The sequence below is a fragment of the Ipomoea triloba genome, chromosome 2 (assembly GCF_003576645.1).
Source record: "Ipomoea triloba cultivar NCNSP0323 chromosome 2, ASM357664v1".
Taxonomy (NCBI): domain Eukaryota; kingdom Viridiplantae; phylum Streptophyta; class Magnoliopsida; order Solanales; family Convolvulaceae; genus Ipomoea; species Ipomoea triloba.
Window position 1 is genome coordinate 2,344,761 of NC_044917.1, and position 66,962 is coordinate 2,411,722.

Consider the following 66,962-nt stretch of genomic DNA (forward strand, 5'->3'; position numbering starts at 1 on the left):
GTTATACTTTATTTTTTGGACGAAAAATTATGTTCCACTCAATTAAACTACCCATCTACTATTTTTCCCTCTTTTTGACAAGACATTGGGTGTAACTACCGTGTTCATGTTCATGAATTTTCTGCAGTTTTTCGTGCATGTCAACCAAGGACACATATTATTGTTTGTATTTTCAGTGGTTTGCGGAGAGCTACAACATGCTTCCACATGTGTTGCTGTCACAAACACATAACTAGGGACATTTTAAGGATCCAGTACATGTTTGTGTCCTAAACACCAAACGTCTACTCATGACCCTAGCTGCTCAGGTTAAAGTTAAACCGTTAAACCGCATCGAAATTTATCTAATGGTGTGTTTGGTAAAATTATCTTGGTTTGTTTGGTTCATTTTTTAAAAAATCACAACAAAATCTTACTATAAAATCACATTGGCTGACAGGTTTTCCCTTCGAAAATCAATTGTCCTAACTGGCTTCGAAACCAATTTGACCGATTGGTTTTCAGAAGAAGGTGAGAAGAAGATAGACATAGAGAAGGCAGAGAACTTGGTAGGAGCACCTGGAAAATAACTTCTCCAAAAAACAAAACCAAAAAAAAAACAAAAAAAAAAGTCATTTTCCTAAAAATTTGATGTACTTTCCATTGACTAAGACATGATTTTCTTCTTTCCAAAAAAAAAAAAAAAAAAAAACATGATTTTCCATTGACTTTAAGTTTTCCACCTTGCCAAACACTAAAAACCCAGAAAATAATTTACATGTTTCCAAACGACACACCCTAAATTAGTTTGATTATTTGTCGCTATTATTTGATGATATGGAATAATCTATTAATCATAGACAATGAGTAAATTGTACGAAGTTTGATCAAAATAGTACTGACAATAATTGAACTCATGACTTCCTAATATGAAAATTATGTTCTAGTTATCCAATTGTTCATTTCAAGACTAAAATTAAACCTCATTTAACTGCTTTATGGGCTTGTTGTCATTGACCCACTATGTTATCAAGTACATCATCATTTTATCTATATATAAGCTGTATATTAAAGAACTTGATATAATGATGAACAACGTAACAAACTAAAGAACATTTAAATGATGTATAATGTACATGTACTATGAATACACGTGAATGTTGTTTCTGGTCGACATCCGACCCGGGCAGTGGTTTTTCTTTATTTGAGTATAATGTTTTTGTGTTGTGTGTCCTAAATATTTTCTTGTCAATATTGTAATTTGATATATTCTGTATTAGCTTTAATAACACATCTAACTAACATATCATACTTTCATTTAATTTTTTTTAATAATAAGGTTATTATAAAGATTTAGGTAATTCAGCACCGACAACACAAATGAAGTTAAGATTGAATTAATTAAGCAAACAATTGGATCGATCACCTAGTCTAGAAGTCCAACCCACTAGCGAAAGCTAACAAAATAGCCTTTGTATGGGACACATGTTAAAGCGGTAGCTTAGTCAGTACATACCACTATACCATATTGCGGTGTCAGTACGAGGAAGTGGAGTAGTGTCAAGTCATATATTGTACGCTCCAAATCTAGCTATGATTTTTTTATTAAATTATTTGTATCTTACTCAATCCTTTATCTTGTTAGAATTAGAATTAATTAAGTCCAAACTAAAATTTAATTTTTGTATATAGATGTAATCTTAGCTTCATTTTAAATGTATTAAATTTGATACAAACACTTTCTTTAAAAATAAATAAATAAAAGTTTAAATTGGCAATAAAAAGAAGTTAATTTGTATAGATTTAATCTCGTACCATACATGGCGGTTAATTTTAGTACATGAGCATGTGCATATATGTCGTTATCAAATCCTAGTTTAAGTTGAGTTTCAGCCTTTTAGTATCGCCGATAAATGTTCCATATATCTACTGCATGCAAAGCATTTGTCAACAATGGAGTATAATCTTTTTCAGTTTAATCACAAGTTTATAATTCAATTATTGAGTGTAAGATTATAGAATGAACTGTATTTCATTAAAAAGAATAACTAAAGTATTTATAGTGTATAACAGAGGAGAAATAGAGAAGTTACAACTAATCACTAGTCTATATGCCGGAATGAATGTAGAACAACAAAATAACCTCAGCCACTCATATGCTTAACATTGAGAACATTATATCATACATTGAATTCTTACTTTACATGTATTTTAATATTGAGTTTTTTAATAACCATTTAAATTTCTTATTTCTTCACGTTACATGTATCTACATTACAAGTGAAACTTAACCTTGCCATGCATCTAGTGAACCTCAAATAACGCCTCCACAATAGTTAGAAGTTTTGAGACCAACTAAGGTCTTCCCCAATAGTTAACCGTTTTTTAGTAGACTTTGCAGGTATGATTAGAAAAGAGAAGATGAGAGTGGAGGAAAAAAACGAAAAAACAAAAAACAAAAAAAAAAAAACAAAAAACAAAAACTGACAAAAAATAGAAAAAAATAATAATAATTTTACGTGCCCAAGCAGGCGCATGCATTGCACGCGCTTGCCTGGGCACGAAAACTGTGCCTCACGCATGCGTGAGGCACAGTAACTTCTCCCAATGGAGCCCACTCCAGCCTGCCAAAACTCTCAATTTACAGGAGAAAGAACTTAAAAAAAAAAACCTTTTCCATTTGATAAAAACCCGCTCATTGAATTTTAGTGTTCTAAAATCTCTCTAAAATCAAGGAAAGGCCTAATAAAACCTTTAGATACTTTTATAATTTACCTCCGTATTATTTTTGTATGTAGTAATGTTAAATTTAGTATTGGAGTACAAAATGTATTTATTAAGAAACTACCTTAAAATATTATTAATATACAAAGTATTCCGTAGTAGAGATGATTAATGAGAATAGGTTGAGTACAGTAAAGCACTTTGGATCTTGCACTCAAACTAACCCAAAATCTCATGGTCTAATTTCCATAAATATGCAATTAAATGAAAAATTGGGTATTTTTTTTATAGCCGTATTTTACGGTGTATCTATACATATATGCATATATAAATACACCCTGTGTGTATAGGAATGAGAGTGTGTCATTTGTCAAATCAATTCCCTGTGCCAGCCTCTGGTCGGCAACGAAGCTTCAGAAGGCTGTTGAGAGTGGTCTCTCTGTTGTCTCTGTCATCCCCATTAACCCCCCCCCCACCCCACCCCTACCCACCTCCCCTCCTTCCAACTATTTATATTGTCAACTGCTTCATTGGGTCTTTGCTCCAGTCACATTTTCAAGCAAAAATACTGTCTCACAGAGATAAAGTTTCAATCTTTATGGCTGGAAATTGGAAAAGGAATGGGGCTTGGAGCTTTGTATGGAGATATTGAAACCAATCTTCAGGCCTTCAAGGTATTTATTTATAGCTATCCCTCCATTCTCTCTTTTTTTCTTGTTTGGGTTTTGGTTTATCTGTTTAGTGGTGAATCCAAGCAGTTGTTGTTTCTTTTTCTTGTTCTGAATAGTGTGGATATATGTTGTTAGTTTGAGTCTCTGATGTGTGTATATATGGTTTTGGTTTGCAGAAATTTTGACTGAGTGAGTAATCAGGGTTTATTTAGCAAAGAAAAGATTTAGTGATTTAGGGTATTTAGGTATAATATAAGGAGATTGAGAAACCATGATTGATGTGATGAGTTCAGTGAATAAGCCCTTGAATGAAGTGGAGAGGTGTTTGGATTCCCAGCTATGGCATGCCTGTGCTGGTGGGATGGTTCAAATGCCATCTGTGAACTCCAAAGTGTTTTATTTTCCACAGGGCCATGCTGAGCATGCCCAAAAGGCTCTGGATTTTGGGGGTTTTCCTAGAATTCCACCTTTAGTTCTGTGTAGAGTGGCATCCATAAGGTATTTGGCTGATTTTGAGAGTGATGAGGTTTATGCCAAGATTAGATTGGTTCCATTGAAGGGGAATGAATGTTGTGATGGTGATATGGATGGGGGGATTCCCGGGTTCGATAAGAATGAGAATCAGGAGAAACCTAATTCGTTTGCCAAGACTTTGACACAGTCTGATGCAAATAATGGAGGGGGTTTCTCGGTTCCGAGGTATTGTGCTGAAACCATTTTTCCTCGGCTGGATTACTCGGCTGAGCCCCCGGTCCAGACCATCTTGGCTAAGGATGTTCACGGGGAGACATGGAAGTTTAGGCATATTTATAGGGGGACGCCAAGGCGTCATCTATTGACGACTGGGTGGAGTAATTTCGTGAACCAGAAGAAGCTTGTGGCTGGGGATTCAATTGTGTTCTTGAGGGCAGAAAATGGGGAGCTTTTTGTTGGGATTCGAAGGGCGAAGAGAGGGATTGGGAATGGACCCGAGGCTACTTCTGGGTGGAATACGGGGGCAGGGACTTACACCTCCTCGCTGTACCAGGGATTTTCGGGGTTTTTTAGTGACGACGAGAAGAAGTTTATGCGGAATGGTCAGGGTGGAAATTGTGATGAGGGTCTGAGAGGGAGAAGCAAAGTTCGAGGTGAATCCGTTGTTGAAGCTGCAACACTTGCTGCAAATGCCCAGCCTTTCGAGGTCGTTTACTATCCCCGTGCCTGCACCCCAGAATTCGTAGTCAAGGCCTCTGCAGTGAGGGCAGCAATGAGAATCCAGTGGTGCTCGGGGATGAGATTCAAGATGCCCTTCGAGACCGAAGACTCTTCTCGGATTAGCTGGTTCATGGGAACCATTTCTTCTGTTCAAGTCGATGACCCCATCCACTGGCCTAATTCCCCATGGCGCCTTCTCCAGGTAATAACTGTGAAGTTTTTCTTTTGAACCGTTAAATCTGCCATTGTGCAATCATCTTTTGCCTATTATCTAAATTCATCTGAGTAGCTTTTATGTGATTATGTCAGTGACAAATATTCCAACTTTTCGAAAACCATTTGCAGGGCCTATTAAGTATACTCTCTATTAAATTCAAAAAAAAAAAGTATACTCTCTATTTGTTAGATTTTGAATTTCCCTTAAACGTTCATGAACAGGTAGCGTGGGACGAGCCAGACTTGCTTCAGAACGTGAAGCGAGTTAATCCATGGCTGGTTGAGTTGGTAGCAAATATGCCTCCGATTCATTTATCGCCTTTCTCACCGCCAAGGAAGAAGCTGCGGCTTCCACAACCTCTGGAATTTCCCACCTCGGGCCAGTTTTCGCTGCCATCACTACTCAGCAATCCCCTAATTCCCAGCAGCCCTTTGTCTTGTGTATCAGACAACATTCCTGCAGGCATACAGGGAGCCAGGCATGCACAATTTGGGCTATCGTTAACGGATCTCCACTTCAACAAACTGCAGGGAGGGCTGTTCCCGTTTGGATACAGAGAGTTCGATCGCACTATCTCGCCTAAAACGCCTTCGGGCAGCTTAAAGGCCAGTTCTGATAATGATGACAACCTATCTTGCCTATTGACAATAGGGAATGCCAGCCCAAATTTAAAGCAAAATAACGAAAAGAAAGCCCCGACCCCGAAGCTAATGTTGTTTGGAAAAGCGATCCTCACTGAGCAGCAGATGTCCCAGAGCTGCTCGGGAGAGACAGTGAACCTTTCTGATGGTTCAGGATCTGCGCTTCTTCATAGTGGTCCAACCGAGAACTCCAGAGACGAACCCTTCCCCTGGTACAAAGACGAGAAATCTGAAACCGGTCATTGCAAGGTGTTCATGGAATCTGATGACGTTGGGCGCACTCTCGACCTGTCCGCCCTTGGCTCGTACGAGGAGCTGTACCGAAAACTGGCCAGCATGTTTGGCATCCAAAGATCAGAGATGCTAAGCAATGTGCTTTACCAGGATACCACCGGTTCTGTTAGGCACACCGGGGACGAACCCTTCAGGTGAATCTTAGCGATTCCATTACTCCTTTACGTTCCTCGTTGTGTCTCCCTAACTCTCCAACCATAACTGACATGAATTGAATCACTCTCTCGTTTTGATTCTGCAGCGAGTTCATCAAGACGGCTAGAAGGCTCACCATTCTATCGGATTCAAGCAGTGACAATGTAGGCAGATAGAGACCCTTAGCTGATGATCTGTGTAAAATGTAGGCTCAAATTGCTACATTTGTAATCCCTATTTATTTAATTTCCTTGTTTAATCTCTGCCATGAATTGTATAGGAGGAAGTCTCCTTCAAAAATCTATGTAGAATTAAGCTTTCTAATACCAACAACTCCATAGTTCCTGTTTCTTGATCTTAATTAGTTTGTATTTTATCTCTTAAAGTCCAGATTTCTTGAATCTTCATCTTCTTCACCAAGTTAAACACTTCCCATGAAAGAACACTGCATGAACATTACAACTAACGTTATACATGGAAAACTACAGAGGTGACAGTGCCAACTGGAAGTGACAAGGGTTTGTGTGTCCACATAAAAAGTCAACCTCATTAGTACACATGCTTACTTAAACATCCACATTTATTCATCCATGTGACAATCATCTCTGCTAATTTAAGCATTTCGTATGATCTAGTTTAGGAAATGTTTATGAACCATTGTCATAAACAACTGTTTTTGATGATTTGAGTAAGTAGACTCTCTCACGTGAGACATATAATACTTTTTAGTTACATTTTTAATTTAAAAAAAAAATAATCAAGTGGACCCTAGAATTTTACCTGAAAAGTTAATTAGGTGTCTACATTTTTTTTAAGTTGCAATTAAACACATTAACATTATATTTTGGTGCAATAAAGCCCAAAAACATGTTAGTGACATGTGATAGCATGTTATTAGGGTTCTGACATCATTTTCGACAAAAAACTAACCGCCGGCCACTGGTCACCTCTCCAGAGAAAGGTGAACAGTTCTGGTCGTCCGGAGTCTCTCTGGAGAGGCGACCAGTTCTGGTCACCTACTCTTGAGAATTTTTTTTCTAAAAAATTTGTGATTATTAAGTCAATTGTCGGACCAGTTTGTAATTGCCTTTGAGACTCTAATCCCGAGGTGGCGATGTTTTAGGCTTTAGCTATTCAACGACAAGAGACCTACAGTGGTGCCGCGAGCGTAGGTTAAGAATCGGGATTCGAAAACACGATTAATTGATTAATGTTAAAACGGTGTCAGAGAGAGGAATTAATGAGAAGGTTTAAGAGGCTGTCGGTCAAACGGGCAGCGGAGGGCAACCAAGATTACGGGATCAGAAAATGTGCCACGCCCCGTCACGCTCCTAAGTCCGCGCGTGCAGAAACTACCTTCTCACACGGGTGGACAGTAACAGACCATGCATGCATCATCATCATCGCAGGTTTGAAAAGATAATACATACACTGATACACACATACGACACAATCCCATAGTAGGGAAGTGGGTCCCCCACCCCTCCCTCTCCTGTGACGTCATGTTTGGTGGACAATCGCTCGTTATTCGCGAAACAGCTAAGCCAGCCCGCCCGAAGCCCGAGGGGGAAGCGGGTCACATGAAATCCGCATCGTTAGGATCGGCGGTCAACTTGTTTTTTAAAGTCCGAAGCCTGAAATTAAAACCCACCCGGCCCACGAACAACGCTTGCGCCGTGTCGATGCTCGGGCTTCATTAATTTAATCCATTATCTCTTTTTCAATATTTCTTTTCCCAATTTTCATTTTTTCAATTTTGCTTTATTTGTTCTCTGCTTATGGGATCTTATTATGTGTATAGCTCGCCTATTATTCAGGAAATGTAAATCGTATTAAAAAGTTTCAGTCTTTATCAATAGAGTATTAGTAATAATCAAATTCGTGACTTTTTAGTATAATAGTAGAATAAAGAGGATAATTTTTGTGAAATAATGAGAGTATATATAAAATAAAATTTTTAGGAAATATATAATATTGTTTGGGGTTGATGCTTTTTTATGGAGACATGCATTGAAGATAATTAGGCATATATTTTAGAGCCAAGAAAATTGGCCTAGAAGTCATGAAGTGTCCACGTGAGAACATTAAACAATTAAGCGTGGTTTTAATGGCACTCACATTGCAATAATGTTCACATTTAACAACATTTTAATTAACTAATATAATCCAACTGGCTCTTTACTAGGACAGGGAAATATGTGCACGAGGAGGAAGCGTTGAATGAGAGAAAACCCCTTAATTAAGTACTCCTCCTTAATTAATATGGATTAAGCTTTTTGTTTTTTCTGTTGTAGGATTTTTTTTTTAGTTTAATCACAAGTTTTCTAAATTAGTCAACTAGAACTAGATCGATATTAAAATTAACGTCGAGTGAGATCTAAAGAGTAGTAAAACACTCTTTCAAGATTTTAAGTAGCTTACAATGTTAATTATTTGATATTTTACGTTAAGGCCCTGTTTGGTAAATGGCTGTTGGCTGATTGGGTTGGTTGTTTGGGTTAGAAGGTATGATTAGTTGATAACATTGGCTGATTGTAGAAAGTTGGTTGATAAATTAGCTGTTTGGTATAATTTCTTTTCTCAAAAAGCTAATTGAAAAGGCTGCTTTGAATAACCTTTTGAATTTTAATATTTTGGAGTTACAAAAAGTTTATTAACCAAACAACTAATAGTGGTTAAATAAGCCAAAATTGGCTGATAGGCTGATTATTTACCAAACAGGCCTAAGTCGAAGTGATTAATTATTAATAAAAGATAATGTTGTATATATGTAATCCTTAGTACACAAAGTTTGGTTGGAGTTCATGAAGTTGGAATGATCTTAAAAGGTTGGAAATACATAGGACATTTACAAGGCAAAGTATAGTCTCCTGTTTTGTGGAGCAAGATGGTTTTTAGAGTGACGGGTCAAGGGTTGGAATTCCTGGTGATGAGGGTCGGGGCATGTGGTGCTCGCCTGCAAGTTAGTCAAGTTGGTCACGACATGTGTTGTGCTAAAGAGGTTCAGGTAGGTGTGACAATTGAGAAGACGCTTTATGGATTGCTTGTTCGTCAAGTAAGGTCCACTTTCCAGTATGGCAGGTCAGGAAACACACTATTAAATTCGAAAATAACTGATAATTAATTGTCATACATGTTTACTGTATCCTTTCTTTTAGTAGCTGAATTCTCAAGACTCAAAAATTCATATAATATCGATTATGAATCTTTAAAAATAAGGTAATAAAGCAAAGCAAAAAGATATATATATGAAAAAAGAGTGTTTGGAATAATAAATTGTGTGTGTATATGTGTGTATGTGTACATGTATGTACAATAGGTATGTATGTAGAATAGTAGATGAATTATTGACAGAAATATGTTTTGAGTGAGGAATCGCAAGATCCAAGAATTGCAGAGTAATGTTTGGAAACAAAACAGTCAACCCTAGAAATCAGGTTGCCGTTGTTGAAAATTTCGAGCCGATAGATATATAGATGGTGATTAATGAATATTAATTATTAAATTGTACGATTATTATTTATAAATTTTAATTAATTATTGTTACATAATAAAATAAGGTGAGGGTTGGAAATTGCATGCATGGGGACAGAAAATGGCGTGGGAGTTGAAGGAACGTTAATGGTGGACTGTTCTTCACATTGATTTCAGCTCATCAACACACATTACATCAAACAACGTTGTGCTTTGCAATTTGGAATCCTAAGCTTTAATTTCCATGTTGCAGCTGTCATCTACATGCAAGTATATATAAAAGCGTGTTAGGTTTAGTCAACTTAAAATATATGAGTATTTAGCATGTAAATGTGTCGCAATAAAATATGTAAATTAAATGCAATAACTCAAAGTAATAGTGTTAAGTGTAGGTTGTTTAGTGAAATATCCATTTACAATGTAAAAGAGTGATGATTCATATTGTAAAATTTTGTATTATTTGATGGGATATACATAATATATTAAGGAGCTTATTACCGAAATGGTCCCTCGACTATTGCAAAATTATCAATTTGGTCCTCGACAATTTTTCGTGCCCAATTTAGTCCCTCGACTTTAAAATTTTTAACCAATTTGGTCCTCCGTTTATTTTACCGTTAAACATCCGTTAAATCGAGACCAAATTGATAATTTTGCTATAGTCGAGAGACCAAATTGGTAATTTTTCAATAGTCAAAGGACCATTTCAGTGAAAAATTAGTTACCAATTTGGTCCCTTGACTATTGAAAAATTACCAATTTAATCCATTGACTATAGCAAAATTAACAATTTGATCCCGATTTAACGGATGTTTAACGGTAAAATAAACGGAGGATCAAATTGGTTAAAAATTTTAAAGTCGAGGGACTAAATTGGGCACGAAAAATTGTCAAGGACCAAATTGGTAATTTCGCAATAGTCGAGGGACCATTTCGGTAATAAACTCTATATTAAGTGATTCATAACTATGTTAGTTCGACATCAAGAGTGCACTTTTCGATCTATCAAATCGGAAAGTCAGTGCTACATTCTTACCTAGATCGATGGACAAATGATGTATGAAGTAACTTCTCAGTTACCTCATCAGTTCAAGTCGAATCAGTATAGACATGTGACACAATCAACTTAACTGATGAGCTATAGATAAGCATCATATACTTTTGTTGTCGAGAATTTCGACATGTGCTTCCTTACCCAACGCTATAAAAGTCAACTAACCTTTCAAAGAGGACTTTTTCAAGATCAAAACTTTCTTAGTATTTCTCTGTGTATTGGACGATATAAATTGCCGTTGTAAGGGTGGGCCCTGGGCCGTAAGTATTTTTGAATGATACCGTAAGTAAAGCCGAAGTAGAGAATATTCAATTGGGCTTTTAATGGGTTACGGGCTACATATAACCACTCTAATTTGGTTGGTTATTGATCCTTAAACCCACTGGGCCTGGGCCGTGGAGCCCACATGCTAAACAGCGGGAAAATCAGCACGTGCGAGATTCCAATGAATCTCCTGCATGCCGCCACCTACTCAACGCAGTCGTTTATTATCATTTCCTCCGTCCACCAACCCACCCCGACAAAAACAAACGGAAGAACCGAAAGAGAAAAGGCCCAACAACTCAGTCGATCGTCGCAGCTTCTGATCGGGCATTTCCAAATGGCAGGTCATATTCAAATCTTTACCAATTACCAATTCTTGGGTTTTCTTTACTGTTCAATCATAAGCTTCAGAAATAGGAATTTAAAAAGAAAAAAAAAAGGAACTTTCTTGCATTTATGATATTGGGGTGATGCTATTGCTTATGATTATGATTTTGAAGTGTTAATATCATTACAATGGCTTTGTGATGTGAAATTGGAATGAATACTACTGTAGCTTCAGCTCAATTATTGATATGATATTTCAAAGAGTGTTTATAACATTTAAATTTGTTGTCAAATACTTTGGAGAGTTTTGGTAAATGTGGTAAAGAATAGCTAAATGATATGCACACGCCATAAGAAGCAAATGGATAGTTTAGTAGAGAAAACATGCAGTTAGATTTAAAAAAAAAAACATGTTCTTTTAAATTATGTGTCAAAATAATACAAGGATTTTGACACTCTTCAAGTCATTTTCAATCAGAAATCTTACAATATTGAAATTTTCAAATTTTATGCAGCACTATCGGGGAAGGTTGTCCAACATACTCTGGTAGCAAAGTGCTGCCAGCAGAACAGAAAGTTCAGCCCCCAATACCAACAGGACCATGTTGACCTTATTAGGCATGACCTTCTTTCCCCTTTAGTAGGGAAGTTGGCATGGAATGGCAACTCCACCATGCAACCATGTGCATTGTCCAAATCTAACCGAGGAAAATTTTATTGCAATGGTCTGTTCTAGAATCTCATTATTCAGGTTCATATCAGATTCAATAATAGGTTTCCAAGTCCTTTGAATATTTGATTGTTTACTAACACCTCTGTGCTTATTATCCTTGTTGATATAAACTTAATTCCTTCCTAGGATAGAATGGATGGTTATTGATATATAGCTTCTGCATCCATTAGAAGATATCTCATCAACCACAAATTATATTCATGAATTTAAATTGTGATGCAGCTGCACCATCTAACACAGCTGTATCATCTGGTGAAAAAACTGATTTTCTTAAGCTTCAGAATGGCAGGTATCTAGCTTTGCTTTGCTGATTTGTCCTTCTCTTCTTCTCTTTATTTGATCTCTTTGTTTCAATTATTGTTTCGTGCTTGTATTTCACGGATTGCATGAGATCTGCCATTTATGTAACACAATATGGTGAACAATTTACAATTTTACTTGATTGGTGACAAGTAGTGATACATGTATATCTGAATGACCTACAATGCAGCATTTCTATGGATGTATTTACATGAGCAGTTTCATAAAAATAGTGATTTGTCTTTGGTGTTTATTGTACTTTGCAGCGATATACGTGGTGTTGCTGTTGCTGGTGTTGAAGGAGAACCTGTTAACCTCACAGAGCCAGTTACAGAAGCAATAGCAGCAGCGTTTGCTGCATGGTTGCTGGAGAAGAAGAAACTTGATGGCTCTAGATCATTGAGGGTATCCATCGGTCATGATTCAAGAATTTCTGCAAAGAAGTTGCAGGTGTTCACCCTTATACACATAAAAGTTTTTTGGTGCAAACTTTATATACTTGAAGAAGATCCTATTCCTAGGACAGATTTAAGACATAAATCCTTATTTTCAAACAACCGTTCTCCTGATTGATATCTCTTAAAGTTAAAAGACAAGAATGAGCTCTAACGCTTATTTATGACTTGGAGTTTTGTTTCTCTGCTTGTCTTTCTTTTAGTAAGAATTGGTTAATCTCTCTTTCAGGATGCTGTTACTCGGGGACTTACTCGTGCAGGCGCTGATGTCATCCAATATGGGTCAGTGGTTTATTTTAGTATGTTGTGCCAGTAACTATTACATGCAGATAAGGTACAATTTGATCAACAACCTCTTGGAAGAAAGATATATAATCAGTCTAAAGTTCTAAGAGGTCACATAACTTTTCTCATTAAAGAAATGAATTTGAATTTAGAAGTTTTTCATGTCAAACCCACAAGGAGCTTAGGTTATACAATAATAAGTTAGAATAGTTGAAACATGCTTTCTTGGGAGTTTGCTAGGATCTGATCTAATGAAATTGGGAATTACTAATGAGTAATATATGGGTTGTGGATGACACCCCAAGCAAGCATTAGTATTCTTGGAATTAAGGAAATGTACTTCCCTGACAATACTTTTTTTGTTGTGGTTTATAGATTAGCTTCAACCCCAGCCATGTTTAATAGCACTCTTACAGAAAATGAAGACTTTTTGTGTCCTGCTGATGGATCAATCATGATAACTGGTGAGTTCATTGATCTATTCCTTTGTTAGAAGTCAGTGAATTATGGTAATCTGAATTTTCTGAGAGAAGTGTGGATCATTTAATAATTCCTAGTGTGGAAGTGGAAAGGAGATAGATTTCTATATGCTGATAATGGCCTAATATCACTGCGTTAACTCCAATACTTGCTGGTTCCTTTTACTCACAAGCATTGTTACTTGTTTTAAAACAGCAAGTCATCTTCCATACAATAGGAATGGGTTTAAATTTTTTACAAATGCTGGAGGGCTTGGAAAATCTGACATCAAGGACATCCTGACACATGCTGCAAATATATATGAAAAGTTTGCAGATGAAGATTTAAAGAATGCAGAAACAAAAGCACCTGTTTCTGTAAAAAAGGTTGATTACATGTCGGTTTATACTTCTAATCTTGTAGCAGCAGTTCGCAAAGCTGCTGGTAATATAGGTAATTATTTTGTGATGCTGCTGAATTTTAGAGTAACAGATTTGCTCATCCTTGGAACTTTACTGCTATTAAATTTTCTTTCTAATGACGATTGCATTTGTTTGTCAATATCATTGACATGACCTCTTTATTAATTTGATCAGAAAAGCCGCTGGAGGGGTTCCATATAGTTGTTGATGCAGGGAATGGAGCTGGTGGATTTTTCGCTGTAAGATAAATGTCAAGTTGCATTCTCATAGTATTCTTCCCTTTGCATACCCTTGAAATCTCATACTGCAAAAGAAAAGAGTTTTTTACTTAAATAGCAAAGTTTATTAGTTTGGCTTCTTTTTACCATAGTCAATCTTAATCTATGTTGTGAAACATGTGCTTTGTTAAATACTTAAATGAATTAAATGCTTTGCAGATTATATGATATTTCTTTTACTGGGTTTATCAGGGAAAAGTTCTTGAGCCTTTAGGTGCTATTACTTCTGGGAGTCAGTTCTTAGAACCAGATGGTAAGAAATCTGAAATATTTAGATGGATGCTTCATATGATTATATTGATATAACTATTAGGCCTAGTTTAGAAAATGGCTTAAATAAGAAATTAAGCAGTTTTTCAACCTCTATCAGGCATTTCAATCTTTATGATATAAACTTAAAGCATCTTTAATGGGTTTATCATTTCAACTGGTTCCTGAAAAGTTGCTTTTCAGCCTTTTCTGATAAGCTCCTTGAAATAACGTATAAAAATAAGGTTAAAACAGCTTTTTGTAAGGATAGCCAAACACAGTAAAAAAAAAATCAGTATAAGTGCTTGTAGTAATAGATACACACCTGAACAAGCTAAAAATAAGCTTATCCAAATTGTGGTCTTTTTCTTTCAGGTATGTTTCCAAATCACATTCCTAACCCAGAGGATAAGACAGCCATGAAAGCTATCACTCAGGCTGTCCTAGATAATAAGGCTGATTTGGGCATCATCTTTGATACAGATGTCGACAGGTAAGTAATTAGATGGTCTATTCATATAATGGTAATGACTAGCCTATTTTCTGATACTTGTTTGTGGTCAGATCTGCTGCTGTTGATTCAAGTGGTCGTGAGTTCAATAGGAATCGTTTGATTGCCTTGATGTCTGCTATTGTTCTCGAGGAGGTAAGTCATAAGTGTCGTTTCCTAATCATGGTCTTTCAGTCATTGCTTCATCCTGGATTACACGGTCCCATCTTTATTGTTTTATTACCAGCATCCAGGGACAACAATTGTAACTGATAGTGTGACTTCAGATGGCTTGACAGCGTTTATTGAAAAGAAACTAGGTGAGATCAATTGGCGTGTCGGTTATTTTCTTTCAAACGTCAACAATGCATTAGCATGCTTATCTCAATCAATTATCACAGGGGGAAAACACCACAGGTTCAAAAGAGGCTACAAGAATGTCATTGATGAAGCCATTCGATTGGTACGGTCTTGTCATTTGCTATATACCACTTCTACTACTACAAATAGGGAAATGAAGCACCGAAAAGAATAAATACTAATGCTACTGATATGCTACGGCCACTAAGGAGAATAAATTTGCCTCTTATCTTCATTCGCCCCTGCATGAATTCTGTTTCATGTAGTTTTGCTTCCTTGACATTGAAGTTCTTTTTTGTGAAAGAAAGCAACATATTTGGTTTGTTTAGGGTTATATTTCTGAAAGTGCTTATGGTATGATATTTAGAATCTTGCTTGGGTTTATTACATTTTTTTTTCAATTGTCTTTATCCGATCCAATTCCTCAATACAAAAAAGAAGGTATATATAATAATATGTATATAGCTGTTTGCTGCTTTTAGATCAGCAGGAGGGAGTGTTGTAGACAAATGGAATGGAGTAAGAATAGTTAAGGAAGAATATGGATCTGCAAATAACTTATCAATGTCTCTCTTACCTTTATGTTAAATTGATCACAGTGTTACATAGTTTATTCAAATCTTTGGCATCTTCGTTAAACTTAAAAAGTTTCTCCGTGATTGAAGTTTGGCTATAACTGTGGCAGAACTCTGTTGGTGAGGAATCACATTTGGCTATTGAAACGAGCGGACATGGAGCTCTCAAGGAGAATCACTGGCTCGATGATGGTGCATACCTCATGGTATACTTCTCATCTGAACTGGCCTTAGCTACACATGGTGTGATGTACATTTTCTCAGCTTCGTCGAGGGAGTGGAGAAGACATTATAATCAATATATTCAACATAAGTTCCACTTCTTCTCTTAATACTTACTCCCAAATAACCACAATTACATGAAGGTTAAGCTACTGAACAAGCTTGCATTAGCAAAAGCATCTGGAAAAGGCGGTGGCAGCAAAGTCTTGACCGACTTGGTAGAGGGTCTTGAGGAACCTGTGGTGGCTGTTGAACTGAGGCTAAAAATTGATCAGTACCATCCGGATCTCAAAGGAGGGTATGGAACTAGACTAGACTTTTTATGGCCCGCACTTCTTAATTCTTATCCTACTTTAGTACCAATATTTCATGCTTTCAGATCTTTCCGGGAGTATGGAGAGGCAATTCTAAAACATTTGGAGACTACTATTGACTCAGACACGAATCTTCAGAAGGCCCTTGTAAACTATGAAGGGGTAAGTTATTTGTTTCTTACTTTGAATCAACCCTAGTCATATGCTTGGTGAAGAGTGTTGGTGAATAGTATTAAAACATTCTGAATTTGCAATATTAACAGGTTAGAGCTTCTGGCTATGGTGGATGGTTCCTTTTGAGGCTGTCACTTCACGACCCTGTCTTGCCTCTTAATATCGAGGTATATTTGCTCTTTTCTTAAAATTTTGTGCCGTCTCGATGTTATGCAATTACGGAGGATTCTTTTGATGCAAGTTTCAAAACTAATTCGCAACCCTTGAACCACCTAGGCACCAAGCAATGAAGAAGCAGTGAAACTTGGGCTTGCTGTCTTTAATGCCGTGAAGGAATTCACAGCCCTTGATACCTCTGCAGTTACTAAATTCATCCAGGTTTGAGAAGCTCTGGCAGGCTGCATTCATCTTTCCCATAAATCTGGCTGGCTTCTTCTCTTCTAGGCTGTGGACCTTTGAGGTTTGAAATTAAGAGGATAGTCTTGGAAATGTTCTGTTAGTGGTGTTAGCCTGGAGAATGTAGCCAATCATCTCTCTATGCGTAACATTTTGAATTATAGAATGAAAGAGGTGGCTAGACAGTACTACAATTTTGGTTTGTTTTCCAAACTATTGAAAATTTCATTTTTCATTCCTCGTTACTTGAACATTGAGGTATTTGTAAAGGTGAGAACCATGTCAAGGGTGTGCATTGCTGTTTTCAAAAAAAAAAAAAAAAGGTGTGCATTGCTCGACAGCAGAGAGCTTTCTGTTGAACCGTACCATAATTTCCGTTTAGGTGGTTTTTAGCATTTCATTATATCGGTTTGAATCTGGAATGAAACAGATGAGCATGTTGTAGAGGACTAATAATTACAGTTCTGCACATCGACTGATCTTCCCTGGCTTTATACATACGTGTGTCTGTGTGTATACGAGTTTCTTTCTCTGGTTTTTACATTGAGTGTTAATCACAGAACTGATTTTTCTAGCGTTATCTATCTGGACGTTGTGTCCAGAAGCTTCATCATGAAACTGAACTGGACGCCCCGAGAAGCTCGGGGTTCAGGCCAGTTAGCTCCTTCTGGCACTTTGATGATTCTGAAACCCCTTCCAATGTACAGCTTTGTGGCTCCAGGGTTGCCACTGTCACAGTGCAATGCAATGGCCCGACATCCCCAGGTTCGTGCTTGATTCTCAGCTTTAGCTACGAGTTTTTTCGCTATTCCTTTCCCACGTAAATTCTCTCGAACAGCAACATTTGATATGTAAGCAATCCCCGACCTGTCAACCGCTAACATGAACACACATTATTTCATGTGTACCTGACAGAGAAAAGGAACTCACATCTGCAGCTGAACTCACCTTCTCTGCTGCAATGGTCCTTTCCTGGGAAGAAAATCAGCCAAAGTATCAAGAGTCAGTATCCCAGTCACATAGCCTTTACTCAGATTCAACCTTCCATTAAAACCCGCGGTTTTGATCTCCCGACGCCCTAATAACAATGCATCTTCTTCTTCTTCTTCTTCTGAGCTTCCAGTGACTGCAACTAAACAAGTCTTCTTGCAGCCATTTGGCACAGAGAATCCAAACACCAATCCTATCAGCTTGTTCATTCTCAGCAGGACATTTATAGGGAAGGAGTAATTAGGGAAGAAGGAACTGCAATGAGTCTCTGCTACTCCCCAGCAGTCCTCCAACCTTGCCTCCCTAACCACAATTTCAGGTGATATGCTTGGAAATAGTTCAGCTACTTGACTGGCCCTACAAACACCTGTATACAAAAAATTAGAGCCGTCAAAACAAGTTTAACCCGCGCACTGGGGCAGAAATGAGTTTTAATGTTTTATGGCCTGCCAAATTGGTGGGCTAATGATGGGCTTGGTGAGCCCGCCAATTTGGCAGACCATAAAACTCATAGTCCGCCCTGTCCTTTTTGCAAGGCAGGAAGGATTAAGCCGGTTTTGACGGCTCTAGTCATAAAATTAACTACGATTAAATTCTAATAAAAATAGCATTTTTATTCAGAAATCCATCAGAAAACTCTGGTTGATATGCATAAACCATAATTCACAGTGTACAGGCCAATAATATGCATCTGGGCATCCAACATGAACCACAAAAATACATACAAAGATAGCAAACAGATGAATTAACTTACCTGGTTTTGGGAGAGGAAAGGGAGAGTTAGGATAAGGGAAATGGATATTTGCAGAAAATGAAGAAGCCACCCTGGAATTGGAAGGGGGGAGGTGGTATTTGAGGCTCTTGGAATTCAGATTCATGGTAGAGAGACTCAGGCTGAGAACATTCACAGAAGAATAAGAAGAAGAAGAAGAAGCAACAATGGCCTCTGCAACTCCACATGGTACTGTCCTCATCAGCTTCTTCACACACACACACACTCTTTCTCTCCTCTCTCTCCAATGTTTCTGGAGAGATTTAGACTGCAACAGAAAGACAGATGAAGGGACAAGCAAACTGAGAAGAGTGTAAGGAAGCAGAGAATATCTATAGTTGCTAAGGCAGAGTAATACGACAAAGAATGAAGAAAAGCCAACTGACTGCTCACATTCCTTTCATCAACGTAATCCATTTATGTCTGTTTAGAAAGCAGAAAAATGACTTCAACCAAATGAAAATAGCTATGATCCCAAATTTTGGATGAAGGCAGTATTGATTATTTTGGACAATTCTTAAAGAACAAATAAGATGAAGACAACTTATAACCTATTGAATAGATAACAATAAGTAAATTACTACTTGATGCGCCTGTACACTTTAGTACACAATAAACATTTCTCCACAATAATCAGTTAGCTTGTGGTTGAAAGCAAAACTTATACCGATTGGTCTACCAATTGAGCAAGTCATGAAGGCTTGACAAATCATTATTTATAATCATTAATGAAGAGTATAAAGGTTATTAGAGACGGTTTTGAAAGTATTGACTGAGTGGATGGAATATAATTCTCGTATATCTCGGTCAAGCTCAATTTAAAGGATCTTTCTAATACAATTCGCGGGTTATCACACAAGAGTGAAGTTTGTATAATTTGCACTCTTCATCATTGAGTAGTAAACATTATTATTATTATTCCGTAATTTTTATTTTTTTTTTAAATACAATCTAACCTATCTATAGTATCTGATGAACATTATTAACATGTAACTTTTCGTTTGGAATGATAATAGTTATGTCATGAGACGACAAAGTACTTCTATTAGACACTTAATTAATACTCCGCTCGTATTACCTACAATCTAATATATCTATAGTATCTGTCGAACATGATTGACATGTAACTTTTTGTTAGGAATGATAATAGTTATATCATCAGATGACAAAGTACTTCTATTAGACACTTATTTAATATTATTAGGATGTTTTTTTTTTCCTTTTTTTTAATTACACAAAAAAAAAAAAAAACACACAGGAAAATTCCAGAAATGCCCTCATGCATCTTTATATTTCATAGCAACTGAGTTTTTGATGAGTGAAGAAGTGTGTGTAATTCCCTGAAGAGTATAAATCAATGAATAACGAGGAAGAGCTCTCTCTGATCTGTTAAAAGTTCACTCTCAACGAAGAGCTCTTCCTTCTTCAACCCTGTATGTTGACTTCAATCCTAGTGCTGCAATAGATTCACACTCATAAATCTGAAGAGATCGTAGTTAGGGTTTTAGTTCTTGGTGTAGTAGGTTTCAACAAATGTCCGGGCTTAATCGATCCTCCAGCGCTCCTTCAAAGAACGGTCTCCCCCCTCAAGAATTGCTCGATGATCTCTGCAGGTAGCTTCACTTTCGTATTTCCGCGCATGTGTGTTTCTGTGCGGGGCGCATACGAAGCATATAAATTAGCGGTTTGTTTATTTGTTGTCTGTTCCGTATGCACAGTGATTTACTAATGGTATTTTAGTTAAGGGTAGGAAAAGCTAGAATCTTGCGTCCATAATTGTTAAAAATAGAGGAAATGGAGCCTTTTTTTTTTATTTGAATTTCTTTCAATTGTGTCGCTGGTTTAAATTGTGATTCAGAGTGTAGCCTTGTAAAATTACTTGCTTTCTTATTGGTTTATTAGCAGCATTTGGCACTTACAAGTTACAATTATAAGGTTACTTTACACAATCATTTGTTAAGCTGAGGTAGAGCAGTGCTAATCACTTTGATACTTAAGTTAGGGCTAACCTTGGTGCAATAATTAATGCATCTACAGTTATGCTAGAGTCCTGCTTTTATCCACAAGTTAAACATGTCCCTCTTTTCTTCTCTTGATTCAGAGTGATATACTGAAATTTATAACCTCTGTGTATTTATCTTCCTCGATGCAGTCGGTTTGTTCTGAATGTGCCAAAGGAAGATCAACAATCTTTTGAGAGGATTTTGTTTCTTGTGGAGTACGCACATTGGTTTTACGAAGACAATTCTGTTGAGAACAATCCATCATTGAAATCTTTCACTCTTAAGGAATTCACTTCTTTGTGTATCCTTCAGAATGTCTGTGCAGTTGGAGCTTTTATTTCCTAGTGGAGAGAGTAGATTGTTGATGTTGTTGGCAAGGATAGGGACATGGGGTTCTTACTGTATGATGCATGTGATGTCCTTGATCCCATTTGCATGATAGGGAGTATTACTCATGAACCTGAGTGGCCTCTTCTTTCTGTTTTCTCTTCTCCAATGAATGGAAATTTAACTTTACTTTTTAATGAGAAATGCACTTCATTCCCCATTAACCCTATATGTGCTTTCCTTAAACCACTTCAGTATTTAACAGCTGTGATGTTTTAAAACCATACGTTGCCCATATAGATGACATTTTCAAGGACTTCACCTCATATAAGGTTCGAGTTCCAGTCACAGGAGCCATAATTCTGGATGAGACTTATGAACGGGTAAGAGTTGAGCTCTGGGAATTTCCTTGTGAATGCTGTAATTAAAAAAGTGAATAAATATATGCTTGTTTAGTAAGTGTAGTATCTGTATCTTGGGTGTCTTTTTCTGTTTTCTTTTTTTCTTTTTGGTGAAGAGTTTTTATTTGTGAAGGCTTAAATTATACTATCAAACACAGAAATGAACGTGGGTAATCAATTCTTTGGAGAACAAATTTCATGTAATTATTGTTTCTTGTTAGTGCTGTTGTCTCTTCTTGGATACTTATTCTTCTTGAATAAAAGCAGTGTATTCATGCATTATAATATGTATTCTCACACACATTGGAGTATACTGTGTGTAAGCATAATATGTGCTGTATGAATTATCTTGGAAGTTATGTAGTTGCTGTGAGGAGACAAACCCAGGTCAACTGCAGTAAAATGAGCTATAGGTGCTCACCTGGCATTGTGTATAAATTTTATTTTGTTTGCTGAACATTCACCTGAAATAAGACCATATGAGATACTGACAGTGACAGCCTCTTGTAGTCTTGTATATTATCTTCTAATGGACAAAAGCCACCTTACATATGCAGCTGACTTCTTCTTCTCTCCTATATATATAAATTTTTTTTTTAATTTTATTTTAGAGAGATAAATGCTTACAATGCTCTTAGCTGTCCTCTGTAGAACTCCCGTTTATTGTTCCTAGCCTTCTTTATGCTTTGTATTTGCTCACGATTTTTGTAAATGCAGTGCTTGCTAGTGAAGGGATGGAAAGGATCAAGCTGGAGTTTCCCTCGTGGAAAAAAGAATAAGGATGAAGAAGACCATACGTGTGCCATTAGAGAGGTTCCTAATCCTGTTTCCTAGATTCGTGTTAAGTTAATTCACAACTCTGTGTATATGCATCTGGTCAAACTCCATAGCCTCTGAATAAAATTTAATTTTGCCACTTTGTGTCGCTTTATATACAAAAGTGATGCAAAGCTCCATCTCTCTGCTGTGCTTTTCTCATTAAAAAATTTTTATCAGTAGACTATTTCTGACTTTTCCTTTTAAGCCATATACTACCTAACAAAATATCATTATTTATATTCTATGATGGATGGATGCAGGTTTTGGAGGAAACAGGGTTTGATGTCTCAAAACTTCTTAACAAAGAAGAGCATATAGAGATGGTATTTGGACAGCAAAGAGTGCGGCTTTACATAATTGCTGGAGTGAAAGATGATACAGCCTTTGCACCACAAACCAAAAAGGAGATTAGTGTAAGTTATTGAAGTATCTCTATCCAACTTGCCCCTAAGAGATTGTTGAAAAAAGAGGAGCATTTTTGTTCTTAGATCAGTGGCTAGAAAGTCAAAATGAAAAGTTCTGCTGGCAAAAAATCTTCTTCCTTTTGTGATTTGGACTACTGTGACGATGAGTTCAGGAATACCATAGATATGCTATAGTTAAAGATCTCATTGTAGTTGTTGGAGACAGATCCATGTAGCTTTTTTCGGTTATTGAATTTTTCTTAAGGTCATATGTTGGTAGGAAGGGGAGAAAACAGAAGTTGGTGACTGGCATTTGGATTTTGCACACACATCCAGAAGGAGCTGATGTACGATAAGTACAGCTGCTAAATGTTGAATGTGCTTTTGTATGCAGGAAATAGCATGGCAGCGACTTGATGAACTCCAGCCAGCAAATGGTGATGTCATCTCTCGCAGTTACACTGGCCTCAAACTTTACATGGTTGCTCCATTTCTAACGTGAGTGGATGTGGTCTTTGTTAACTACACATCAGTTTTCCTTTAATTTATAGGAGATAATAAAAGCTTTGTGCAGGTCTTTAAAAGCATGGATTTCAGCACATCAGCCTCCAGTAGCACCCAGATCCGATAGACCCACGAAAGGTTCTCTCTCTCCACCCCCCTCCTCCCCTTCTTCTTTTATTTCATGTCCTTTTTCAGTTGGTAAAATGGGTTAGTTACTAAAAACAACGAGGAGCAAGAACAATAAGACTTTGTACCTGTGAAGTAGTTCATGACCTAGAAAAACATATTGTATTCTGATTTTGGAATGTGATGAGGGGACTAGAGGTGCTGTAGTATCTATGATATTGTCTACTACTATAACATAAACATTGTTGTAATGCTGTAGTCATAGTTTCATTTAAATTTATCCACCACCCTGTTTATAAAATAGATAAATATACAAAAGAACAATACTAGAAGAGGCATGCTCTATTAGTGTAATATCCATGAAATCTTCAAGTGCTGTATTTTTATTTTATATTTTACTAATTAATGCCACTGCCTATCATCTTTTTACTCCATAATTTAGCAAGGAACTATACTTTTCTTGTATAGGAATTAGCATGTGGAGGGCAAAGAGCAGCTCTGGTGGAAGCACAGTGGTAACAGAGAGTCAGCCAAGCAAATCGACAACTGATGTGCAACCTGTAGAAATTGGTCCCGGTAGAAGCTTCAGAAACTTCCGATTTGATACTGCTCCAATACATAAAGCAATCGATGCTGCCTTCTGTCCATAAAGACTCTGCAACGTTAGCTGCCGGTCCTCCTCTCTGTAAAGGGATTGTGCATTGGAAGCGAAGGAGTTAAAGTCCGTGCACCTTTGTAAAGTTTGACTTGCATGTAATTTGGTTTCTTTTAGCTAGGTGTATCTGCCATTGACACGACACATCTAGGGTTGGTTCGTTCGTGGGCTATATAGAACCTCTCTCACTTTCTCAGCCATGATGGATGCATTCCATGTGTTCCAGATTCAGGTTGCTATGCATGTACATTTTGTACAGTGGCCTTGCAATGAATAGACATTTGTATTTGTAGACACTTTTTGATCTGTTTTTAATGGTCATATCAACCCTCTTTTTGGATCTGCTTTTTCTCCCGAGTAAAAGTTAGTAAATTTTAGGAGTATGCAATTTGGGGCATTTGAGTATCAGTGACGGTGTTACAATGCACAATGTAGTATCTGTTTATAATTACTTTCTTAACTTACTGAAGCATAAAGAGTCAATACCGTCTTCACTGAAATTTAAACTCACAACCTCCTCCCATATGGTATATGGGAGTGCAGTTTGGTGTTACTCAACCACAGGGTCTTGACATATTAATTTTAAACTTAATATTATGATGTCAATCATCACCCGACGCATAAAATGAGACACATACTAATTTTAAACTTAATATTATGATGTCAATCATCACCCGACGCATAAAATGAGACAGATTATGACGTTAAGCATCATCCAACACATAAAATGGGACAGAGGGGTATTAAAATGAGAATATTTTTCCACTAAAAAGGATGAGAGATGGGTTGGTGGATGAAGAATAATGATACTTAACATGAAATTTTAGGAAAAAGTGTCAAATAGGCCACTGAACTTATTGCTTTTGTGCAATTGGGCCATTGAACTTAAAAGTGTGCAATTCAACCAGACAAGTAAAATTTGTGCAATTGGACCATTTTTACAAAAAAATTTACTTGTTTGATGGTTGAATTACACACTTTTTAAGTTCAATGGCCCAATTGCACAAAAGCGATAAATTCAGTGGCCTATTTGACACTTTTTCCGAAATTTTATAACGTTTGTCATGAATTAAATGATTAATTAGATTTTTCTCAAAAAAAAGATAAAAACAAAGATAATTAGAAGTAATTGTAATTGGTGAAGGAAGACAATGCGGATTTTTGACATCAAATTTATACTTAATTACGGAAAGACCATTGAGACAGGCCTGAGAGATTTGTGTACTGTGACCTGGCAGTTATTATAAACTAAAACCCTAAAAAACTAGAATTTGAGCGTGATAGCTTAAACCCTTGTATAGACTTCAACTCGGGTTGTCGGGTAAGGCGATGGCGAAGAAGCTCGGGAAGAAGGCCAGGAAGTTCGCAAAGAAGAATCTTCAATCCGTGCATCGGAGGCAGCGGAAGAACAAAGTTCTTTTCAAGAAAAGATCCTCTTCCAGTACAATCTCTGCCTCCCAACTTTATAGCTTTGCTCGCTGAGATTTTACTTCAATAAAATGTCAGATTTTGGATGATTTTTGAATGCTTATATTTTACGACCTGAGCTCTCTTTGGTGCAGAAGGGGAGCAGAATACTGCTGAAAACAAAGCGGGTACCAGAGAACGCACTAATGGAAGGTAAACAAGGTGAATTTGGTGCTTCTTTTCATCCTGTGTAGCTTCAGTACATTTGGTTCTATTTGAGGTTAGATATTAGGAGTGGTTGTTCATTAAAAGGATTCAGGGATGTCAGGCACCAGGATTACTTAGTTTTCCAATTCCAGTGAAATCTACTAAAACAATCCAGAGTGTCTCTTCATCCAAAATATATACTTTTCACTGAATAATCTTTGCTAGTTTATGTTTCATATACAACTTCCACACAAGTGCTGTGATATGGTAACTCTACATGTTGGTAGCCATTTCTATTTCTACTGTGGTTCTGCTAAGGTGTAATTGTCATGTTTCAGAAAGATATAGTTGTAGATGTACCATAAATGTCCACTTGATGCTTGGGCTTTGCCCTATCCACCATATTTGGACCATGTCCATTGTTTGGTAGGAGGCTCATGCAAGACATTTATGCTTTTAAGACATTAGTTATTGACTGTTGCAATTATTTGCAGAAGCATCCATGATGATGTTTTTGAAGACACTTCGCTTGATGCAGCATTCATTGAAGATGAGAGTGATATCGCTGAAGATGCCTCGGACAGTGATGGATATCTTTCTGAGGTGTTAATACTTAATTATGCTTTTAGATGGTTGTACTCACGACAGTTGGTTTCTTCTTTGTCATAGTTTTTCTTCATGATTCATTTTATAATCAAAATGTCAGGAAAGTACTGGTGAACATGCTACAGAGAGTGAGCCTGGAAATGCTTTAGAAGGTTAATTTGTTGTCCAATACACTGTTACTCTTGTATTCTTTACTCTACTTCTTGGTATGAGCAATAACACAATACTGTGGTTATTTTACTTGCAGATAACAATGATGCTTGCTCCTTATCAATGGAAAACAGAAAAATTTTTGAAGACCTTACTATAAAAAAGAAGAAATTGGAAAGGCTGAAAAAGAAGGTTGTTTCATTTACTCAATCAGTGTTTCTTACTTGTGTATGTTTTCTGAAGATATGGGAAGGAAGTTAAGCCAATAAATGTATTGCTGATGAATAATACCAATTCTTTACAGAAATAGAATAGGAAAAATAATCCTTATTCACCCAATGCAAATTCTTTGTATGTTTTCTTACTAAAGTAAATTTCATTTGAAATTGTTACAGGATCCAGATTTCTGCAAATTCTTAGAAAGGTACAAGGATGTTGAAGTGCATCAGAAAGGAGGAACGGTAAGCTGAAGAAAATATTGTTTGTTTTGATGAATGCTAGCTAATTTAGCAACAGGATTGTGAAGACTGAATTTGCTCATATCTTCAACAGGAAAATCTGATATTCTTCTTAAATGCTTTATTCAGGAAACATGTGCCAGTTGAAACGTTTTTAGATATTTATTAGGAATACATAATCGTTTCTGTTAATGTTTTACAAGTCCAAAATGCTCCTGAAAAGGAGCATGCTTTGGAAAAAAGAATGCATTTCATAGATAGTTTGCTACTAAGCTTTGCATGCCCTCCTGTAGTGTCTCCAAAATTTATGTCAGTATGGTTCTTAGCTTAAGAAGAATCATTTTAACTAACACGCTGTTTCTTCAGTGCAAATATCATGAGCTTGTAGCTAGCATTATGTAACCATGGACTAGATGTATTTCATTTACACTTATGGTGGTGATATGGGTTTTTCTTGACTAACAGGACTCTGATGAAGATGAGATGAATAATAATGTGACTGACTCTGTAGATGAAGACAATCTTGGTGAAGGAAACAGGAAAATTTTAAATGATGCTGTTATTGGCTCTTGGCGTCAACTTGTCAAAGACGATTGCAGGGAATCTGCAGTAGTTAGTATATTAAATGCCTATCGGACAGCATGCCACTATGGAGCTGAGTCTGTTCCCCATCACTTTCAGAGCAGTGATGCATTTTGCAACTTAATATTGTTTGTTCTTTCTGAGGCAGATAATTTAATCCGAGGGCTTTTACAAATATCATCCTCCAATTCTGAGAAAGAAGTTATTAGGGAACTGAATAATACTTCAAAATTGAAGAAAGCAAAACCTCTTATCAAATCTTATTTAAGAAGTACATTATTTCTGCTGAATCAGGTCACTGATTCAGAGATTTTGGCTTTTGCTCTGACCCGATTGAGAGCTTCTCTAGTGTTCTTTACTGCGTTCCCGTCTCTTCTGAACAGGCTAATTAAGGTATTTTAATTTTAATAAGATTTTCAATATGGAATAAATAACTTGTATGTGTGTGATGTATTTGCTCATAATAAGGCTCTCATAGAAAATCTATACCATTATGTTTTCAGTTGCACTCATTCAAAATTTGACTTAATTAAGTAAATGTTTCCTTCATTCATTCCCTTTTATTGTTGAGCTCCTTTTCTACTTACAATTTTTACTATCCTGTAATTTTTTACTTAAAAGAGTGTTTGAAGACCTTTCTACTGCTATTATAATCAACCACATGCAGTTCCTGAGATCTTTTTACAATTGTTCTTTTTTTTACTTTGGATGTCTCTGCCTTGGTATTATACTCTGACACATCTTATCTTGAAACAGACTACAGTCCATCTGTGGGCAACAGGAGGAGGAGTTCTTTCATCAGCTTCATTTGTAATCATATGGGATGCTGCTGCAACATTCACATCCGATTGCTTTGAGAACTGCATAGTTAAAACATTTGTTGCTTATCTTGCTCAGTCAAGGGTTTCTGAAGTTGTCAATGTCAAACATATGCAGTTCCTGAGAAATTCCTTAGTTGATTTGTTCTCTGTAGATGTTGAAAGATGTTCTAAGAAGGCTGTTCTATCTATCTCTCAACTAGCCAAAGTATTGCGGTGGGGCTTGCATACTAAGAAAAGGGTAATCAGTGATCAAGTGTTGCTTCCTTTTGAAAATTGTATGATAAAAAAAGCTCATCAATCATCATGGGTTTGCATAGGAAGTATGGAAACATTTCTTAGCTTTAATCCTTTATTTTGTCATGCAGGAAGCTGTTAAAAAGATCTGCAGTTGGGAATACACTAACTGTGTTGATCTCTGGGTTGCATTTATATCAGCCAACATACGAAATTATGATCTTCAACCTTTGTTTTTCACTATGGTTCAGCTTATAAATGGAGTTGCTTGTATGTTTGCCGGACCAAGATATTTTCCTTTGAGACTCAAGTGCATTCAGTGGCTTAACAGTCTCTCTAATTCTAGTGGAACTTTTGTCCCTGTTGCCTCGTTTGTGTTGGATGTTTTGGAATATAAAATAGTCAAAGAGGGTGGAAAACCTGGAAATGCTGTTAAATTTGATTCTGTTTTGAAGGTGAGGAGAACATTTAGTATTCTGGCAATTCTATACACAGTTCTTGTTATTATTTGTTACTGGTATTAATTGTCACCTAGCATGTGATGCAGTTACCAAAGCATTGCTTGAAGTCACGAACCTTCCAAGAGGAATGCGTTTTCTCAGCAATTGAACAACTATCAGCACATTTTGCTCAGTGGAGCTACCACATTTCCTTTCCTGAGTTAGCAACTATCCCAATCATTCGTCTAAAGAAATTCTGTGAGATGACTAGTACCGACAGTTCAAAGCGAGTCATTAATCGCTTGATTGACCAGGTAATTTTCCTCATGTGACGTTCTCCTTTTCTTCTATTTGTTAGTTGCCTTTCATATCTTGAAAATTTTCTTTTAACCATTTTGGTGATGCAGGTTGAGCAAAATGTGGGTTTTGTTCAAAAGAAGAGAGATGAGGTGGCTTTTTCACCTAATGATCATCAATCCGTTGAATTATTTCTTCAGGTTTGTTACTCTATTGATTAGATAAGGCTTCGATCATCTATAGAGGAAACGATTTTAGTTTCGTCTGTTTCAATGGATGATTATTGTGCAGCTTGAGAAGTCCAGTTTGAAAGCAGCTCCATTCACGCAATACTACAAAAGTGTTCATGATAAGGCTGCTCTAAGGACTTTGCGGAAGAATGAAAAGATGAGGTGCAGTTACTTTAACTTTACTTTGTCTTGTTTGACCGTCAGAATTGGTTTTACTTTTGTCGATATTTATGTTTACTGGATCATGTTGGTAGCTGCATGGAGGTAAACTATACGGCATAAAGTTACTAAAGTGGCAATTATTAAATACTTGCAAAGATTTTTGGGAACATTTCAAATTCTAAGCACAGATGGACATTAATATCTAATATGCATTTGTAGAAGTGAAATGTCAAGCACAAAATTTTCCTTATACATTCCTTGCACAGATCTAGGACAACATTTCATATTTTTCTTTCCAAGAGTTATCCCCATCTGCGGGGTTTCATCTTCTCAATTGTGTAATGCGCAGCTTGCCAAAACCAAAGCGGAAAAGAGGGCAGCTCCGTGATGGCGTAGATGCTGATGCAGCAAGTGCTGATAAAGAAAGACACAACCCCCCCAAAAATGATGATGCTATGGTTAACTTAAAGGGGAAGAAACAAAGAACTGTCAAAGCATAATTGTAACATCATTCTTCTTCACTATAAAATTTTGGGCTTTTAATTCTTAGCTTTGGATTGTAAGTGATGATTAATTAGTTAAGGGAAGGGGCATTGTGCCCTACATGTTCTAACTACCTCAGACTTTATATTTCCCAGTTCATAGTACAAGGATATGATCAAGACAAACAGTTGTTGGTTACTCAATTTTTGGCATCATTTATGATACGAAAAAAAAGAATTTGTTCGATTTTCATTTTCTTTTTATACAGTACTCGGTATCTCCAACATCGTGAAATTAATTTGGATTTGGTGCACCTCTAATAGAGATTGTAACATGAACTGATTATTTAATCAATTTAGTCAAGGTCATAATGCAAAGAGTTGGTTAGTGTTGATCTTAGTTGAAGTTTTCTCGTTTGTATAAAAGAAAGTAGATGTTTTGTTTTAATTATTAAAAGTTTAAAGGTGTTACATATTTACGTGGAAGGACGGCGGTGATTAGTTGATGCCTAATTCATAGTTAGACTAAGGTGTCAAAATTTATGACCTTCTAGAGGAGCAAAAACAAACAAATTACATCACTGGAATATGAGACTAATTGCTTTTTGTTATTTGGTATTATGTCATCAAGTACTATACAGTAGGTGGAGAAAAGCCAAATCACATTAAATATAGAAACTTCCAAAGTTTAACCAACGAATCTATAATTCAAACCAAATGAACATGCTGATAGATTTGATGTACAATCAAATATTTTTTACTCTTTTTTTGTTTTTCTTTTTGGATAAAAAAGTGGGTGAAACTCATTGACATTCAATAAGAACTCTTTGAGGCCAAGCCACTCCCAACTGATCCCCCATATTAAATAAATTAAAGATGCAATAACATACTGCTATTTAACATAAAGTTTAACCCTAGGTCCTAGCTTATATATATTTGTGCGGCAATGATGTCATATTATGTAGACACAAATATATATTGTACCATATGACGATTGATAAAAAAAAATATTTCTTATTTAACGCGTGATTAATAGATGGTATGATTTTGTTGTTATCGTGACCGTTTTTTGTTATACTGTTGGGTGCAGAGGTGAAAATAAAATTTTGTAGCTACTCACTGATATACATGATCAATACCATGTAAACATACACAAGCTAATAGTTTGAAAAGTAAGGTATAATGTGAACAAGGAAATTAAAGATGATCAAATTTCTCTTCATTATATTATTGGTATACTTTTCCTTTTTGACTATATTTATTATTATGAATGACTTTGTAACATTTTTATCGAATACATCAAGTTTAATCAAGCTCGTAATATTTATGTTGGGTAGAATCTCGATTAAAGGGTGGCAAAACACAACCCACGCTATTGCATAATTTTCACCCATACCCTATGAGTATGCTTGTTTATATCATAAATGAAAAGAAAGATGTATTTTTTTTCAAATACATTTAACAAGCAAATCATAATTTTTGTACTTGACACATAATTTTTCTAATCCGATTAACATTTTCTATATGATCTATACGCTATTTTATGAGTACTCTTCGAATAGAAACTGTTGCTACTCTCATTAAAAGTTAATAATTGAAAGTTAAACTTTTGGTGAGATTTTTATTTTTTATTTTTTTTATTTGTTGGGGGACATAACCCAATAAGAGACAAGTGGAAACTTCCAATTTAGGGTTTAGGCATAGACGAATAGATGTTACGCAAGTAAAGCCGTTTGACCCAAGTGTTTAGCCGACACTTTGAAACCACGCCATTATGCAATTATTAATCAATAATGCCTCAAATACAAATAGACAATGGTCTCTAATTACATATAAAATTTTCTTTTACTATTAAGGTGAAAGTTTAACCTCTACCGTTTGCCTCAAAGACAAATAGACAATGCCGTTGTAGTTATTAGGAGGTTCTTGTGCCTTGTAACCGTTAATTATTATCCATTCTAAAATCTGAACCCTTGTGATAGCAGGAGAACACGCTCTAAAACTTTACTCAGACTCTTAGCAATACGTACAACTACTCGATCGACTTGATTATTTCTTTACAAATATACTCCGATAACATTATACCGCCAACACATAAAATAAATTTATCCGATGTACACCCCCAAGTAGTAAATGCAGGTTTTTTTATCACCGATAAAAAAAATCAATTGAATTTTACCCACTGTTAAAAGTCTTTATTTAAAATTTCTAATAAAAGTAGAATGTATCCACTTTTCTTCATGCTTAAGAACAACCAGAAATTTAAAAGAAAGAAAAAGTAAAAAGGAAGCTTCTCTTTCACACCTATAAAAATAACGTGTTAGTCCCTCTAGAATTCCAAGTTGTATCTAATAATTAATGAAAAAAGTTTATAGTGTTAAAAAGTATTGTGCTTTCAAATATAAAATTAAAATATTAATATTTTTAAAAAATAAAATGCCGGTTATTACAAAAATATTAATCACTTTTTTTTTTTTTTGGTAAATATATTAATCACTTTCTATTTATAATTGTAGGTATAAAATCTTTAATTTATGGCATAGTAAAAATTTTAAATAACGACGGAGTAATATTAAGTCTTTAATTTAGAGTGGTTTGAGCATAATAGGAATACCTACTAAAGGTATTTTAGATTATATTTTAAACTTTGTTTTTTTGTCTAGTATTCCATGGTTAGTTGAGTTATTCATTACGTTAAGCAAAATTTAAAAATCAGAGCACAAAGAATAATAATAATAAATTAAAACATTTAAAATCATATGCCCTAAAGAAAAGTACGTACATGTAAAAAAAAAAAAAAGATTTATGAAAAATTTTGCAAGAGCCATTCGAATGTGCATTTTGGGTGGAACCGTCTTGTGACCCTAGTAGCAAATGACCATAAAAAAGATAAACTAACATGGGATGTCTATAGCTGATCCGCTCAAATTGAGAAGGCCAATAAGCCATTACTACGTGAATCCACCTTGTAACCCTAACTGGCAAATGATGACTACAAGGAAGTAAATCAATCCAGGTTACACTGTTATACATAGCTTATCGACTTATACCGACGTCAATAAACTACTACCCAAAAGTACGTTATGGGTGAAGTATGACATGTGATATTAGGATTCTTAGTCGATAAATGACTATAGGGAGATATAATAGTTCAAATTATCCATTGCTGATCAGCTCAAACCAATAAGGCCAATTGGCTAGAGTCTACCTTGTGACTCTAGTCAATAAAGACCACAAATAAGACAAACCAGTTTAGATTGCTTATAACTAATTAGTTCAAATCGGGAAGGTAAAAACTAACTCCTATAGACAAAATTTTAAAACTTTGTGATTACAAAATCAACTGTTATATTAATTTAACTTGATTGCCTCACATGTAAAAATCTGTGAATTGGTAATGAAATTGGGATGTCACAGATGACATATGATTGTCTCATTACATGTTGATAAGATGCCATTTGGTACAAATTTTAATATAAACTTATTAGAAATGACATTTTCCACGTCAAAAATGTGAGGTGTTAAATAACCTAAAAAAATCTTTGATAATTAAACTGTTATTGACTTATTTGTATCCGATTATGTAATAGATTAGGCAGAATTCCTGCAATTAAAAACCGATCTAGATGCATCTTACGTAACCATACTCGTTTGAAGATTACCTCCACAATTTCAGAGAGAAACATACGATTTTGAACTAAAAATACGATACATCCGAACTATTTCATGTGAAAATTTTGATCAAGCTGACTAAATGCAGGAATAAGTAATGGACAAAAGAGTAATGGACGCTCAAATTATTTTTCATGCTATTTTCTCTTCTTTCTTTTAATTTTACTTTTGGTCTTTTCGTTGATGATATTAAAGAATGGGATTGATGATGTCGAATTCCAATTTGTCAAAAAAATTACGAATTGTGTCGCACATACGGTTGTTAAGGAGGTTTTTTCTGTCTGAGATTGTAAACTTGATTTTCTGGATTTAATGCATTAGGTTTTTATTCTAAATAACTCATAATAGTATAATTATTCAAAAGTAAAGATAATTGCCCCAAAAGGAATTATCAAGTAGGTAGAGTATAAAAGAATGATTATATTCTTGTACCAAAAAATTATATCCTCTGTGATTTGCGGGGTCTCTTCTCTATTTTTTTTTTTTTTTTGTATAGTTTATAAACTATTATANTTTTTTTTTTTTTTTTGTATAGTTTATAAACTATTATACAGTGTATACATTCAAATAGTGACAAGCTGTTAAAAAAAATTGAAGATAGATAATTTAATGAAATACTTAGAACACAGCTCTGTTTATTTATTTACTAAGGTCTTTCTAGATGGCAGCTGCAAATGGAGATCACCCATGTTTTTCTCCTATCTGTCGTATCTATCTTCCCGCCGTCTAGAAGGCAGAAACCAACAAGTCTTCTGCATATCACCTACGTACATCACATCACATCTCTCCCTCCCTCCATTCCACTGCATACTAGTCTTCCTCTCCTCTATCCTCTTTATATAAATACTAAATTACTCCGATCCGCCATCTTCAACTCGCAAAATACTCGGTTATTATTAGTTCCTTAATCCACTCAAAAACTCCATCTGATCTTCTACCTCGGACTTTTTCCGACAAAAAGTTTATCATATCGTTGAATATGAAGATGAAGAAGTGGAATCAAGACGCGGTGGATGAGGCGGAAGAAGAAGAAGATGCGCTGTCTTTGTGTGATCTTCCCATATACAGCGATGATGTTTCTGAATGGGAAAAATTCTCCGCCGGTGAATCTCAGAGCTCGAGCTCTGTATCGTCCTCGTCTTCCTCGTCCAAGTCTGAGTTTTTCGAGTTCTTCAGTGAAGAATGGAAGAAACCCGCAAGTCCCGACAAGATCATCTTCTGTGGAAAGCTAATTATTCCTCCGAAAGATGACCCTGCGCCAGAAAACAAGAACAAGCGAGGAAACTTAACCGGGACGAGGAGGAGAAAGGAAAATTGCGATGGAGAGGCTGCAGAGTCCAATAAGGCTCTGGCATTGCGAGAATCTGCAGAAGCACCGTCGTCGTCGCCATTGTTGAGGTCGAGATGGTTTCTGTTCTTGTTTGGGATGGATGGTCGGTTTCCTAAACAGATGGATTTGAAAGACATGAAGAATAGGCAGAGCCGGAAAGCTTCAGCGGCGTCACCCCGAGCCGGAAACAGGCTGCGGTGGATGATAAGGGCGCTGAGTTGCGGTGACAGTGACGGCCAAGTCCATGCACAGGCGATTGTCAAGGCCTCTATTGCCTTCGCTGTATAGCTAGCACAAATATAAAGAGGCAAATTTCTTGCTTGTCATGATGAATTAGCAATGAAACCATTGTTATATATCTCTTTTAGTACTATCAATGCTACAACATGATGGATCAGTTCTACATTGATAGATATAATAGCTAGGCTAGTCATCCTTATAGGGTTAGGGTCACCAAGAAATCGACAGTCCGACAAATTTACCTAGTACATGTTTTTGAGTAATAGTCATGATTTCTTTTGTCACTCAAAAAAAAAATATAGTAGTTTTTGCTATTAATTTCTTTTATTACAAATTTACAAGTAAAGCCAAACATGTATAAAGTTCATCTATATATAATAGGAACCAATGAATCATATTCTAAAGCCCCGAAATAATAAATTCAACTGATCATACTCTATTCACTATGTCACTATTTCGGGGCTCTATCTTATTCATCTTTCATTCTTTTCCAACTTTATAGGAATCAATGAATCATAGCATGGAATTGAAGAATAACTGTGAAAAAGATGCATAAAGATATAATGTTTAATATTGAGTGACAGGATCAACAGGGCATTTGGTCTAGTGGTATGATTCTCGCTTAGGGTGCGAGAGGTCCCGAGTTCAATTCTCGGAATGCCCCATATGTTCCATATTTTTTCCCTCCTTTGGCGAAAAGCGAGGTTAAGTAATTCGACGAGCCTTGTGCAGAGACAGTGTAGTCAGTGTACCAATCGGTTTCCACGACACTACTTTTCTTTACAGATGATCTGAAGTCCGAGCGCAGAGGACCAGAGGTTAGCTAGCTAGGGCTATTTACCTTCCTCTTAAACCCCATCCCCTGAAAAACGTCGAGTTTTGCTGCTTTTTCCCCTTTCTTCTTGGAGTCAGTGCAGGCGAGATATGGAGAATGAGGACGCAAAACTGAATCCAGCTGCAAATCAGCTGCCGGAGGCGGATTCATTACCCGACGGCTTCGTGGATAGCTCCGGCGCTGACTCGTTGGTGCCGGAAACACCCTCTCCCGAGCAGGAAAAGCCACTCTCCCCGGAGTTGACTAATTATAAGGAGGATAAATTAGAGGAGCCTGAGATTAGGCCCGTGCTCATCGTAAATGATAACCATTTTGCCCTCCCTGCAGTAAATGGCTGCCCAGAAACGGCGGCGGAGGAACAAGCTAAAGGCCAAAGCTCGAGCTTGGAAAATTGTAAGTCTTAACTATAATTCTCCTAGATAAATGAAAATATTCTGCTACTATTTACCTGTTGTTGATTCGTCCTCTCTTAATTTGTGTTGTTAATTTTTGTTGCAGCAACTGGAGAAGGCTCAGATCAACAGACATTGACCATTAATGAAGCGCCATCACATGAGAGTTCAGAGAACAGGAAAACAGTCAGTGGATAGTAATATGATTTTCCTTACATTTTCATTATAAGTTATTCTGACTTTGAAGAGCTAGCACAACTTTTTTCTTTTGTGTTTCTCTTCATATCATGAAGCTATGCTCTCAAGCATTTGAATGTAATATTATGTGAAAATGTGATATTTCTTTTTAACATTTTTCATATTTTAAATGTTTTAGGAAGCCTCCGATGTAAAACGGAAGAATGTAAAACGTACATTTAAATCTGAGAAGGAGTTTTTGGAGTTCACACTAAAGTATCAACAAGTTCTTGCTGAAAGAGATTCAGGTGACTTTTTATTACTCATTTTATAATGTACTTGTTGATGAACAATTGATGTTTGATTTCTTTTAGTTCTTTTGCCTCTGGTTTAATTTCTCATATCAAATTAGGGCAGGCTAGGCAGCTCTGTTATCTGACTAGCCTCCAGAGTCAAGTGGTTTCTTTCTCTTATTAAGATTTCATGATATACTTGAATTTCCTTCTCGTTATGAGTAGTTATGTATTGTAATAAAAAAGGGGAAAAAAACACTCCTAAAAGTCACAATGGATATCTTTTTGAAAATTGTCTTGTCTTGTCTTGTTTCAGCTATTGCTGTTCGGGATAAACTAGAGTCATTGTGCCGGGAGTTACAACGTCAAAACAAAATTTTGATGGTGAGAATAAGGTTTACTTTATCTTCTCTCTTAAATATGGATTTGGCAAAGCATTCACTGCCAGGAGAAAAACTTGGATTTAGGACATTGCAATTTATTATTGTTCTCTCTTCTCTCACCCTTAAAAATTCTTACTCTTGGTTGATAGGCATGCTTCCTTCAACTACTAGCCCTTAAGATTGTCTTTGCTATTGTTCACAGGATGAATGCAAAAGAATGTCCACAGAGGGTCAAAACTTGAGATTGGATCTATCTAACAGATTTCAGGAAGCCATCAAGGTCTGAGTAGTTCTTGTCTTAATTTGAGCATGACCTTATGAAAAATTCTTATTTTTCACATATTTGCTTCCATTAATTGTTTAGAGCAAACCAGTTGTTAGACAGTGCCCTGTGTGCTAAGAGCTGGAGAAATCTAGGATGGAGAGAAGCTCTTGCTTAGAGGTGTAATATTGGATAGAGGCTCATGTCAAATCTTCTAGTTATTGAAAAATTTACTTTCCAAACTCCAAAGTATTCATACTTTGCATGCTTTGGGAAACTTTTTGCTAAATTTGTAGCAGAATATTCATGCATAGGCTCATTCATGCTTCAGCCGTTTGCTTTCTTGATTCCTTGAATGCATGATGAAATGGACATGCTCTTTTAATCTAACATAACCCCATAGCATACTTAATAGGACTCCTAACCTGAAAATTGTTGACGGTGATTTATGTGAGTTACATTGATGGTGAATTTGTCTCATTTTTAAACGGCTATGTCTACACTTGTCAAAAGCAAATATTTTTCATTAACCATAACAACGCTAGTCTTGTTTTTTTCATAGCAATTTATGAAATTACATTTTCAATTTCCACTTTTTTTGTCTATCAGTGTGGACCCTGAATGTTTAACTTGGTGTTTCCTTTTAGGAAGTGAGCAACAAGCTGGAAGAGCAAAAAGATGAATGCCTGTCACAGCTCAAGGAAAACGAGATGTAAGACACTGAAAATGCCCAGTTTGGCTAATTTCCATCAAAGTTCTTTTTCATTTTTGTTTTTGGTATGACTATCTAACCTGCAATTGAGAAACTTTCATTCCTATATCCTGTGTAAATCAACTGCAGGTTAAAGAACAAGCTGAAACAAGTTGTCGATCAGTATGCTCTTACTGAGCAACAATATGCTCAAAAGGTAACTTGTACCTACATGTATTCCTTTAAGCTTTTGAGAGTAATTCAAACGTTTATTATCTAGGCTTGAGCTTAACTTATATCTATTCTTCATGCAGTTGAAGCAAAAGGATCTTGAACTTCAGATAGCTGAATTGAAAATTAAGCAACATGAAGAAAAATTAGTGCAGGGACAGTCCCAGATGAAATTGTATGCAGAACAGGTTTCCCAGTTATTGACAACTGAAAAAAGTTTGCGGTTACAATTGACAGCTGATGGAGAAAAGTTCCAGCAATTCCAGGTTAGTCTGGCGGACTGCAGACTTGTATTATTGTCACCACATCATCAGAACTGTGAAGTAACTTCGTAGGATATTTCTGCAATAAAAGTTCTTGGCTCGCACTTGGAGTCTTCTGGATGTTATATTATAGTCCATGTTTATCTTTAGCACAGAAGGCTAGGAAAGTCTTGGATGTTTGTGTTGCTAATCCCATCAAATGCAAATAAAGAGATGGATGTTTGTGTTGCCCTAGATCATATTTGATTCTCCTGATGTTAACATATTTTCTCAGGAGGCACTGCTGAAGAGCAATGAAGTATTTGAAACATTTAAGCAAGAAATTGAAAAGGCAAGGCCTCTGTCTTCCCCACGTTTTTTTAAATCCTCTGCCCCCCTCCTTCCCTTCTCCTCTAACATAATGGTTTAATTGCAGTCCTTTCCAATTAAATCCTGATTTCATTGTCATAAATGCAGATGGGGAAATCCTTAAAAGAACTCAAAAAGGAGAATACTTTCTTGAAGAGCAAATGCAATAAATCAGATGTCACTCTAATAGAGCTGGTTGAAGAGGTAATATTTGTGCTACTAACAGGCTTTATTTTCTTCATTTGTTTACTTGTTGCAGAAAAGAAAATATGCATCATTCACTATTTCACTCCTTTTTTACTACATTATTCATGTATATTCTGCAAGTGATGTGGCCGCACAAATTCTCATTCTCGAATTTCCATCCACACGCAAGTAGTATTAGTACTATTTGTTGTCTATATGTGGGGAGAGAACCACCATATATAGATTCAGTTCCGTGATCATTAGTATTGTTTTCACTTAGATTTTACTTTTTTAGTGTTGTCGATTTTTCTCCAAACAACATGTATTTTACCTTTTATCATGTGCAAAACATCATGAATTTGAGCTAGTTGTCTTAGACAAAACAACTGCACATCTAAATCATCCATTCTGGGCAGCGTGAACACTTGAAGAAACAACTGGAGAAAATGAAGAACCAGAAGGAGAGACTGGAGTCATTGTGCAGGTCTCTTCAAGCAGAGCTGAAGGCAAATTCAACCGCAAGTAGAAACTTGGATCCACCTCAAGCTTGAATAGTATTGCTCTAAGTATATTTTCAATTAACCCAAGTGTTTCTTGGGGTGGGGATGTTCACTATCAGCTAATTTGTACACCAATGTTTCTCAAGATTCTTTTATTTGTTTGCTCTGTTTGGCAAAACCTGAGATAAATGGTATTTCTAACTTATTTGCTTGGAGTATATGCTAGAATGAAATAGGTTTGAACTTCAAAGATAAGGACCTTTACCGTTTTTACCCTAGAGAATGGTGAAAGAGGTAAATCGTCGGATGTCTTAATTGACCTACAAACTTACCAATGCTAGATTAATATAATGAAAATTTTTACGAGTCCAGGATACCTTGATGATTGATAACATTTCAAAAACCTTTCAAATGAAAATTAATTCAATTTAATTTTAGATTAGAATGAAAATTATGCACCAAGCTCAGGCACATCTATTGAAAAGCTAATCACTATGCAAATCAATTAGCTAATAAGTAATAACTACACATCAAGATTACTTAGACTTTGCATTGCTTAGAGTACTTGTGTGTACAAGGCTAAATATTTCATCTTTAGAGGAGCTAAATTATGACTTTCATATTGCGACGCTAGCAATCTTTGGGTGCAATCTGTCACTGGAGAACCCAATAAGTAAGTTGTGAAGGTTGCTTAGAGTTTTTTGTCCCATAGAATTTGATTAAAATTACCTATAAAATGCATAAATAGTGATAAAATATTTAGTCCGAATAACATGTTTATATATTCAGTAGGTTGAGAAAGTATATATGAGAGATACTACATGTAACATGTCAATAGTACTCAAAAAAAATAAAAAAAAAATTATAATTATAATTATAATTATTCCTAATTTGGAGGAAAAATAATTAGGAGAGTGACGAGCACAAGCAGTCCGGGCGGCGTGTGGTCATATAATAGGCCTGTGCTCTCCACGCCTTTTCTGTGTCTCTCTCCTCCGTCGTCGGCGCTCCTCCTCCCTCAATTTCTCTCTTCCGCCCCGTCTCTCTCTCTAAAGGCTTCGTTTGATCCCCAGCTCTTGATACTCCTAAGGTATAATCAAATTCTCCGATTTTATCAATTTTTGCTGCTACTTTTCTATTTCTTTGTTCCTCGCTTTGCTTCATTGATGTTGATTTTTTTTAGCTAATGCCTGTGGTTCTGTTGATTTTATTTGCTGATTTCGTGGTACAGTGGTGGTTTGTCGGCAAAAGAAATGTGATTTTTCTGATATTTAACCAAGACTGGATCTCTTAAAGTTCCGGAATGACCTATAAAGTCGTTTTCCAGAAGTTGTAGTTTTTCTGTGCTGATTTGCTGCTGTCGTCTTCTTTTTGCATTTTTTTAATAAATTGGAATTCGATATGGATGTAGATTGTAAATTGAGTTGTCAGAGGAAGAAAGGATCAGATGATTTGATTTGTGAGTTGAACTGCTGGTTTTTGCATAAAGAACTGGGGTTGAATTGTTCAATGGTTATCATATGCTACATATGTGGGAAATTTTTTGAAATTGTAATTACAATTAAAATGGTTTGTTTCTTTAGGTCAACTGGTTCTTGGGAATAATCTTCTCTAAATTTCAGCATAAGCAAGCATCTACTGAGATAAGTTTATCGTTGTGCGCGAGACTGAATTTCCCAAATCTTAATCTAACAACAAGAAAGTAAATACTAAATACAGTGAATTAATAAAGATTACTATGATTTGTATCTGTCTTGTCTTTTTTTGTGTTGAATAGTATTTTTACATAGGTCAATGGCAGATTTATCAGTGTTGCTTCATATGATTAGATAAATAACAAATGTTTAGCTGCTTCTACATGTTCCATGATTGTTTTTAACAACTTTGAGTTCAAGCTAGCTGGTTTTTCCGGTCTGAGTTTCTCTTTATTCCCTATTTTGTGTTGTTATTTCTATATGTGCAATTATGATTCTTTTGTTGCTCATAATTTCCATCTTGTATAGGTGATCCATCTTTGAAAAAAATGGATGCTTTCTTTAGAAGCTTAAATGAAGATTCTTCACCTTTCCAGCAAGACATTATCAAGTGCCCATTTTTGCGCAACATCAATGAGCCTACCAATTTTTCCTTCTCAAGCTCCTTGGGTTTTCCAATGCCTGTAAGCACTTTGGGTTTTGTATTGTCTTCACTATGCTGTCTAGAGATTTTTTCTCATCATTTTTTTTTTGGTTTTCTAATCAGGTCCGTGGAGGAAAAGGTCCTATCTTTGAGGATGGACCCAATTTTAATATGGCATTCAGACTTTTCCATGGAAAGGATGGTGTGGTCCCACTCTCGGGAAGATCATTCATGAAGAATGAAAAGACAGAGCCCGAACCACCACCAACCCAGTTTAATCCTTTGGCAGCGAAGGCAGCTACAATAAGCCTATCAGCTTTTGGACCTGGGTGGCCTTTCTTTGGCGATTTCTCTAGTAAAGGGAAGAACAAAAAAATTTCTAAATCAGATGGAAAAAGTTCTTCACAGGTACATGATTGAAAATTCAATTTTTCGTTGTTATCTGTGCATATGAAGTTGAGAAGCACTTTATGAAATTGAGGTTACAATTGATGGCCAGATTTTGCTCTGTATATTATTCTTCATTACAGATATTGGAACTTCACTTAGCTATAAAGAAGCTCATATCTGGATTTTAAAGGCTTGGTGCTGCATCATACACACTTGGATCATAAAATTTAGATTATGAATTTCTGTTATGAGAGTTCAACTAGGCTTAATTGTATATCTTTGTACTTAATTCAGGAGTATGGATAGCTCTTTTTGAACATTTTGTTTTCCTTGTGTCATGAAATTAAATTTTTAGTAGAGTATTTAGGATATAAATTTGGAAAAGCGTAATCAATGTTCACACTAGTACGTCTTCTTTTGACCTTTTCAGGGGGGAAACTCAAAGCATGAGGCGCTAAGCAATGAGTGGTTACAAAGTGGGAATTGTCCAATCGCCAAGTCATACCGTGCCATGAGTAAGGTCCTTCCACTTGTGGCAAAGGCCATTCAGCCCCCTCCTGGCGTGCATCTGAAGTGTCCCCCTGCTATAGTTGCAGCCAGGGCTGCAATATCACAAACAGCATTTGCAAAGAACCTGAGGCCACAGCCCCTCCCTATGAAGGTATTAGTAATTGGTGTCATGGGCATGGCAGCAAATATTCCTCTAGGAATATGGAGAGAACACACAGAAAAGTTCTCGCCTTCATGGTTTGCAGCTGTCCACGCAGCTGTACCGTTTATAGGCATGCTCAGGAAGTCAGTCTTGATGCCTAAAACAGCCATGGCATTCACCATTGCAGCATCAATTCTAGGACAGATAATTGGCTCAAGGGCAGAACGATATCGACTGAAAGCACTTGCTACTAAAAACGAGGATCTTACCAAAAGTTCGGCAGACGTATCGCTCAGTCAAGCGGCAATTCCCAGTCGAAAATTGATTCTTTCTGGAACTCCAAATCATGAACCCAGTCAAGTAGCAATTGTTAGAGGACATTGTGGTGAGACTGTTGATTGGAGCCAGCAGGCTGGAGGAACCTCTTCCCCAGCAAGTGTACTAAGCTAATCCTAGGCATCTAATTCATGATCTTTGCCTCAGCCAGGTTGCTGTTTGTTCTTCATTGTCCAGTTTCTTTCAGTACTGTGCTAAATAACCAGAGCATGATGGAATAAATAACAGAATGAACCTTTTTTAAGGTTACATTTCTTTGTAGAATCTTGAGAAATTTACAATGAATTCCTGTTGTATGGCATACCCCATTTAAGCAGGACTTGAATTGAATCAAATTTGATGTGTACAGTATTTTCTCTCTTTTGTGTGTGTGGGGGTGGGGGGTGGTTTGACTTTTGTGAAAATTGAAGATATTCTATAAGATGGCAGTTTTAACACTCCTATAAAGGCATATATGCATATATTTAATCAATCATTATTCACAAAATCGAAGCAGGGGTGCAGATCTTGAATATATAAAAGTATAACTCGATCTTGATGATGATACAGCTCATATTAGAGGATTCCTTAGATCATACTCAACTCGAAGCAACCTTTCATATAACCACTAGAAAAATTGAATTTATCATCACTAGGCGGATGATGAAGACTTAAAGTAGTCAATTTAGCAGCGCAGCAGCAGTTGATGATGGTGATCAAAATGCAGAAAGGGAAGCATTCATATGTTTTCTGCTTCATCGCAATATTGCTATCTTCCGGCGCCAACTTGGGCGCCGGGAGAGAGAGAGATAGGATCAGCAGGCTGCCGGGACAGCCGGAAAACGTTACATTCTCTCAGTACTCGGGATATGTGACGGTGGACGCCAAGGCCGGAAGGGCTTTATTCTACTGGTTGATTGAATCTCCGGGCGGCGGGTCAAAACCGCTTGTTTTATGGCTGAATGGTGGGCCCGGTTGCTCCTCCGTGGGCTATGGAGCTTCCGAGGAGGTGGGCCCGTTTAGGGTCCTGCCCGATGGCCAGACACTAGCCTTAACCCCCTATGCTTGGAACAAAGGTATCCTTGAAAAATTCCCTATCACCGGAAGTGATCGAAAACTAATTAAAACTCCGTTGATATGATGAATTGTTATATATGAATGCAGAGGCGAATTTGCTGTTTCTTGATTCTCCGGCGGGGGTTGGCTTCTCCTACTCAAATACTTCATCGGATCTGATTACTGGGGATCAAAGAACAGGTCTCTCTCATACTCTCATCTCTCTGTTAAGTTGACTTTAATTTGCCACTATAATATTTGATTATTTGAAAGTGTGCTAATTAATATTGATGATAATATATGCAGTTAAAGATGCCTACATTTTCCTTAAAAGATGGTTTGCAAGGTTTCCTCAATACAATCAAAGGCCATTCTACATAGCCGGAGAGAGTTATGCAGGTTGTTTTTATCTAAATTGTTATGTTCGTAAAGGGATACTTTTGTAAATAATTATTGTTTTATTTATAAAAAAAAATGTTATTGACCGTTTCTAGTGGTGCAATATATTTCTAAACATTATAATATTTTATATTATATTTATCTATTTTTATTAAAAATCCCACATTTATTTTTTCTAATATTTTTTTTTTAATGTATGCATTCCTCTAGGCCATTACATCCCTCAGCTATCAAGAATCATTGTTCGAAGGAATAAGGGCATAAACTTCAAAGGTTTTCTGGTAAGTTAGACCGGACGATGCATATATACATTTTAAAAATTTTTAACTACCCTTACTAAAAAATTAAGATGGTTGTGTCACTAATCAGAAATGTCATTTTCAACTAGAAACCCTTAAAGTTTCAACCACTTTAGGTAAAAACTATATATATAACCTTAATTTATTTGTTTGAACAGTTAGGTAATCCGTTGATTGATGATTACCATGATAACGTTGGAACATTTGAGTACTGGTGGAACCACGGTTTAATATCAGATTCAACCTACAATGCACTCAACAATTCTTGTCCCAGTGATTCATTCTTATTCCCTAGTAAAGGCTGTTACGATGCTCTCTTTGGTGCCTATACCCAATTTGGAAACATTAATCCTTATGGCATTTATAGTACTCCCTGCGACGCCCTCGGAACACTTCCTCGTCACACTTTAAACACACCTTTGGTAACACACTAATCTCACTTCATTAGCATTATTACAATTCTTTAATTATCTTGATTTGTTATTATAACTTTTGGGATTATATATATTTAGCCATGGACTTTTAGAGGAAATGATGAATGCATTGTAAAGTACACAAAATTGTACATGAATCGTCTGGCGGTCCAAAAGGCACTTCATGCAAACGTTGCCGCCATTCCCCAACCTTGGACTACTTGCAGGTTCAACAATATTCAATTCTTACGTATATTTCATGATTTATCTTTCTTGTGTAGTTTAAAAGTTATTACACAAAAATGAGATTTAACCAGTACACAATTTTAATAATGATTGGAATTTTTCTCGTCACTCAAAATAATCATTTATGTGTGTGTACACATATATATATATATATAGTGATGTTATAAGAGGCAGTTGGATGGATTCGCCTCGATCCATGCTTCCCATCTTCAAAGAACTCATTCAAGCTGGAATCCGAATATGGGTATTCAGGTCCTAATTATTATTATTATTTTTTTTGTTTTAAATTTTATCTACCATTTCATGCTTATAATATTTTTACATAAAATTTTATTAAATTATTTAAAATTGAAAACAGTGGTGACACTGATGCTGTTTTGCCTCTGACGGCCACTCGTTACTCCATTAGAGCTCTTCGTCTCCAAACTCTTTCCGATTGGCACGCTTGGTATGACAACCAACGGGTCCGTCTTCATTATATTGCTCGATCTCGATCTTATTTAGCATAATGTCTAACAAAAAAAAATAGAAAAGACGAATGAACATAAATGAAGGATATAATGTTCATTCACACTTATTACTTTTTAGATTAAATTTATAGGTTTTATTCTCAGATAAGAGAGGGGTTTCATATCTTTGTTTTTTATATATAACTTGTGATTAATTTTTGATGTTTTGTTTTTTAAATGGTTGTGATTGATACATATATAGGTTGGTGGGTGGAGCCAAGTATATAGAGGCATGAGATATGTAACGGTGAGGGGGGCTGGGCACGAGGTTCCCCTCAGCCGCCCACGCCTTGCATTCATCCTTTTCAAACACTTCTTGAATAATCAATCTTTACCAGCATCCCCCACTTAATTTAATCAATTCATTTTTCTTATTTAAATTTCAATTATTGTACTGTGTTGTAATTTTCATAATAGGATTTGTAAATTGTAAAGTGATTGCTCACTCCCAAATCCCAATAAAGTAGTAGTGCTGTTAAAGTTCTATTTTTAATTTGTGTAACTTCTTTTATCTGAACTCTTATGTAGACAATTCCGTTTTCTTAATATGGTGAATGTATGTCAAGGCTGCAATGGGGGAACTTTTGTATTGAGAGGATTATTTTAATTTGAACTTTTGGAACTGGGAAACTAGTGGAGCCGAAAAGAGAATCAATAATCTGGGTAATGCACAAAAGAATGGAAGATCAAAAAGATAAGACCAAACAAAAAATATTATATATATATTTGTAGTATGTAAACTTAATTGTTTTTGGTTAGGAGGGAAAGTGCATATATTATTTGAGAAGGTAAACGGGTCAAATCTTTTTTCTTTTTTTTTTTTGGTAATAACTTATAAACTACACATGAAAAGTAAATTATACTAAGAAAATCTAGTGCGACTACCTCAATCGAGAGAGTGTTAACAAAAATTTAATTCATAACATTTTGGTATGTTAAATATACTCTACTCACTTAGTCCCCAGTTTTGAATTTTTTTCCCACTTTTGCTATTGCTTTTGAAGGAAGCAAGAATGGGAGCTCCATGAGTAAATTAATTAAAGAGACATTTTTATGCCTTGACTATATTGTCCCTGCTTCTTTTCTTGACTGCAACTACTTGGAACCCATGATTACAATTTACAAGTAGGCAGTAACTAGCTTCTCAATCAGTTTACTTGATAGTTAAGACAATGCAACGTGGTATAAGTTCACAATAACTTGGACTACAATCAGTATACAGTGCAACAACAATATTGAACTAGAAAATTGTATTTTTTTGTCCTTAAATTATACGATAATGGTAAAATTCATTGCTAAGTGTTGGTCATGCTCACTTTTCGTCCCTAAGTTATACATTGCACTTTTTGTCCCTTTACTAACAAAACATCTGGTCAAATTGTTCTTTGTAACTATAAGGTTACAAGTTCAACTTCAAATGAAAAAACTTGTTGGTCTTATTGGTTTGAGTCGGTTAGTGGCTAATCATGATTATAGACAACATAGATTGATTTGTCTCGTCCTTTACCAGTTAAAATCATAATGTGAACATGCACACCTTCAAGCAATAATTGTGGGTTTCTCTCATCCATCCAAACATAATCTAAAGTGGAAAATAACATAATTGAAAGATGGCATAGTTGTCATTGTAAAGTTCGTGAGGAAGTTTACTTAATTGCTAAGAAGTGCAATTTGAACATTTACCTAAGCTAGCTAGCCCCACACACACACACTCTCTCTCTCTCTACATATATATATTCACATGCTAGGTCTAAAGTTTCCAATATAATTTCAGTCCAATGTCCACCATGTATTCTCTCACCCCAATCCCCATAAAGAGCTCTAGAATAAACTGATGAAGACATCCCAGTAGCAAAAGAAGCACCACAACATTATATATACACACTTTTTTTTTTCATCAGACATATATAGTACGTAAAACATCATATACACAATTAAGGAAAAAAGATCGATAGATCGAATTAATGTATAACAGCGTTAGCAACACGGTGATAGGTTTCCTGAACCTCCTGACGCTGCTAGCCTCCATTCCGATCATCGGCGCCGGGCTATGGATGGCGAGGAGCAGCACAACCTGCGAGAAGTTCCTCCAAACGCCGCTTCTCGTCATCGGATTCGTGATCCTCATTGTCTCGCTCGCCGGATTCATCGGCGCGTGTTTTCGCGTCACGTGGGCCCTTTGGTTCTACCTTCTCGTCATGCTCTTCCTCATCGCCGCTCTCATGGGCATCACCATTTTCGGGTTCGTCGTCACCAGCCACGGCGGCGTCGCCGAGGTTCCCGGCAAGGTGTACAAGGAGTACCACCTGGAGAACTACTCGCCCTGGTTGAAGAAGAGAATCTCCAACCCTCACTATTGGATGCCTATCAGAGCTTGCATTTTGGGTTCAAAAACTTGCGCCGCCATTGTTTCTTGGACTCCCATTGATTATCAAACCAAAAACATGTCCCCTCTTCAGGTAAATCAAAATCCTTAATCAATTACAGCATCCAGCTAAGTTGTCAAACTGTTAACTGGATAGTCTTATTACTCATCTTGATTTGAGCTGATCAGCTATAGACAAGATAAGTACCAAATGCACACATTCGAATAGTGATGGCAGATTTCTAGGTTTTCAAAAAATGTCTTATTGAATCAAGAGGTTTATAGCATGTTGTACTAATACTGACTCTGTTACGATGCAGTCGGGGTGTTGTAAGCCACCGACATCGTGCAACTATGGAGCGACGTTGGAGTCGCAGGACCCGGATTGTTCCCGGTGGAACAACGACCCGACGGTGCTGTGCTACGACTGCGATTCCTGCAAAGCGGCGGTGCTTGAAGATATGAGGAGGGACTGGCAAAAGATATCCGTTCTTAACATTGTCATGGTGGTTGTGCTTATCGCCATCTACTCCGTCGGCTGCTGCGCCTTCGAGAACGCCAAATTGGCGGAAACCGGCTACCATTACGGCGAAAATCGGATGTATAAACTCCGACCTAGATGGGATTTCTATTGGTAATTATTCACCTACAATCTTGTATCCCCCATCCTCTCTCTCTCTACTTTTCTTTTTTTCAAATAAATATCCATATATCAGTGTTTAATAATAAAATAACAATGTATATATAATATTTTAGTCTATACTTTTAAGTAGGATGTAATTATTTCGAGATGCGGGCTGAATGGGCGTGGAGCATGACTCGTGCCGTTTATCTTTTTGGGTTATTAGACTGAAGCAGAGTTTATCAATACACACTATGCATGATAGTGTTGTGATTGAGATTTTTCCTAGCTTGTCACTCAAAAAAAAAGATGTAATTACGGTGATAAAAATATATTATTTTTAGTAAAATGTTTTTTTGGTCTAAACCCAGCAGCTAAAACTATGTTGTTTTGAGGTGATTAAACAATCACTTTTGTTTTGGGACCTCAAGCTTTAACAAAGATGGACTTTAAAGTCATTATGCATGTATATTCTCTTGGTTGGCACTTGTCACTTTAGTTTGTACAAAAAAGATATTCATTTCAAATTCAAAACCCTCAACATGTTTATATATGAAATACGATACATGTTTAAGATGAAATGATGACTCGTATATATTCTGTTATTACATTTAACTTGTTATAAGTCTTTAATAGAAGTAATTTTGTATATGTATATATCATATAATTATCATATAATTAGGGTTACCAATGATATATGTGTTGATATAATTATACACATACAGGTGGAGAAGACTTCACGACAGAAGACACCAGATCTATTAGCCTCTACCCAAAACCCCCAAGCTTGTTTCTTGATAATTTTGTTTACAAATTTTCATGTTGTGCAACTTTTTCAATATCCAATCAATGTTGCATACATTTATAATATATGTTAGATGATTTTTTTGTTTCGGGAATTTTTTTAATATTTTATTTCTTATGGTTGCTTTTATATATGTTGTTAAAAAACAAAAAGATTTTTACTTTATATGACTGTTGCTTTAGTGGCTTTAGTGTTTGGGCAGGACGTGGATGTTTAATGCTTTAAATGGATAAAGAAAGAAAAAGCTGTGGAAGAGAAAATGAAAGAAGACAGAATAAAAATAATAATAATAAGTAAATAAATGGAATTAAAATTGTTCCACTAACATCATTTTCTTTTCTTTTGCTTCTTTTGAGGTAAGTTACAACTCGAAGCAATTCCGTGCCCAACTAGCATAGCGTGTGAGACATACAGTGTACTAAGTGAAGTTGTGCGTATATGGGATAAAATATTCAATAAATGTCACAAATTAAATGGAAGGTCAAGTATAAAACATGATTCTCGCACTTTATAAAAATTACAAATTTGATTATTGTAAACCCTTTTGAACAAGCTTATTGTACAACTATTATATAGGCCCGCGCGTGATTTCTCCATTTTTTTAAATTTTGAAAAATTCCTTTAACATATTTTTAAATTTGGAGAAATAAAACTTCATGGTTTTATTTATTTATTCATATTTGTTATCTTTAAGTAATATATATATTACTAAAGAAAATAAACAAAAAAAAAGAGAAAGAATTAGTTTGACCAATGAATAGTAAGTATGACAAATAAAGTGAGACAAATGGAGTACTATTCATTAGTCAAACTAATTCTTTCTTCTTTTTTTTTTTCTTTTTTTTTAGGGTCAAATGTTTAGTAGGATAATAATAATAAAAAATATAAAATAAAAATTACACATGGCATCCTAATAAGTACAAACTTGTTGTTAATTGCTCTTCTTTTTTTTTTTTCAGGTTCAGGGAGGGATGAATTTGGAGTTTATTCGAGTTCAGTTTTTTTCAGGTTCAGTGATGAATTTGGAACTTATTCGAGTTCAGTTTTTTTTCCAAGTTCAATGATGAATTTGGAACTTATTGGAGTTCAGTGACTTAATTGCTATCCCCAAATAGTTCAGTGACCTATTTGTATCTTTTTCCCAAAAATAATAATTTAGCTTATATCGTGGAACATACGGCATAGCGATGATGTAGACGTGAATTATATATTTATTTGTGACTTCAGCGTCAAGCTAAGGCGTCGACTGAGGCAACCAATCCATTGGGCTTCGTTGTGTAGTGAGTTGACGAAGATCCAGATAAGTCTTCGCCCATTGATCTGTATGTAAGAAGACCCGGATGGGTTGGGTCTTCGCCCAGTAACGTATAGTAACTTTGGATGAACACCCATGACCCATCCATTCAATCATTTCTCTTATTTTAGGGTAACAATTTTAGAATAATATTCATTTAATTAGTTTATAGTGCCAATGGATAACATCACAAAGAGTCAATATCGTCTGCACTGAAGTTCGAACTCACGCTTTCGTGTAACGAAGTGACACTAGACCACAAGATTTTAGCAACATGATATGGAGTATTAATTTAGTAGATAAGAAATTTCAGTTTTTAAAAACAAAATAAAAACATATCATTGGAGTGGAAAAATTAAGTTATCAAAAAGCAAGTAATCTCAAAATATCTATTACGATATTTTCCTTTCCACTATATCTAAAAAATTACTAGTAAACAAAAACATCGTAGTACCCTTGTCATTTTTATATTAAAAATAGTACTAGTATAATGAATGTTTTGACCAAGTCCCCGTGGTCATATTCATAATAATTCATATAAATTATTACTTTATCTGTAGGTATTTGGCTTCATCCTTGATATATATACAAGGTACGAGCCATTACATACAACTCAACTAGTTTTGCCTTCACACATATGTTAGTTAATCTCTCATCTTCATCATATCTTCAGATCAATTCCTCCCTTTCTCCATATATCTTCAAACTAAGTACAGAATATATTAAAGCTTGATATAAACACTCCACGTCATCAATGGCTGCCGCCGCCAAGGAGCGTACCATGGAGGCCACGCCGACGTGGGCAATTGCCGTCGTCTGCTTTGTACTCATTGCCATCTCCATTGCCATTGAACAACTCTTTCATCACCTTGGAGCGGTACATACATTACCTATATCTATATTTATATATATGTAGGAAGACTTCACTACCTTTTTTTTTTCTTTTGAGTATTATAATGCAGTATCTGTTCATAAATCATAACTATTTTCTCAACCTACACTTCAGTACCTCTTATTTTAATCGTCTATATATATATATATATATATATCCAAAAAGAAAATATAAAAGAAATCATTTCTTTTAATTTCCTTCTTTTTCAACCATGACCTCGAAGAATTTCAATTTTTTTTTGTTGTGTTTTTTAGTTGTTATTGAGGAAGCAAAAGAAAGCTCTACATGAATCACTTGATAAGATCAAAACAGGTATAATTATCTCAATTATATTTTTTTATATGTGTTTTATTTTTTAATATCTGGATTATATATTAAACTCCTAAAATAATTATGTTTAATTTGTAACAGAGCTGATGCTTATGGGGTTCATATCACTGTTGCTGACAATATTTCAAGACCCAGTGTCTAATATATGTGTCCCCAAAAGTGTTGGAAACTCTTGGCATCCTTGTGACAAAATCAAAGACCCATCCAAAATAAAAGACCCATGCAAAGCAAAGGTATATATTATTAATATACTTTTCTCCTTTTAAAAAAAAAAATCATTCTTTAATATAAAAATCTAAAATACAAGAATACACTTATTTAAGAAAAATGCAATCTATTATAAATAAAAAAGAACAGTGGCATTGCTATAAATATAATACTAAATGTAAAGTTGTTATTTCAATTTAATTTGTATTTTATTTACAGGAATATGAATTGAAGTGAGAAAAAGATAGGTAGTTAAATAGATAAGGGTGATAGTGATGTAACTAGGTGGTGTTAAATGTCGATAAATATATGCATGCCTGGGTGGGTAGGCATGTATAGTAGGTTGTAGGAGTACCAATGATCTTTTATATTTTATTGGGTAGTAATTCTAGGTACTATGGCATATAATGTAGGCTTAGTGGTTCTAAAATATAAAAATTGTCTAGCGAGAAGGCGACCACTGTGGTCGCCTTCTCGCTGGAAAAGGCAATCACAGTGGTCAAGGCGACCACTTTGGTCGCCTTCTCACCTGAGCCTTCTCTATGACCGGCGATCTTTTGCCGGTCGCCGGTCACTTTTTCGCCTGAAATTTGGTCGGAGGGTGACGGGAACCCTAATGACCTGTGATAAAAGGCCATTATTCGGTTTTTGGGTCTCATTGCATCAAAATGAATTGTGAGATGAGTGCAATTGCACCTTTAAAACAGTTTAAGGTGCTAATTGACTTTTCAGCTATAATTCGAGGGTCTATTTGACTATTTTCCCATTTTATAATAGTAACTTGAAATATATGTATATATGCATGCATGCAGGGAAAAGTCCAGTTTGCTTCTGCATATGCAATACACCAGCTCCACATCTTTATCTTTGCATTGGCAGTGACTCATGTAGTGTACTGTATTACAACGTGGGGGCTGGGCAAACTAAAGGTAATTAATTAATTAATCACAATTAATAATTTATATTTATTTCTTAATCTGATTAATGTGCCTCGTAGAATGATTAAAATGATTATATTAGCAGAAGTATACATCAGGTATAGTACCACGTTTGTTGTCTAATAATAGAAAAGTCATAAGTTTGGGAGAAGAAGTTAAAAGTCATTAGTTATCCATTTTGTCCGATCCTAAAGTCGTAATATCGTGAAAGTAGGGGTAAGATGATGAAGACTGCTCAAGACTAACGAGTGGACTTTATGGCTTATTATAAATTGACTGCAGATGAGGAGTTGGAAAGACTGGGAGCATGAGACAAAAACACTTGACTACCAGTTTGAACATGGTAATTAAGTAATTTATAATTCCTACTTTCATTCGCTTCATTATTGGAGGGTAACAATGTAATTTGGCTTAATATAAAAATGTTATTTTAAGCGTATAAATGTATTGTGTAAAGCGATATATTGTTACGGTTGAAAACTTAGGGTTTTCGATTGGAGATGGGAGAAATTTGTAATCATTACGCGAAATGTGTATTGGGTAAACGTTACTCTTATGTAGTAGTTCGCAAATCACATAGAAAATATAAATCATACTATGAAGGTCTTGTGTGGCATGCTTGACATTATTATTTTGAAGGAAAAAATAAAATTTTGTCTAAAATTAAGAATTTGTGGCCACAGATCCTGAGAGGTTCAGATTTGCAAGAGACACGTCATTCGTACAACGACATTCGCACTTTTGGAACAAATCATCGATATTTCTTTGGATGGTAAGTCCAACATTTTTGGTTTGGTTTATCTTTTTGTCTCAAAATGTCTCTCACTCATCTTTTTCTTGTACTAAATAAAAATGTCTTTAGCACATATTAACATTAATATGCCATAAGAAAAATTTTACAATATCAATATAATAAACTCAAATTTTATAATTTAATAAATATGTTTTAAGTTTTAACTACTTTTTATCAATTAATTTCTTTCATTTCTTTTCCTTGTCTTTTATTTGCAGGCTTGTTTTTTCCAACAATTTTTTGGTTCGGTTGCAAAAGTTGATTATATCACCCTCAGGCACGGTTTTGTAATGGTGCGCTGCAAGTGATTGTCTAGCTACTTGTTTTTTTTTTTTTGAATGGTAATAATCTACATAAATACATAATAATTACATTACTTAATTGAATATGTGCAGGCACATTTACCACCTCAGAATCGACCAAATTTTGATTTCCAGATGTACATTTCTCTGGCACTTGAGGAAGATATCAAAGAAGTGGTTGAAATAAGGTTTTTGTCCCAAAATATTATTCTCCCTTCTCTTTTTTTTTTTTTTTTCTTTTTTCTTTTTAATGATAAGGAAAATTGGTAGAGGTTACTCGAGGTGTGCTTCGTATAAATAGCGCCTTATGACCTTAACCAACAAAGGATCACAAGGAGTTAAATAAAACTTATGTTGCTCATAGTTGTTTGGCTCAATCAAACCAAAAAGGCTATAACATGCCACTTTTACGGGAAGTTGAATTTGTAACATTGTGGTTATCAAATTAACAGTCGGGCCAACTCAGTTATCCCTGTTGTCGACCTTCTCCTTCCATGGTTGGCTTGCTTAATTATTACTGTTAAAGAGACTTAATTGCATTATCTGATCTGTGGTTAATTGTGTGTTGCAGTCCAGTATTATGGCTGTTTGCAGTTTTGTCTTTTCTTACCAACACCAATGGTAAGCCATTTACAGAAACACAGATTTTAAGCATTGCCCATTTATATATATATGGTTTTGAGTTGAATGTGACAGTGGGTTTTTGGTTGTTGGATCAGGGTGGTACTCGTATCTTTGGCTGCCATTTATTCCTTTATTGGTAAGAAAAATGAATTTGAAGTAGTGTTATGGTTGTTTGAAACTGCAAATTAAATCTTACTGGGAAATAAAAATGGAAGTTGCAGATAATACTGGTGGTGGGAGCAAAACTACAGATGATCATAACAAATTTGGGAATGAGAATTGAAGAAAGTGGAGATGTAGTGAAGGGAGCACCAGTGGTTGAGACTGGGGATAATCTTTTCTGGTTCAACCGCCCTTCCTTTTTGCTCTTTCTCATTCATTTTGTTCTCTTTCAGGTTCAATTCAATTCATTCCCCTTAATTACTTCATTCAACACATTAAATACCAGATTTGAGGAATTTGTGAACTTTTTGTCTTTGTTTCTGCACTGCAGAATGCATTCCAAGTTGCTTTCTTTTTCTGGAGCTGGGTAAGCACTGCACTGCCAAATTTTCCTTTTTTTTTTTTTTTTTTTTTTTTTTGTTTTTGAGTAGCCACAAAGAAAACTCACAGTTACTACCCAGTAAACCAGGCATTGTGACTCAACCTAGATTGTTCATAATTGACTAGCTCAAACCAAGAATGTCAATAAGTCACTTATGTGGTTATCAAGTCAACAGTACAGTATGATGAATTTAGACTCATCAGTAAGTTTTACCCTCTTTATTTTCTTCTTATCTGTAATAATGCAGTACAAGTTTGGATTACCTTCTTGCTTCCACAAGAATGTTGCAGACATAGCCATCAGGCTGTCAATGGGGTGAGTTACATTCAACCACAAAACAACTCACATCTCTCTTAATTTATTATGAATTTTCAGTTCTCTACATTAGAAAAATCTTGATTGTTGCAGGGTCATAATACAAATTCTGTGCAGCTATGTCACACTCCCTCTTTACGCCTTAGTCAATCAGGTAGTTCTATTATTCTTATAAACTTTTAAGTTAAGACATAACGCATCCTCGGTTTCTCAGAACTCACAGTAATGTCGGAATTATGAACAGATGGGTTCATGCATGAAACCGGTCATCTTCGGCGACAACGTAGCATCGGCGTTAAAAAATTGGAGGCATGCAGCCAAGCATCGGGCCAAGCACGGCCACGGCCGGCGGTCGGAGCACGCCAGCCCACTCCACGGCTCCCCTGTTCACTTGCTAAGTGACTACCAACGAAATGTTGCGGACCACGACGCTGATGACTTAGTCTGGGCCAACTCCGGCGGCACTTCCGGCGAACCTCACAGAAACTTAAGCCAAGAAAAAGATCCGGCGGCCGGCGCCATGGAAATCTCGATGAAATGAATGAGATTAGCTTGAATGATTATTATTTGTCTCTCGTCAACAAAAACCAATCAAGAGTTTCTTCCACAGTGTCAGTTCCGTGTCAGACTAATACAGCGTGTGAGTGTACCACGTAAAGTTCTTTTGCTACCACTCTTTTTTTTAATACTACTGATTCTGTTATAATGCAATATAGTACTTTTTCAACCTACTAAAACACAAAAAGTCAATATCACTTCCACTGCAACCGGGTGCCACTAGACCAAAAGGTCTTGGTCACTATAAAAGTCAAATTTAAGTTGTTCACAAATGATTAGAACAAAAAAAGATTCGACCAAGAATTTGGTGGACTTTGTAGTCTAGAGTGACACCAAGTTATTTTTTCATGTGAAAAGTTGTGAGTTTGAGCCAGAGTATGAATAAACACAGTCGCTAATATGTGGATACAATTAAAGGACACTTTGAAATTTGGACGGAGATCAAAGAAAAATAGTAATTCAATGCTTTGACCAAGTGGTAGTCATGCTCATCATATAAATTACTACTTTTAGGAAAAGTCAACATTTTGTTTGACATTCTATATGTATTGCATTATATATATCCACAAACCCAAGGTAGTAAGTACAACCCATCCATTAAACATTATTTCGCGTGAAGTCGTCATCGTCCACCGTCCATCGCCCAGTAACAACGTAACTTTGGATGAACACCAATCCATTCAATCATTTCTCTTATTTTAGGGTAACAATTTTAGAACAATATTCATTTAATTAATTTATAGTGCTAATAATAAGTAATAATTCAGTACAACACAGTATTAATTTAGTAGATGAGAAATTTCAATTTTTAAAAACAAAATAAAAGCATATCATTGGAGTGGAAAAATGGGGTCGTTTACTTCATTTTTCTGTTTTTCCTTTTCCAGTTTTTCGTTTCTCCATTTTTCCAATTTTCCATTTCCATTTCTCCAATTTTCTGATTTCATTTACAAATTTCATAATACCGAACCCAAGTAATAATAATAATAATAATAATGTTTTACAAATTTAATTTTTAAATAAAAAATTCAATTCCACTAATACTAATTAAATGCACAAAATGTAACAAAACTCGATAAGAACATATTACTCTGTACTAAATAAATTACAACTCTTTCAAAATCAATTTAGTACATAATTTGAGTACATAATAATAAAAATTAATATAATAATAATAATTAATATAATAATAAGTAATAATATTAATTAAAGTAAAAAAGGTAAACATAATAATAATAATAGTAATTAAAGTAAAAAAACGGTAAACATAAACATAATAATAATAATAATAATAATAATAATAATAATAATAATAAATTAATAATGTTCCCTTTTTGCGCAAGGGAAGGGGAAAGAACAAAACAAAAGGGGGAGGGGAAAGAACAGGAAAACGGGAAAAACAAAGCTAAGAAATAATGTCAGCTTTTTGCGCTCGTCCGGATTCGAAGCTCAGATCTCACAGAAGGAGTGCACTGTTCACCCGCCTCATTCCATTCTTTCATTTAGAAAGAGTTGTTTTCAATCTCTCCAATTTTGTATAAGATTTGGAAAAATGGAGTGGGGAATGAATTTGGAAAAATGAATTTAGGGTGCGTTTGGTTCGTACATGGGAATCGGAATCGGAATGTGTATCAAATACTTGGTAATGGTAATGGGTTTTGGTGAAAGTATTTAGCATGTTTGGTAGTTGGGTGGAATGGGAATGATTATTAATAGTTGGGGAAGAAATGATGAAGGGAGATGAAACCCTTATTTAATAAGGGTATGGGTTTTGCCATTAATGGGGTATTCCAAACCCATAGTAGCATCCACAAAACCTATCAACCAAACACTAGCAATCACTTTGATATCCATACCTTATGCCTAAACCCCCCAACCAAACACACCCTTAGTAAACAACTTCTCCAATTTTCCTTTTTTCCATCTTTCCATTTCTCTAACTTTTTGAAAAATTCTCCATTTTTCCAAGTTACTAAACGACCCCGAATTTAGTAAACTTCTCCAATTTTCCTTTTTCCACCTCTTCATTTCTCTAACTTTTTGGAAAATTCTACATTTTTCCAAGTTACTAAACGATCTCTTAACTTCTTCCCCCAAACTTATGACTTCTCTATTATTAGACAACAAACGTGGTACTATACGTGATGTATACTTCTGCTTTTTTTTTTTTTTTGAGTACTATTAACTCTATTACAATGTAATTGTATACTTCTGTTAATATAATAATTTTAATCATTCTACTAGGCACATTAATCAGATTAAGAAATAAATATAAATTATTAATTGTGATTAATTAATTAATTACCTTTAGTTTGCCCAGCCCCCACGTTGTAATACAGTACACCACATGAGTCACTGCCAATGCAAAGATAAAGATGTGGAGCTGGTGTATTGCATATGCAGAAGCAAACTGGACTTTTCCCTGCATGCATGCATATATACATATATTTCAAGTTACTATAAATGAAAAACTAATTAGCAACTTAAAATTTTTAAAGGTGCAATTACACACATCAACAATTCATTTTGGTGTAATGAGGTTCAAAAATGGATTAATAATTTTCTATCACAGGTCATTAGGGTTCGGATCACCCTACGATCAAACGAATTTGGAAAACATGTTTTAGAACCGCTAAGCCTAAATTACATGCAATAAGTACCAAGAATTACTACTGGAAAAATATATACAAGATCATATCATTGGTAGTTTGGTACTCCTACAACCTACATACCTACCCACCCAGTTACGCCACTATCAACCTTATCTATTTAGCTACCTATCTTTTTCTCACTTCAATTCATATTCCTGTAAATAAAATACAAATTGAAATAACGAACAACTTTACATTTAATTAGTATTATATTTATAACAATGCCACTGTTCTTTTTTATTTATAATAGATTGCATTTTTTTAAAAATAGCTATATTCTTGTATTTTACGGAGTAGCTTTTTTATATTAAAGAAAGAATTTTGTTTTTAAAGGAGAAAAGTATATTAATAATATATACCTTTGCTTTGCATGGGTCTTTTATTTTGTTTGGGTCTTTGATTTTGTCACAAGGATGCCAAGAGTTACCAACACTTTGGGGGATACATATGTTAGACACTGGGTCTTGAAATATTGTCAGTAACAGTGATATGAACCCCATAAGCATCAGCTCCATCTGTTACATACAAATTAAACATAATTATTTTAGGAGTTTAATATATAATCGATATATTAAAAAAATAGAACACATATAAAAAATATACTCCGCAATTGAGATAATATAATTATATTATACCTGTTTTGATCTTATCAAGTGATTCATGTAGAGCTTTCTTTTGCTTCCTCAATAACAACTAAAAAACACAACAAAAAAAAATTGAAATTCTTCGAGGTCATCACTTAAGAGTGATTGAAAAAGAAGGAAATTAAAAGAAATGATTTCTTTTTGGATTATAAATTTAGATATATGTAATGTATGTACCGCTCCAAGGTGATGAAAGAGCTGGTCAATGGCAATGGAGATGGCAATGAGTACAAAGCAGACAACGGCGATTGCCCACGTCGGCGTGGCCTCCATGGTACGATACTTGGCGGCGGCAGCCATTGATGACGTGGAGTGTTTATATCAAGCTTTAATATATTCTGCACTTATTTTGATATATATGGAGAAAGGGAGGATATGATATGACATGTTGATGATGAGAGATTGACTAACATAGTTGAGTTGTATGTAATGGCTCGTACCTTGTATATATATATCAAGGATGATACTAGTAGGATTTTTAATATAAAAATGATGACAAGGTATTAGGATGTTTTTGTTTACTAGTAATTTTTTAGATATAGTGGAAAGGAAAATAAGGTAATAGATATTTTGAGATTACTTGCTTTTTGAAAACTTAAAAAGTCATTAGTTATTCATTTTGTCCGATCCTAAAGTCGTAATGTAGTGAAAGTAGGGGTAAGATGATGAAGACTGCTCAAGACTAAAAAGAGTGGACTTTATGGCTTATTATAAATTGATTGCAGATGAGAAGATGGAAAGACTGGGAGCATGAGACAAAAACACTTGACTACCAGTTTGAACATGGTAATTAATTAAGTAATTTATAATTCCTAATTTCATTGGCTTCATTATTGAAGGGTAAGAATGTAATTTGGCTTAATATAAAATTTTATTTTAAGCGTATCTAAATGTATTGTGTAAAGCGGTGTATTGTTACGGTTGAAAACCAAGAGTTTACGGTTGGAGATGAGGGGAATTTGTAATCATTATATGAAATGTGCATCGGGTAAACGTCACTCTTATGTAAGAGAAGCCTATTCTTTTTACATCGGAAAGGTAAATCAATCAATTCAAACCAGTGACATTCTACCACAAGAATCATGTTTCACTCACTGATAAGTGCAAAAGATGCCATCTTTATAAGGTCGTTTTAGGATCATCTTGTGCACAAGTGAAAGCTTTTATGTTTGATTTGCCCCTTTATTGCGTTAGAATGCTTGTTATTGCCATTAGACCCCGTTCCACGCTTGGCTAATTGTTTTGTAGATAAAAGATGTGCAAAAAGGGCAGGAAATGACAACATTTCAGATAAGTGAAGAACGAATCAAAATTGGAGCAAAATTAGGCCAGGACTGCAGTGGACGCGCTTCCACCCGTGCGTCCACCCATGCGTCCGCCCCTGCGTCCGAAATATCGCTTGCAGAAGTTTGACAGCAGAACAGAGGTCTGCTGTGAACGCGCAGCGGACGCGGGGTGGACGCCCGCGTCCAACTTTCAGCCCTATGAAGTTTGGAGTCTGTGCAGCAAAAGGCATGCTGGATGCGCAGTGGACGCGCATCCAGCCGTGCGTCCAGTACGGAAATTTCAGCAGTTGGGCGAGATTTAAAAGGGGAATGGAGCCATTTTGCAGGGGATCCATCACACTTCAGTTTTAGACCACTTTAGAATATTTCTCTCTCTAGGATTAGCCTAGAGAGATCTCTCCCAATTCACTCCACATTGCAATTCTTAGGTTTAGATTAGAATTAGAGAAGAATTCCATTGGTGCAAGATTGTGATCTACATTCAAGTTCAAGATTAAATTTCAATTTCAAGTTCAAGTTCAAATTCAAAGTTCAATTCCTAGCTAAGTCTTCCTTTTAATTTCTTGTCATTACTTTTACCTTTTGTTATTTCAATTCCAAGTATGATTAGATAGATCTTTGTGGATTTGGATTGAGCAATGTTGTATGGATGTTCTTGAGCTTTGAATTGATCAATTAGGTTTTGCAATTGCTTGATTATGAGTTTGATTGTGTGAGTGGTGATCCACTTTGACTCTTGTGTAGGGGTGATCAACCTATATGAGAGGTGTTTGGAGAAGGAGTCTCATCTACGAGAGTAGAGTTACTCCTTAGCCTAGCCTAGCACATTTCCCTCTCACCTTTGAGAAAAGGGAGAAGTGGAAGATAAGAGGCACATAACGTGTTTGACAAAATGCCTCTCCTAGCCTAGTGATCACAAGAATGACATTACGGTCTAAGGAGTGAGTCCATTGACCACGAGAGTGGCGGTGGTGTTGGTGACCTTATCTCATTTTCATTATCTAAGTGTTGCTAGCCTAATATCTTAGGAAATCAAGGATACATATATGAGTTGCAGGATCCAAATCCTCTTTTCCATTTGATTGTTTCCAACGTTTTGTTCCTTATTTTCATTATGTTTCATGCACCTTTCTTACTATGTTTGGGTTAGCTTTCAAACACTAAACACTCTTGTGCTTAATCCCCTTACCGCTTGAATTCCCTCCTTGCCATCCTTTGAGAACGATACTCGGGAACTTCTTCCCGTTTTAACATCTATTTCTTTCCATCCACCGCGAAAACTACACCCATCACTCACTTAATCGCACATTTTGAGGCTACCACTTGTTTGTCTTGACAAATGGAACGGAAGCCATTTCATCTGTGTATTTTCATTAATCAAAACGACTTCGTTTTGATGCGGATTGTGGATCGCGGTTCACGGTAAAATTTGCGGAAGAATACGTATCACGCTATCTTTTTTGAAATTTCTTTGGCATTATTATTTTTAAGAAAAATAAAATAAAATTTTATCTGAAATTAAGAATTTGTGGCCACAGATTCTCAGAAGTTCAGATTCACAAGAGACACAACATTCGTACAACGACGCATTCGCACTTTTGGAACAAGTCATCCATATTTCTTTGGATTGTAAGTCCAAAATTTTTGGTTTGGTTTATCTTTTTGTCTCAAAATGTCAATAAATTTTACAATATCAATAAACTCAATTTTTTTTATAATTTAATAAATATGTTTTAACTACTTTTTATCAATTAATTTCTTTCATTTGTTTTCCTTGTCTTTTATTCGTAGGCTTGTTTTTTCAGACAATTCTTTAGTTCGGTTGCAAAAGTTGATTATATCACCCTTAGGCACTGTTTTGTAATGGTGCGGTGCAACTAATTGTCTAGCTACTTGTTTTCATCTTTTTTTTTTTTTTTGAATGGTAATAATCTACATAAATACATAATAATTACAGTACTTAATTGAATATTTGCAGGCACATTTACCACCTCAGAATCGACTAAATTTTGATTTTCAGATGTACATTTCTCTGGCACTTGAGGAAGATATCAAAGAAGTGGTTGGAATAAGGTTTTTGTCCTAAAATATTACAATTGTCCTTTTTTTTGTTTTAATGATAAAAGAAATCAAAAGGGGTTATGCGAGGGTGTGCTCCGTGTAAATTGTGCTTTATGACCTTAACCAACAAAGGACCACAATGAATTAAACCGAGCTTAAGTTGCCCATAGTTGTCTTGGCCCTATCAAATCAAGATGACTAATAGACCACTCTTACCTGAAGTTGAATTTGTAATCTTGTGGTTACCAAATTAATAGTGGGACCAACTTGGTTACCCCCGTTAACCTTCTCCCACCATGGTTGGCTTGCTTATTATATTACTATTGAATATATAGACTTAATTGTGGGTTGCAGTCCAGTATTATGGCTGTTTGCAGTTCTGTCTCTTCTTACCAACACCAATGGTAAGCCATTTACAGAAATACAGATTTTAAGCATTGCCCATTTATATATATATGGTTTTGAGTTGAATGTGACATTGGGTTTTTGGTTGCTGGATCAGGGTGGTACTCGTATCTTTGGCTGCCATTTATTCCTTTATTGGTAAGAAAAATGAATTTGAAGTAGTGTTATGATTGGAGTTAATTATTTCAATCTGCAAATTAAAGGTGGGAAAAATGGAAGTTGCAGATAATACTGGTGGTGGGAGCAAAACTGCAGATGATCATAACAAATTTGGGAATGAGAATTGAAGAAAGTGGAGATGTAGTGAAGGGAGCACCAGTGGTTGAGACTGGCCGGGGATAATCTTTTCTGGTTCAATCGCCCTTCCTTTATGGTCTTTCTCATTCATTTTGTTCTCTTTCAGGTTCAATTCATTCCCACCTTAATTACTTCATTCAACACATTAAATACCAGATTTGAGGAATTGAATTGTGAACTTTTTGTCTTTGTTTCTGCATTGCAGAATGCATTCCAAGTTGCTTTCTTTTTCTGGAGCTGGGTAAGCACTGCACTGCACTGCCAAATTTTTCTTTTTGGCTTTCCCTTTTTTTTAGTAGCCACAAAACAATAAACCTGCAACTACTACCCAGTAGTACATGGTATGCACCGGGTAAACACGAGCTTGTGAGTTGGGACTCTAACCAACAAAGATAAATCAGTCTAAATTGTTCATAGTTAACTAGTTTAAACTAAGAAAGTCAATAAATTACTCCATCTGAATTGAAGTAGTTAAACTTATCTGATTATCAAGTCAACAGTACAATCTGAGACAATCAAAGTTGAGCTCCTTTTTTTTTTTTTTTAATCATCAATAAGTGTTGCCTTTTTTTTTTAATCTGTAATAACGCAGTATAAGTTTGGCGTACCTTCTTGCTTCCACAAGAATGTTGTAGACATATCCATCAGGCTATCAATGGGGTGAGTTACATTCAACCACAAAACAACTCACATCTCGAGAGATTTATTATGGATTTTCAGTTCTCTAAATTAGGATCTTAATTGAGTGCAGGGTCATAATACAAATTTTGTGCAGCTATGTTACACTCCCTCTCTATGCCTTAGTCAATCAGGTATATGTGTTATTTCGTATAAACTTTTTAGATTAAGACAGAACACACTCTCCATTTCTCAGAACTCACAATAATGTCTGAATTATGAGCAGATGGGGTCATGCATGAAACCGGTCATCTTCGGCCACAACGTAGCATCGGCAATAAAAAATTGGCGGCATGCAGCCAAGTATCGGGCGAAGTACGGCCACGGCCGGCGGCGGTCGGAGCACGCCAGCCCATTGCACGGCTCCCCTATTTTATTGCTAAGCGACTACCAACGAAATGTTGCGGACCACGACGGTGATGATTTAGTGTGGGCCAATTCCGGCGAACCTCGCACAAACTTAAGCCAAGAAAAAAGTCCGGCGGCCGGCGCCATGGAAATCTCGATCAAATGAGATTAGCTAATACAGCGTGTGAGTGTACAACGTAAGGTTGTTTAGCTACCACGTCATATTTTATTTTCGTTGGAATCAAGAATTCAATAAGATCCTGTATTTTTTTTGAAGGTAAACTTAGCATATTGTATTTTTTAGTCTAAGTATAATTATTTTTTTAGTGATCAAACTTTTTAACCACCACAAAAGTCAAACCTAAGTTGTTCATAAATGATGTTTAGAATAAAAAAATCCTGCCAAGAATTTTGTGGTCTAAATGGAGGTTGTGAGTTCGAGCCCACTTAAATAAATAATTATCCTTGTAAGAGTATGAACAAACACAGTCGCTAATATGTGGATAAAATTTGGACGGAGATGAAAGAAAAATACTAATTCAATGTTTTGACCAAGTCGTGATCATGTTCATCATATAAATTACTACTACTACTTTTAGGAAAAGTCAACATTATATTTTGTTTGACATTCTATATGTATTATTGCATTATATATACACACACACAAAGCTTCAAATTAAACATTATCTGCAGGCGTGAAGTCGCCATCGTCCATCTGTCTTCAATAAGTGCAGAGTTGAAGATCAGAGCTTTGGTAGAGACGTTAATGGCGGGCAAGGAGCGTACCATGGAGGCCACGCCCACGTGGGCAATCGCCGTCGTCTGCTTCATACTCGTCGCCATTTCTATTGCCATTGAACAACTCTTTCATCACCTTGGAATGGTAGGTTTTCTCTTAAATTAAGAAAATCAAATCCATATTTCAGCTTGCTGGTTTTTTTTTTTTTTTTTTTTTTTTTTTTGGCATTTCTTACTTCACTAGTCACTACTATATATCATGCAAAAGAGAATCTAAGTTAAGAATACAATTTCAAAAGAAATCACTTTTTCTTTTTTCAATCATTGAAATCAATCTCTTTGATTTTTGGTAAGATGAGAGACATCAGTACGTGTAAGATCAAAACAACATTGAAAAATGTTTTATATTTGCTCTCTTTAATTATTTTGACAGTGGCTATTGAAGAAGCACAAGAAAGCTCTGCATGAAGCACTAGACAAGATTAAAGCAGGTATTATATAATTATTATCTTTAATATTTTTTTGAAAATCAAGACTGTAGATTAAGAAATAAGAGAGCTAAGAAATTAAAGTCTGGGTGGTGAATTTGTTCATATAGAGTGGTCATGCCATACGTCATGTGCTTTAGCCAGAACGTATGTTACTTGGTTATATTATTAATTTTAGGGAAAATGGTCAAATAAGCCCTCCAACTTTACCTAAGGAGTCAATTAGGCCCCTGAACATTTTAAAGTAGCAATTAAACCCATCAACATTGTATTTTGATGCAAAAAAGTCCATAAACCTGTTAATGACCTGTGATCACAGGTCACTAGGATTCCGGTCAAATTTTCAGCACCCATATTCCGGCACAAAAGTCAAGGGCGACCGTTCGACGGTCGCCGGTGACTCACTGGAGAAGGCAACCACTGGGTTTTGTGCCGGAATATAGCCTGAGTGTGCCGAAAATTTGACCGGAATCTTAATGACCTGTGATCACAGGTCATTAATAGGCTTATGGACTTTTTTGCATCAAAATATAATGTTGATGGGTTTAATTGCTATTTAAAATGTTCAGGAGCCTAATTGACTCCTTAGGTAAAGTTGGAGAGCTTATTTGACCATTTTCCCTTAATTTTAATATAAATGTATGTGTTTTAAACTTTATTTATATTTCAATTATAGTAAATTCAAAAAAAATATTTATATTTGTAACAGAGCTGATGCTTATGGGGTTCATATCACTGTTGCTGACAATATTTCAAGACCCAGTGTCTAACATATGTATCCCCCAAAGTGTTGGAAACTCTTGGCATCCCTGTG

General features: G+C 35.7%; 11 protein-coding genes, 1 non-coding gene and 1 pseudogene across 15 annotated transcripts in view; 12 read left to right on the forward strand and 1 right to left on the reverse strand.

Annotated features, from left to right (window-relative positions):
• Positions 1–3,232: 3,232 nt before the first annotated feature.
• LOC116009628 (auxin response factor 18-like) lies at positions 3,233–6,240 on the forward strand. Its single transcript, XM_031248764.1, has 4 exons — positions 3,233–3,377; positions 3,551–4,770; positions 5,007–5,854; positions 5,962–6,240. Exons 2-4 carry the CDS (start codon positions 3,646–3,648, stop codon positions 6,029–6,031), a joined length of 2,043 nt encoding a protein of 680 aa, XP_031104624.1. The 5' UTR covers positions 3,233–3,377; positions 3,551–3,645; the 3' UTR covers positions 6,032–6,240.
• Positions 6,241–10,872: 4,632 nt separating this feature from the next.
• LOC116009644 (phosphoglucomutase-like) lies at positions 10,873–17,089 on the forward strand. Of its 2 annotated transcripts, XM_031248766.1 has the most exons (18): positions 10,873–10,991; positions 11,490–11,699; positions 11,930–11,996; positions 12,274–12,457; positions 12,692–12,744; positions 13,123–13,211; positions 13,423–13,659; positions 13,803–13,867; positions 14,099–14,159; positions 14,531–14,648; positions 14,720–14,801; positions 14,893–14,965; positions 15,047–15,108; positions 15,691–15,786; positions 15,946–16,100; positions 16,182–16,278; positions 16,380–16,457; positions 16,567–17,089. In XM_031248766.1, exons 1-18 carry the CDS (start codon positions 10,985–10,987, stop codon positions 16,672–16,674), a joined length of 1,842 nt encoding a protein of 613 aa, XP_031104626.1. In that variant the 5' UTR covers positions 10,873–10,984; the 3' UTR covers positions 16,675–17,089. The 2 variants fall into 2 exon arrangements, with proteins under 2 accessions (XP_031104626.1, XP_031104627.1); XM_031248767.1 differs by lacking the exon at positions 11,490–11,699 and having other exon boundaries at positions 10,919–10,991.
• A 14-nt stretch (positions 17,090–17,103) lies between these two features.
• Positions 17,104–18,753, reverse strand: LOC116009656. The gene is made up of 3 exons (XM_031248768.1): positions 18,431–18,753; positions 17,635–18,043; positions 17,104–17,553 (listed from the first exon to the last, which is right to left on the reverse strand). The coding sequence occupies exons 1-3, from the start codon at positions 18,648–18,650 to the stop codon at positions 17,268–17,270; spliced, it is 915 nt and encodes a 304-aa protein (XP_031104628.1). The 5' UTR covers positions 18,651–18,753; the 3' UTR covers positions 17,104–17,267.
• Positions 18,754–19,773: 1,020 nt separating this feature from the next.
• On the forward strand, positions 19,774–24,029 carry LOC116011176 (mRNA-decapping enzyme subunit 2). Its single transcript, XM_031250703.1, has 8 exons — positions 19,774–20,061; positions 20,601–20,752; positions 21,034–21,161; positions 21,897–21,992; positions 22,259–22,411; positions 22,797–22,900; positions 22,977–23,044; positions 23,501–24,029. Exons 1-8 carry the CDS (start codon positions 19,982–19,984, stop codon positions 23,680–23,682), a joined length of 963 nt encoding a protein of 320 aa, XP_031106563.1. The 5' UTR covers positions 19,774–19,981; the 3' UTR covers positions 23,683–24,029.
• A 931-nt stretch (positions 24,030–24,960) lies between these two features.
• On the forward strand, positions 24,961–30,016 carry LOC116011478 (nucleolar complex protein 2 homolog). Of its 2 annotated transcripts, none has more exons than XM_031251056.1 (13): positions 24,961–25,128; positions 25,250–25,307; positions 25,796–25,904; positions 26,008–26,059; positions 26,155–26,249; positions 26,453–26,518; positions 26,981–27,490; positions 27,854–28,156; positions 28,284–28,607; positions 28,700–28,906; positions 29,000–29,089; positions 29,181–29,281; positions 29,631–30,016. In XM_031251056.1, exons 1-13 carry the CDS (start codon positions 25,017–25,019, stop codon positions 29,779–29,781), a joined length of 2,178 nt encoding a protein of 725 aa, XP_031106916.1. In that variant the 5' UTR covers positions 24,961–25,016; the 3' UTR covers positions 29,782–30,016. The 2 variants fall into 2 exon arrangements, with proteins under 2 accessions (XP_031106916.1, XP_031106917.1); XM_031251057.1 differs by having other exon boundaries at positions 25,069–25,128; positions 25,250–25,316.
• Positions 30,017–35,597: 5,581 nt separating this feature from the next.
• TRNAP-AGG lies at positions 35,598–35,669 on the forward strand. The gene has a single exon. It is a non-coding gene; the product is annotated as a tRNA-Pro (tRNA).
• Positions 35,670–35,706: 37 nt separating this feature from the next.
• LOC116006608 (beta-taxilin) lies at positions 35,707–39,816 on the forward strand. The gene is made up of 11 exons (XM_031247051.1): positions 35,707–36,233; positions 36,339–36,418; positions 36,609–36,717; positions 37,019–37,086; positions 37,288–37,365; positions 37,995–38,059; positions 38,189–38,255; positions 38,353–38,535; positions 38,807–38,863; positions 38,989–39,084; positions 39,483–39,816. The coding sequence occupies exons 1-11, from the start codon at positions 35,930–35,932 to the stop codon at positions 39,615–39,617; spliced, it is 1,242 nt and encodes a 413-aa protein (XP_031102911.1). The 5' UTR covers positions 35,707–35,929; the 3' UTR covers positions 39,618–39,816.
• A 668-nt stretch (positions 39,817–40,484) lies between these two features.
• LOC116003903 lies at positions 40,485–43,413 on the forward strand. The gene is made up of 4 exons (XM_031243845.1): positions 40,485–40,656; positions 41,570–41,724; positions 41,808–42,092; positions 42,505–43,413. The coding sequence occupies exons 2-4, from the start codon at positions 41,590–41,592 to the stop codon at positions 43,174–43,176; spliced, it is 1,092 nt and encodes a 363-aa protein (XP_031099705.1). The 5' UTR covers positions 40,485–40,656; positions 41,570–41,589; the 3' UTR covers positions 43,177–43,413.
• Positions 43,414–43,618: 205 nt separating this feature from the next.
• Positions 43,619–46,431, forward strand: LOC116011100 (serine carboxypeptidase-like 27). The gene is made up of 9 exons (XM_031250616.1): positions 43,619–44,117; positions 44,206–44,298; positions 44,404–44,496; positions 44,707–44,777; positions 44,954–45,217; positions 45,308–45,435; positions 45,611–45,706; positions 45,813–45,918; positions 46,166–46,431. The coding sequence occupies exons 1-9, from the start codon at positions 43,748–43,750 to the stop codon at positions 46,313–46,315; spliced, it is 1,371 nt and encodes a 456-aa protein (XP_031106476.1). The 5' UTR covers positions 43,619–43,747; the 3' UTR covers positions 46,316–46,431.
• A 1,282-nt stretch (positions 46,432–47,713) lies between these two features.
• On the forward strand, positions 47,714–49,849 carry LOC116008067 (tetraspanin-6-like). Its single transcript, XM_031248657.1, has 3 exons — positions 47,714–48,422; positions 48,649–48,962; positions 49,676–49,849. Exons 1-3 carry the CDS (start codon positions 47,928–47,930, stop codon positions 49,713–49,715), a joined length of 849 nt encoding a protein of 282 aa, XP_031104517.1. The 5' UTR covers positions 47,714–47,927; the 3' UTR covers positions 49,716–49,849.
• Positions 49,850–51,650: 1,801 nt separating this feature from the next.
• On the forward strand, positions 51,651–56,723 carry LOC116004020 (MLO-like protein 12). 2 transcript variants are annotated; one of them, XM_031243962.1, is made up of 15 exons: positions 51,652–51,926; positions 52,196–52,253; positions 52,353–52,504; positions 53,291–53,407; positions 53,699–53,759; positions 54,100–54,188; positions 54,428–54,502; positions 54,605–54,699; positions 55,083–55,132; positions 55,231–55,271; positions 55,357–55,530; positions 55,629–55,664; positions 55,927–55,994; positions 56,088–56,148; positions 56,239–56,723. In XM_031243962.1, the coding sequence occupies exons 1-15, from the start codon at positions 51,804–51,806 to the stop codon at positions 56,533–56,535; spliced, it is 1,497 nt and encodes a 498-aa protein (XP_031099822.1). In that variant the 5' UTR covers positions 51,652–51,803; the 3' UTR covers positions 56,536–56,723. The 2 variants fall into 2 exon arrangements, with proteins under 2 accessions (XP_031099828.1, XP_031099822.1); XM_031243968.1 differs by lacking the exon at positions 55,629–55,664 and having other exon boundaries at positions 51,651–51,926.
• Positions 56,724–60,276: 3,553 nt separating this feature from the next.
• On the forward strand, positions 60,277–65,088 carry LOC116010061 (annotated as a pseudogene).
• A 522-nt stretch (positions 65,089–65,610) lies between these two features.
• The window catches only part of LOC116010688 (MLO-like protein 12), a 4,691-nt gene continuing 3,339 nt past the window's right edge, over positions 65,611–66,962 (forward strand). The window contains exons 1-3 of the mRNA XM_031250189.1: positions 65,611–65,805; positions 66,094–66,151; positions 66,858–66,962. The exon at positions 66,858–66,962 is cut by the window's right edge and continues 47 nt beyond it. Coding sequence (XP_031106049.1) covers positions 65,689–65,805; positions 66,094–66,151; positions 66,858–66,962 — 280 coding nt within the window. The 5' untranslated portion in view covers positions 65,611–65,688. The remainder of the gene's footprint in view (positions 65,806–66,093; positions 66,152–66,857) is intronic.

Coding starts and splice junctions, on each gene's coding strand:
- LOC116009628 (XM_031248764.1), top strand. CDS start 3,646: ATGATTGATGTGATGAGTTCAGTGAATAAGCCCTTGAATGAAGTGGAG. Junction 4,771..5,006: donor CCCCATGGCGCCTTCTCCAG/GTAATAACTGTG, acceptor GTTCATGAACAG/GTAGCGTGGGACGAGCCAGA. Junction 5,855..5,961: donor ACCGGGGACGAACCCTTCAG/GTGAATCTTAGC, acceptor TTGATTCTGCAG/CGAGTTCATCAAGACGGCTA.
- LOC116009644 (XM_031248766.1), top strand. Junction 12,458..12,691: donor TTTCTGCAAAGAAGTTGCAG/GTGTTCACCCTT, acceptor TCTCTCTTTCAG/GATGCTGTTACTCGGGGACT. Junction 13,660..13,802: donor CAAAGCTGCTGGTAATATAG/GTAATTATTTTG, acceptor TAATTTGATCAG/AAAAGCCGCTGGAGGGGTTC.
- LOC116009656 (XM_031248768.1), bottom strand. CDS start 18,650: ATGAGGACAGTACCATGTGGAGTTGCAGAGGCCATTGTTGCTTCTTCT. Junction 18,044..18,430: donor CTTTCCTCTCCCAAAACCAG/GTAAGTTAATTC, acceptor TTTTGTATACAG/GTGTTTGTAGGGCCAGTCAA. Junction 17,554..17,634: donor GGACCATTGCAGCAGAGAAG/GTGAGTTCAGCT, acceptor AGCGGTTGACAG/GTCGGGGATTGCTTACATAT.
- LOC116011176 (XM_031250703.1), top strand. CDS start 19,982: ATGTCCGGGCTTAATCGATCCTCCAGCGCTCCTTCAAAGAACGGTCTC. Junction 21,993..22,258: donor ATACGTGTGCCATTAGAGAG/GTTCCTAATCCT, acceptor GGATGGATGCAG/GTTTTGGAGGAAACAGGGTT. Junction 22,412..22,796: donor AAACCAAAAAGGAGATTAGT/GTAAGTTATTGA, acceptor TTTTGTATGCAG/GAAATAGCATGGCAGCGACT.
- LOC116011478 (XM_031251056.1), top strand. CDS start 25,017: ATGGCGAAGAAGCTCGGGAAGAAGGCCAGGAAGTTCGCAAAGAAGAAT. Junction 26,519..26,980: donor TGCATCAGAAAGGAGGAACG/GTAAGCTGAAGA, acceptor CTTGACTAACAG/GACTCTGATGAAGATGAGAT. Junction 28,157..28,283: donor GCTTGCATACTAAGAAAAGG/GTAATCAGTGAT, acceptor TTTGTCATGCAG/GAAGCTGTTAAAAAGATCTG.
- LOC116006608 (XM_031247051.1), top strand. CDS start 35,930: ATGGAGAATGAGGACGCAAAACTGAATCCAGCTGCAAATCAGCTGCCG. Junction 36,234..36,338: donor AAGCTCGAGCTTGGAAAATT/GTAAGTCTTAAC, acceptor TTTTTGTTGCAG/CAACTGGAGAAGGCTCAGAT. Junction 38,256..38,352: donor AGCAACAATATGCTCAAAAG/GTAACTTGTACC, acceptor TTCTTCATGCAG/TTGAAGCAAAAGGATCTTGA.
- LOC116003903 (XM_031243845.1), top strand. CDS start 41,590: ATGGATGCTTTCTTTAGAAGCTTAAATGAAGATTCTTCACCTTTCCAG. Junction 41,725..41,807: donor CCTTGGGTTTTCCAATGCCT/GTAAGCACTTTG, acceptor TTTTCTAATCAG/GTCCGTGGAGGAAAAGGTCC. Junction 42,093..42,504: donor ATGGAAAAAGTTCTTCACAG/GTACATGATTGA, acceptor TGACCTTTTCAG/GGGGGAAACTCAAAGCATGA.
- LOC116011100 (XM_031250616.1), top strand. CDS start 43,748: ATGATGGTGATCAAAATGCAGAAAGGGAAGCATTCATATGTTTTCTGC. Junction 44,497..44,706: donor AGCCGGAGAGAGTTATGCAG/GTTGTTTTTATC, acceptor GCATTCCTCTAG/GCCATTACATCCCTCAGCTA. Junction 45,436..45,610: donor CAACCTTGGACTACTTGCAG/GTTCAACAATAT, acceptor ATATATATATAG/TGATGTTATAAGAGGCAGTT.
- LOC116008067 (XM_031248657.1), top strand. CDS start 47,928: ATGTATAACAGCGTTAGCAACACGGTGATAGGTTTCCTGAACCTCCTG. Junction 48,423..48,648: donor AAAACATGTCCCCTCTTCAG/GTAAATCAAAAT, acceptor GTTACGATGCAG/TCGGGGTGTTGTAAGCCACC. Junction 48,963..49,675: donor CCTAGATGGGATTTCTATTG/GTAATTATTCAC, acceptor ATACACATACAG/GTGGAGAAGACTTCACGACA.
- LOC116004020 (XM_031243962.1), top strand. CDS start 51,804: ATGGCTGCCGCCGCCAAGGAGCGTACCATGGAGGCCACGCCGACGTGG. Junction 54,503..54,604: donor TCAGGCACGGTTTTGTAATG/GTGCGCTGCAAG, acceptor GAATATGTGCAG/GCACATTTACCACCTCAGAA. Junction 56,149..56,238: donor TTTACGCCTTAGTCAATCAG/GTAGTTCTATTA, acceptor AATTATGAACAG/ATGGGTTCATGCATGAAACC.